At 43.6% G+C, this 72089-nt stretch overlaps 1 protein-coding gene across 4 annotated transcripts; it reads right to left on the reverse strand.

Moving 5' to 3' along the window:
- Positions 1–9980: 9980 nt before the first annotated feature.
- LOC120913744 (X-linked inhibitor of apoptosis) lies at positions 9981–54720 on the reverse strand. Of its 4 annotated transcripts, none has more exons than XM_040323930.1 (7): positions 54614–54720; positions 37337–38242; positions 34886–34985; positions 34034–34112; positions 27888–27915; positions 22317–22505; positions 9981–10539 (listed from the first exon to the last, which is right to left on the reverse strand). In XM_040323930.1, the coding sequence occupies exons 2-7, from the start codon at positions 38217–38219 to the stop codon at positions 10346–10348; spliced, it is 1473 nt and encodes a 490-aa protein (XP_040179864.1). In that variant the 5' UTR covers positions 38220–38242; positions 54614–54720; the 3' UTR covers positions 9981–10345. The 4 variants fall into 4 exon arrangements, with proteins under 4 accessions (XP_040179864.1, XP_040179863.1, XP_040179865.1 ...); XM_040323929.1 differs by lacking the exon at positions 54614–54720 and adding an exon at positions 39275–39383; XM_040323931.1 differs by lacking the exon at positions 54614–54720 and adding an exon at positions 39142–39244.
- Between the last annotated feature and the right edge of the window lie 17369 nt (positions 54721–72089).

Here is a 72089-nt window from a genome sequence, read left to right on the forward strand (position 1 = left end):
ACTCTTTCAAGCTTAACAGCAATTTTCAGGTGTTGGTAAAGATTTTCTAAAGGCCCATACACACGGTCGGACTTTTTGCCAACAAACTTCAAAATCAGCAAGTTTTCAAATTAGTCCGACCATGCGTACGCTCCATCGGACCAACTTTTTCGGGTTTCATCGGACAAAAAGTTCGGTCAGCAAATGGACAAACTTTTCGGCAACAAAAGTCTGATGGTGCCTAGTCCGACCGTGTGTACAGAAAGCCATCGAACTTTTGTACAAAGTGCAAATACGCATGCTCAGAACCAATGTTAAAATCAACCAACAATAGCAGAAGTTAACCAAAGGGTGGCGGTAAAGAGCAGAAAAGAGCTGAAAAACCATGTGATGTTGGGAAAGTTTTAGAAAAGTTTGCAGAAAAGTCCGAGCGTGTGTATGCTATGGGTGTGACCAGACAACTCCCTTCGGACAAAAATCCAAGGGAAAGTTTGTTTGATGACCGACCGTGTGTACGAACGAGGCTTTAGACACAAATAATGAAAATATTCTGGTACCTCAAATAGATTCTAACTTTTTTCTTCCTAGCATGTGTATGTATGCATGTGAGATAGGGAACTTAAAAAGGATGCTCCCTGAGGGCAGGGACCGATGTGAAAGTACAATGTGTAAAACTGCTGTGTAAAATTGTTGGTCCTATAAAAATAGCTAAAATAAATAAAAATTCACAGATTGTTGTTAATCATATATTTATTTAACAGATATTTAAAGCATTATTTACATAAAATAAAATCAACTTTTTTTAAATTATACCTCGTGCAATGTTTGAAGGTGACTGTGTATTATAAAAATATGCACATCTGATTGCTTGCCAAACATAGATAACATTTTATATACAAACATTTAGCATTTTTAAAGTTGAACTAAATTAATTTCATTAAAGTTTAGTCTGTAAAGCAGAACCAAAACTTCTGTTGAAAATAAGAGTTAGAAACATCTCCCCAAGGTAATTTCTCCTTACACTGAAAAAAGGGAAATGTATCTCCACAATAGGGAAACTGACAGTAACATATTTAAATATAGACAAAGGTTGTTAATATTCTCCACACAAATCTTTTGTAGTAGTTTGGTACCTTAATTCTGTTTACATTGGTTTGGATTACTGTTAATTCTAATACCAGCACGGCACCATTATAGATAAATGGACAAAAACTGGAAAAAAACTTTTAAGCTGCAGTGACGGTGGAAGGCCCTGGATGTTGGCAAGCTCCAAGGGAATATGTCCCACACTGTGGTCTTAAGAAGTACACTTCTTTAGCAGTAAGGAATTATATATATAAAATATATTATTATATACAGTATAGTGTTTATTAACATCAAGCAATTTTGACTTGTGGTTCTCAATGTTTAGTGTTAAACACACAAGATAAAGTTCATGCATTCACAATATACCTTCCATAACTAATGTTATCCTAAAGCAAGCCCCATGAACAGTGATTGTCTCCTGCTCCAACAATATTATTTAGGTATAAAACTAGAGATACTTTACCTTGCATTAAAGTGGAGTTCCACCCATTTTTTTTATGTTTGTCTGTGCTGCATGCTCTAATCTCATAGTGTTCAGAATGGACAATTTTTATTTAATTTGTTGCTTGTAAATACCTTTATTTTGTAGTCCTTCATTACTTCCTCCTCCTTATTTGCCTAGGCTATTTGCAAGGGTTTCTGGGATAGGCATCATGTTTCCCAGTAGTCCTTGCAAACCTGACTGAAACCTATTACACTGCTTGTGCACTGAGCATGTGCGAGATATGCAAAGGTGAAATCCAGGAAGTCATACAGTCTTGCTTCATGATGCCCACACTTAAGATGGGCACGGTCTATTTCTAGATTATAAACTATTTAAATGCTGTAACAACCTAACAAAACGGACCTTAGTTTACAGACTAACTTTACTAGAATACATTAAGCTTGTGTATTACAGGGGTATTTATATTTAAAAAGTGAAATTGTGGGTGGAACTCCCCTTTAAATGTTGCATTCATTTCATTGAGATTCACAAATCTTTCCTAAATGACACTGATATCCAAACCATGTTTCTCTACTTCCCATGTTCCCTGTCATCATGTGTATGCAAGCAAAGCTTGAGTAGTGCCGCCCCACCGTCTCCCAGGTCTCAGCTTAACGCTGGTGGATGCTTTTCCCAAGAAATCATGTGAGCAACACATATTTAGGTCCATTCACCCAAGTCATGCATTTTTTTTTTTGTAGTTCAGCTTTATGCTGGTGGATGCTTTTTCCAAGAAACTACACAAGCAACACATATTTAGTTCCATTCATCCATATACTGTAGTCAGGTCAAAAAAAGTCCATCTAGTCCAACCAATTAAAAAAACAAAAACACAAAAAGAAAACCTCCATATACAGTACATAATCCTTTACCCATAGTTCATCCAGAGGAAGGCAATAAAAACAATAAAGTATGGTCCAATTTGCTCCAGTGGGGGAAAAATGTATTACTTCCTGATCACCCAGGAGGCAATCTGGTATTCCCTGGATCAACTAACCCACTATTACTTCTAAATATTAATATCCAGTTATATTTTGTGCATTTAGGAATGCACCCATCTCTTTTCTTAAAACATTCTGCGGAGTTGGCCAGAACTAGTTCTTGAGGGAGTCTATTTCAAATTTCCACAGCTCTTACTGTGAAGAAACCTTTCTGTATATGAAGGTTAAATCTCTTTTCCTCTAGACATAAAGAGTGCCCCCTTGGCCTCTACAATGACCTGAAAGTGAATAACTCTATACCACGTTCACTACATGGACCACATGTATTTATACAGTGTCTAAAATAATTATTTGATCCCCTGCAGATTTTGTAAGTTTGCCACTTACAAAGAAATTAAGGATCTATCATTTTTATCATAGATGTATTTGAAATAATAGAGACAGAATAATAACCAAAAATTCGGAAAAAAAACCAACATAATACAAATGTTATAAATTGAGTTGTAGTTGAGGGAGTAAAATAAGTATTTGAGTCCCCTACCAACCAACAATGTTCTGGCTCCCACAGACTGGCTACAGTATGGGATCATGTGGTACAGATTAGTCCTGTCAATTTAAGAAGGTGCTCCTAACAACAACTCGTATGTGTATAAAAGACACCTGTCCACAGAATCTCTTTCTTCCATTCAAACCTAACCATTGTGGGCAAGACCAAAGAGCTGTCAAAGGATGTCAGAGACAAACGTAAAGGATTTGTAAAGGAAAATGTTTTTTTGCCTAAAATTAATGTCTGCAAGGTAGACAGACAGAATAGTGTAATGATTGTTAAAAAAGAGTAAATACATATTAAATTCCTTCATCTATATCACCTCCGGCGTTCTAGTTTCTGTTCTCTCATTCACTTCCTGGTTTGCATCGCTTGTTCATGTAAGAACTACATTTCCCAGTATGCATTGCGGCACGCCCAGTAATTCACACCTCCTTGAAGTCTCTAACACGTAGAGAGCGTCCTGCCGCACAGACGTAGTTCCCAGGAGGGGGAGAGCACGTCAGTGACCACCGCAGTAAACCCTCCCGTCACGGTGGTGAGTAACAATCAGACAAGCAGGAAGTGAACAGAACAGAGAAGAAATAGAGCAACTTCTGAGCAAAAACGAACAATGAGGAAGTGAAAAGAGGAATGTCTGCAGGTAAAGGACATTTTTTTTCCCTTGACAACCCCTTTAAAGAGCTGCACAAGGGCTGGAATGGGCTACAAGACCATGGTGAAAAGGAGACAACTGTTGGAACGATTATTCACAAACGTAAAAATTACAAAATAACCATCAATCGCCTTCGGTCTCCATGCAAGATTCCCCCTCATGGGGTAAGGATGATCAGGAGAAAAGTGAGAGATCAGCCCAGAACTACACGGGGTGAGCTTGTGAATGGTCTCAAGGTAGTTGGGCCAGTCACCAAACAAACCATTGGTAACACAATATGCCGTCATGTATTGAAATCCTGCAGCGCCTGCAAAGTCCCCCTCCTCAAGAAGGCACATGTACAGACCCATCCGAAGTTTGCCAATGATCTCAGGGATCCTCAAACTACAGCCCTCCAGCTGTTGCACAACTACACATCCCATGAGGCATTGTAAAACTCTGACATTCACAGACATGACTAGGCATAATGGGAATTGTATTTCCTGAACAACTGGAGGGCCATAGTTTGAAGACCCATGATCTAAATGATTCAGAGAAGGATTAGGAGAAAATGCTGTCGTCAGATGAGACCAAAGTTGAGCTCTTTGACATTAACTTGACTCGCTATGTTTGGAGGAAGAAAAATGCAGACTATGGCCCTAAGAACACCATCCCTACAGTCAGACACGGAGGTGGAAACATTATTGGGGACGTTTCTCTGCTAAAAGGTACAGTCCGACTTTGCTGCATTGAGGGGCCAATGGCTGGGACCATGTATTGTAAAATCTTGGATGAGAACCTTCTTACAGAAGAACGGTCGTGGATGAGGCTTCCAGCATGACAATGACCCAAACCATATCATCAAGACAACAAAGGAGTGGCTAAAGAAGACGCACATTATGGTCACGGAGAGGCCTAGCCAGTTTTCAGTTCTTAGTACTATAAAACATTTTTTGGAGTGAGCTGAAACTTTGAGTTGCCAAGCGACAGCCAAGAAACCTCAAGGGTCTAGAGAAGATTTGAAAAGAAGAGTGGACCAAAATCCCTCGTGAGATGTATGAAAACCTGGTAACCAACTACAAGAAACATCTTATCTCTGTGCTTTGTTTTGCTTGGGAATCAAATAATTATTTAACTCACTGAACTGCAACTCAATTTATAACATTTGTTTTCCTCTGCAGGGGATCAAATAATACATTTTCCCCACTGTAGTAATTAGCAGCAGTAAGTTTAGCATCCCTAGTGTACTAGCACAATGATCAGCGACAGCTGTTTTTTTTTGCGAAGGGCAGCAAACGATCCGCCCGTTGACCCCCCCGGTCGGGTCACATAGGGCACCCACTACGATTAGTCGGCCAGCCGGGTCACGGGGTTGGTCAGGCAGTAGGTCGGGGCCCGCACTTACCCCATCTCATGGTCAGTGTTGGCTTCTATGCTTCTCTCCATGCTGTTCTCTCCGGCGGCTTCCTCTGTATCTCCTCCCTCCTCCTGGCAGCCAATCCGATTGGATCTCATTTTGGCCACTCGGGTCACGGGTCTCATGACCTGCTTCCTGATTGGCAGGGAGGAAAATCAGTGTTACAATAGCAAAAATTCATTCGCTATCGTCACACAACTGGGTGGGCTTTGGTCACAGTGCTCTGCGCCCCGAGCCCACCATTTTTTGAAGCCTATTAGAGCCTCTGGCTCTAATCACATGCTTAAAAAAAACAACACCCCCCATTGAAATTCATGCATCTGGCGCCCTGCATGTAGATCAGGAGGCCAGATGCATGGATTGGGGGGGGGGGTGGCAACGTGTTCCCCTAATGGACTGGTCGCCACTGACAATGACCACCTTTATTCCTAAGCCAAGTCAAAATAATTTTAATTTTTAATCATATTATATACAAATATTCAACACTGATGCCAATATTCATGTGCTCAGGTTTTCCTTATCACAAAGATTTGTATGGCCTACACAGTCATTAGAAATAATTAAATGTAACATGCCTCAACAATAATGACATGGATAATCACACTGCTTTATCTTTACAGGCTGTAATTATATAAAACCACACAACACATGTACTTTATATGAAATGTTTACAAAAAAAAAAAAAAAATTGTACACGAGCGCCAACAATTTTTCTTAGGCGTGTGAATATATCTGGTGTTTTTTTTAAAGCATTTGCAAAGCGTTTTGTTGAAAAATAGTGTTTAAATTTCCAGGGCCATACACACGTCAGCACTGTCCCGTTATTCTGCAACTGGCAGTTCCCAAACTGCATTCAAGTGATATTAAACTAGAGCTGCACTATTCTAGATAACATGAGAATCAAATTTGTTTTGCTTAGAATAAAGATCATGATTCTCGGTGTAACATCTTCTTTCACATTATACCAAAACATTGGGCTAACTTTACTGTTTAGTTTTATTTCTTTTTTTAATTGAAGTACATTTTTTCCCCAAAAATTGCTTTTGAAAGACCACTGCGCAAATGCAGTGCGACATAAAATATTGCAATGACCGCCATTTTATTCTATAGGGTCTCTGCTAAAATGATATATATAAATATGTTTGGAGGTTCTAAGTAGATTTCTATAAAAAAATACAGATTTTAAACTTGTAATTCACTTAAAGCGGAGTTCCACCCTAAAAGGGAACCTCGGCTTTTCAGAACCCTCCCCCCCTCTGGTGTCATATTTGGCACCTTTCAGGGGTGAGCAGATACCTGTCTAAGACAGGTATTTGCACCCACTTCCGGATATAGACTCCCGTTGGCGTCACGCCACTCCCCCCCCCCCCCCGCTGTATCCTGGGAAACACACTGGTCCCAGGAGAGAGCAGGGACCAGTGAGGGCGCACCACGCTACTCGCAACGCTTGACTTCCCAATTCCCTCACAGAGGATGGCGTCGGGGGCAGTCGAGAGATGAGTGATTGCTCGGCCTCGGCTGCCAACATTGTGGGGCGCGCTGGACAGGTTAGTGTCCATTTTTTTGGGAAATGCTGGATTAAGATCATGAGGGAGGTTAAATCGAGGCCGCATTTTTTTAACGATTAATTATGCAGCTCTATATTAAACCCTTTGTTTTACGAGCGGAACTTCACTCTCTCAATCAATTTTAAATCTTGTTTAAAGTTATTATTATTTTTTTTACATTTCTTCAGTTACTTCCTGGTTTCCACGCCTAGGCATATGATATCATACATGTCAGGACTCCTCAGGAGGGGTTTTCTCAGCTCTAACCTACTGCCTGCATGTTTGAGCTAAAGGCTGCTGGATTCCAGGAAGTAAATGCTGTATGAATCATCTGCCCTTATTTAAGATGGTCACTGCCAGAAATTCTAGGGGAGTGTTTTTCAAAATGCAAAAAAAAATGGAGACATAGATGGATGGGAGATTTTGCTTTGAATCGTAAAAAAAGCATTAAAAGGCATTCAGGAAAGCAGCATTGAGAGAACAGAATCCAGCTGCAATAAAAGCTGCAAGTGGTAGGGTAATAATTATAACACATAGTTGGCTGGGGGATGTTTATTTTATTGTGCCTAATGTGTTCAACAAAAAAATGCTGGAGGGTAAATATATCTTTAAACAGCAGTGAATTTAAAAATCTTCTATTGTGTATGCATTATTCTAAAATAGTCCCAGAAAGCTGTGTTAAAGAAACACCACATTGACTAGCAAAAACAGAATAATGAGCTTATAGATGTGTTATTAGATAATACCCTACGCTCTGTCAGGAGAGGAAATCTCTCAGCAGGATAACTTGTTCTGGTGACAGCTATCAAATGTAGGATCACATACATATGTACACACTGTGCGAAGATTATTTCCACTTCTTTTTTCAACTTATATTATTATTATTAAAGGTTAATATCTCCATTATCCTTCTGCACTCTATCCAAAAACATGAACAAAAAAAATGCTTCCAGCTCCACTTTGAAGCCATTATAACATACCAAGATGTCAACATTAAGATCAGGCACATACTGTTGGAAGTACTTTACTTTAACACCTTCCTGCCGAACGTACTCAAATATGCGACCTCATGGAAGTGGGTCTTTATCAGTGAGGTCACATATATGAGCTGTTGTATTTGTGTCAGTGACAGCTCCGAGTCTCGTACTAATGATTGGGAAATAGGAGGCCAGCTTCCCGATCACCTGATTGCTGCACAGTGGCACAGTAATCAGACACTGTACAGCCCGCCCCTGTGTTGTTCTCGCCTCTTAAAGCGGAGCTCCACCCTAAAGTGGAACTCCCGCTGATCGGAACCCCCCCCCCCCCCTCCGGTGTCACATTTGACACCTTTCAGGGGGAGGGGGGTGCAGATACCTGTCTGACAGGTATTTGCACCCACTTCCGGCCACAGTCTCAGGCAGACTGCAGGAATTACGTCCCCCCCCCCCCCAGTTGTGTGCTGGGAACACTCGGCTCCCAGTACACAGCGGGAGCCAATCAGCAGGCGCAGCACAACTCGCCGTAGGGAACCGGGCATTGAAGCCGGAGCACTTCACTTCCTGGATCCCTCACCGAGGATGGCAGGGGGAGCAGCAGAGTGAAGAGGGATCGCTCGTCCTCTGCTGCGGACGGCGCTCGACTCCAGGACAGGCAAGTATCCTAGTATTAAATGTCAGCAGCTGCAGTATTTGTAGCTGCTGGCTTTTAATATTTTTTTTTTCAGCGGACATCGACTTGAAATGGATACAATGCATCTTTTTCTCCTTGCTCGATGAGAAAATTGTAAACAAAAGTGTGTGTAAAAAAAATAATACATATCTATATATGCACACACACACACATTATATATATATATATATTATATACACACACACAGGTAAAATAAAATGTCTAGAACAGGATTTGATCTAAGTCAGTGTAAGCTTCCAGACTTTTTAAATTTAGTATCAGTGTCAAATAGTGTCAGTGAGTTTTAAATAAGATAAGAAAGCAAAAAGCACGCTAATGTTCCTGGGCCCTTCTGGGAATAAACAACAAATGTCATACACATATAACCCGCTATCTTCAGGAGCACGAGAATTTATTTTGGTTAGTTTCTTGGTGATAGGTTTTGGAAACAGCAAGAAATAGGGGGTGTGCGCCTTTCCTCCAATCAGCTGTCTCACAAGGCAAGAATCCACACCCACAGGTGAATCAGGAAGAGCAAACTCGAACAGGACATGCACAGCATTGTCAATTTTAATTCTCAAACGTGCAGCTTGCCAATCAGCACCTGGCCACACCAAGCCCTGCCCACTGCTCTATGAACTTGCAGCACTGTCGCGAAAACCCTCTAACCGTAGGCAGCAGTCTCTGCGAAGGGTAGCACATGAAACACAAGTACTGTAAGGAAGAATTCTACACATATTCTGGATGTGTCCTAAATTGACAGCTTTTTGGACAGCGGTCCACACCATAACCCAAAAATGTACTGACTTTAAGATACCGAATGACCCGGCATTCTTTCTATTACACGTTTCCACAATGTCGACTAGAACCTACAAAAAATCTGTATTACATCATATATTAAATGCAGCTAAATCCTGCATTCCCTTAGTCAAAATAAGGGAATTACTTTTTCAGTTCATGTATACGCATTTTACCAATTTTAAGACGATAAAGTGATATTTACTCAACCCCTTGTTTTATTGTGTATTGCCCATGTTCACAAGTGGTTGACAGCTGCACGGGAGGGTTTCTGTGTTATCTTTTTACTACACAGAACACTGTGTATTATCGTTTTTATGGTATAGCGCTACCAGTGGGATTTTTTCTTGCCTTACTCTGGAAACAGCAGAACCCACCGACCACAGCGTTATGGCTGAAGAAAGTGGAAGACATACACAGGATGGACTTAATAATGACTGCGACTGACAGACATGAGACAATGTGGACTCTCTGGAACTTGTTTATTTACTCAGACGAGGGTAGGTCCCTACTCGGGACATGATCAATAGCATGAGTGCGGGGCATGGGAAGTCTTGCGTACATGACACAAGTGCCATCCATATCTAACCCCAGTTGTCACCCCCTCCTTCCCAACCCCCCTCTGGCTTCTCTCTCTTTCCTAGTTTTTCTTATTTTGTCTATTATTAATTAATTTATTATTCAGGATTATAAGGAATGGAGCAGGGTCTCTCCGATATGTGGATAGGTATGAGGTGGAAATCCCAGGCCACCACAACCCCCGCAGCATCAAAATGAGGACACACCAGCTATGAGAAACCAAGGTTATTGATTGATTTAATGTGATTCCATATTTGTCATCATTAAGAGGCTGCAACCTCATCTACTGTAGGATACTGTCACTGTATGTGGACCTTGTTCATTTCTGAAAAGTTTAATAAAATGATATTTGCAAGAAAACATAAAGGGTGCTTTATCACCAAGTGTGGTACCATCAAGTGTGGTAAGAAGACAGCAGGTGAAAACAACGTTCTGTACACATAAATGCCCCATGAGAATCATATCATTTCATACAAGAAAAATATTTTTATAACAGAATTAGAAGATGTATGATAAAAATTAGTAGGACAATTGGTACTGATCAGTTACATTGGTGGATTTAATATTATATTTTAGTATTTCTACAGCATTAGCATGTACGCGCTGGATGCTTGACCAGAGCTAATATTTCAGTAAAACAAGGTATTTTTTAAGAATTAATTTATGACTACTACAATCACACTTTAAGCCATAAAAATCTTTTGCCGTCTTTGTATAATAGTACAACAGATAGGACATTTATCAAGAGCTTCAGCACAATCTGAGCACACAACAAGGTGGCCACAGGGAATGAACACCATAGACACAGGCTTGTCCATACACACTTTGCAGATTTTTTCCTCCTCTAGCTTCCTGAGCTTTTCTTCAATGCTGTTCTCTGTAACATAGGGAAAAAATGCCAATATTACTGAATAGGGTCAAAAAACAATATCAGACTACTGTAATACACTATAGAAGGACAGACTATTTGGGTAACAGATATATATATATATATATATATATATATATATATATATATATATATATAAAAATATATATAATCACCCTCTACCTTTTTCTAGGTTTAAACTATCAGTGCCAGCAAATTTAGGCAGGCCTGTGCTTTAGGCTAGGCCTGTTTGTTTTGATCTGGGACTGGGAGTGTTTAGTGCAGTAGTGGGTGCGATTGATCACCTGGGGTGTGTGTCTCTCTCTCTCTCATAATTATTACTATAACAATAAGAACCAGTGTTGGTTAATTGGCTATTTTTTTATTTTTATATACATATATAATATACATATATATTTTTATTCTTTTCTTTAAAATTTTTTTCCATCATACATATATAATCACATTTACATAATTGTTCCTGACCTTTGCATTAATTTTTACCTCATCTCCTTATATTCTGTACGCATGTCCACATGATAGCACCTAAAATGGCATATATCCCATACCTCTTTCAAATCACATACAATTCTCATTTATAGTTCATATCACATATTATATATTTACAATTTAAAATAATTATTTATTCTACTTAAAAACATATTATTTTTATCACTATGATCTATTATCTTGTATATTAGGCGTTTACTTGTGTTTATTTAAATATGCCCTGCCAGCAGCCCTTAATGTTATCAAGCACACAGGTGAAGCCGATTCCACGGCATGCCCAGGGTTAATTACATCATCTGCTAACGTCAGAGTAACAGCTGATGGAGGTGTGTCAAAGCCTCCGAAAAGCGTTCTGATTAGCCATCACAATGGTGGGCAGTTCCCCGGTGTGACAGTTCCAAATACCTCCACGCCAAACAACCCAGCTGGCGTTCCTCCCAGATCCCACAAGGCTTCAGCTCCCCGCTGACACCAGGCAATCGCAGCTCCACAATACCAGGACACAGCAGTGGTTTCTGCCTTCCATGCTGGACGGGGTTAGCCCCCCACTAACAGAGCACTATGTGAATGCGTATAAATTTGCCACACTACTTGTCATATATTTACAAAATAAACTTTTTTATGCTACAAAATACTGCCCTGGCGCTTCTTCCCTTTTTTCTTCCTTCTACTTAACAAGTATTTCAATATATTAGCCACCTTGTCTCACTAGACAACTTTCTTGTACTTTATAAGCATTTGAAAACCTATCAGCGTTGGATAACCAAACTGCTAATTTGTCTTATTTCCATCTCAGCTGCCAATTGAGATAGATGCAGGCAATTTCTTGATGAACAGTTCTTTACAGTTGACAAAACACTCTTTTTTTTTTTTCACAAGAAAAGACAAAACACTCTTTAGTTTTGTGATAAACTTCATCAGGTAATTTCCAGCTGAAACAACCTTTAACCACTTCCATACCAGGCACTTACGCACCTTCCCGCCCAAGACAATTTTCAGCTTTCAGCACTGTCGCAATTTGAATGACAATTGCGCGGTCATGCTACACTGTACCCAAATGAAATTTTTATCTTTTTGTTCCCACAAATAGAGCTTTCTTTTGGTGGTATTTGATCACCTCTGCGATTTTTATTTTTTGCACAACAACTAAAAAAACAAAGACATTTTTGAAAAAAGAATTTTTTTTTTTTTTCTTTAATTTTTTTTGTAAATAAGTAAGTTTTCTTCTTCAATTATGGGCACCGATATGGCGGCACTGGTGGGTACCGATGAGGTGGCACTGGTACTGATGGGCACTCATAGGCGGCACTGATAGGCACTCATAGGCGGCACTGATGGGTGGCACAGATGGGCACTGATAGGTGGGCACTGGGCATAGATGGGCACTAAGAGGTGGCACTGATGGACACTGGGTGGCACTGATGGACACTGGGTGGCACTGATGGCATTGCTGGGCACAGTCAGTGCCCATTTGTGGGCACTGATTGGCATGATTGCATAAAAAACATATTTTTTTTTATATCTATTTGTGCTCTATTGAGCACTGGGGGGGCACTCCCTGGTGGTCCAGTGGGGGGATCAGAGGGGGGGCTGCACTGATAAACCGCATCACCGATCGCCACGGGCGCGCGCCGGCATGAAATCCTGCAGGACGTCAATAGACGTCCAGTCAGGATTTTACAACCACTTCCCGGATGTCAATCTCCTATTGACCGGGCGGGAAGTGGTTAACTAAACAATAAAAGAATAAAAGACCAAAGCGACCCATAAACCCAAAGATTTGATTTGGATGAATCTCCTGCTGCAGCTACTGTATTCTGACAGCGAATGCTTTTTTGGGAAAAAATACATATATGTTTTAACCACTTAACCACCAGCCGCCGTCCAAAAACGGCGGCAAGGTGGTTGCTTAACTGGGGGTCGCCGTTCTGAAACGGCGCCAACCAGAAGCAGTGATGCGCGCCGCCTCGGGCGCGCACACAGAAAATTCTGTGCGCGCCGGGTCTATGAGACCCGGCGCTGCACAGATCTTGGTAACTGACTGACAACAGCGGTCTTTTACCATGTGATCGCGCCATCCAATGACGGCGCGATCACAGGTAAACAAACCGGCGTCATTTGATGACGCCGGTTCCTCCCTCCTCTCGCTGTACCGATCGGTACAGTGTGAGAGGAGAGCGCGGATGGCAGCAGCAGTGTGGGATGGATCTGTGACTATTGCAGTCACAGATCCATCCATCCCTGCTCAGCCATCCCTGCATTAACCCCTGCAATACTCTGCCTTCCCTGCGCAATACTCTGCAATACTCTGCAATACCCCCTGCGCAATACTCTGCAAAACCCCCGCGCAATACTCTGCAAAACCCCCGCGCAATACTCTGCAATACCCCCGCGCAATACTCTGCAATACCCCCGCGCAATACTCTGCAATACCCCCGCGCAATACTCTGCAATACCCCCGCGCAATACTCTGCAATACCCCCGCGCAATACTCTGCAATACTCTGCAATACCCCCGCGCAATACTCTGCAATACCCCCGCGCAATACTCTGCAATACCCCCGCGCAATACTCTGCAGTACTCCTTGCGCAATACTCTGCAATACCCCCGCGCAATTCTCTGCAGTACCCCCCGCGCAAAAATTCTCTGCAGTACCCCCTGCGCAATACTCTGCAGTACCCCTTGCGCAATACTCTGCAGTACCCCCGCGCAATACTCTGCAGTACCCCCCGCGCAATACTCTGCAGTACCCCCCTCGCAATACTCTGCAGTACCCCCCGCGCAATACTCTGCAGTACCCCCGCACAATACTCTGCAGTACCCCCGCACAATACTCTGCAGTACCCCCCACACAATACTCTGCAATACCCCCCACACAATACTCTGCAATACCCCCCACACAATACTCTGCAATACCCCCGCACCAATACTCTGCAATACCCCCGCACCAATACTCTGCAATACCCCCGCACCAATACTCTGCAATACCCCCGCACCAATACTCTGCAATACCCCCGCACCAATACTTTGCAATACCCCGGCCAATACTCTGCAATACCCAGAAAATACTCTGGGGAAAAAAATGCGTTTTAACCACTTCCCGCCCACGTCATATGAGGTCCTTGACTTTGTGCAGGGATATCTAAATGATGCCTGCAGCTACAGGCATCATTCAGATATCATTTTTTTCAGCCGGCGATTCTCTACACCATAAGAACGATCATGGCGGCTGTTCCGCCTCTTGATCGTTCTTACGGGAGGCAAAAAGGGACGTCCCCACTCCCTTCGCCCTCCGGTGCTTCTTCTGACTCACCGCTGCGATCGAAGCCAGGATCGTTTTTTTTCTTGTTTTTTTTCAGGCTTCCCAGCCTAGAGGTGAGATGTGGGGTCTTATTGACCCCACATCTCACTGTAAAGAGGACCTGTCATGCTATATTCCTATTACAAGGGATGTTTCAATTCCTTGTAATTGGAATAAAAGTGATCAAAACATTTATTTTTGGGGAAAAACGTGTCAAACTAAAATAAATAAAGTAAAATGAACAATAAAAATAAAAAATAAATATTTAAAGCGCCCCTGTTCCCGCGTGCTCGTATACAGAAGCGAATGTGTACGTACAGTTGTGTTCAAAATTATTCAACCCCCCAATGCTATAAAGGGTTTTAGGGAATCTAGTGTACATTTGTAATTGTATTCAGAATGAAATCCTACAAGGACTTCTTAAAGAACCATATGCAACTAAAATTACATCAATTGGTTTTGTAATACAGTAGTAAATGTTTCTTTTGTGAATTCTTCATTTACACAATTATTCAACCCCTTAAAGACTACCACTCTGAAGAACAGAGGTTCATTGAAGTGTATTCAATCAGGTATTGAAAACGCCTGTGGATGTCAGGGAGCAGCAATAAAGCCTAATAAGCACCAATTAGGCAGCTTTAAAATGACTGTGATACTCAGCTCCTTCTAAACATTTACTGGTGTGGTTACAAACATGGGGAAGTCAAGAGAATGGTCCAGGAAGACAAGAGAAGAGGTGATTACTCTTCACAGGAAGGACAAGGGCTATAAGAAGATTGCAAAGATGTTAAACATACCAAGAGACACCATAGGAAGCATCATTCACAAATTCAAGGCAAAGGGCACTGTTGAAACGCTACCTGGTCGTGGCAGAAAGAAGATGCTGACTTTGACTGCTGTGCGCTCCCTGAAGCGTAGAGTGGAGAAAAGTCCCCGTGTGACTGCTGAGGAACTGAGAAAAGATTTGTCAGATGTGGGTACTGAAGTTTCTGCTCAGACAATACGGCGCACACTGCGTAATGAAGGCCTCCATGCCAGAACTCCCAGGCGCAACCCCTTGCTGTCTCCAAAGAATAAGAAGAGTCGACTGCAGTATGCCAAAAGTCATGTGGACAAACCACACAAGTTTTGGGATTGTGTTCTGATGAAACAAAATTAGAAGTGTTTGGGCCCATGGATCAACGCTATGTTTGGAGGAGGAAGAACAAGGCCTATGATGAAAAGAACACCTTGCCTACTGTGAAGCATGGCGGGGGGTCAATCATGCTTTGGGACTGTTTTGCTTCTGCAGGTACAGGGAAGCTTCAGCGTGTGCAAGGTACCATGAATTCTCTTCAGTACCAGGAGATATTGGATGACAATGTGATGCAGTCCGTCACAAACCTGAGGCTCGGGAGACGTTGGACCTTTCAACAGGACAATGATCTCAAGCATACCTCCAAGTCCACTAGAGCATGGTTGCAGATTAAAGGCTGGAACATTTTGGAGTGGCCATCGCAGTCACCAGACTTAAATCTGATTGAGAACCTCTGGTGGGACTTAAAGAAAGCAGTTGCAGTGCGCAAGCCTAAGAATGTGACTGAACTGGAGGCTTTTGCCCATGACGAATGGGCGAAGATACCCGTAGATCGCTGCTAGACACTTGTGTCAAGCCTTGCTTCACGTTTAAAAGCTGTTATAACTGTAAAAGGATGTTGTACTAAGTACTAAGATAGAATGTCACTTGGGGGTTGAATAAAACTGATAATGATGTGAGCACAGAAAAGACATTTGTGGTTATTTCATTATAAATGTTATGTTATATTTGTCTAACCTACACGTGCCTCTTTGATTTAATTGTAAGCAGGATGACTGAATGATCAAAATCAATGTCACACTGGCCAAAACAATCAATTTCAGTGGGGGTTGAATAATTTTGAATACAACTGTAAGTCCCGCCCACATATGAAAACGGTGTTCAAACCACACATGTGGGGTATCGCTGCGAACGTTAGAGCGAGAGCAATCATTTTGGCCCCAGACCTCCTCTGTAACTAAAAACATGTAACCAGTAAAAACATTTAAAACGTCACCTATGGGGATTTTTAAGTAGCGAAGTTTGGCGCCATTCCACAAGCGTGTGCAATATTGAAGGGTGACATGTTGGGTATTTATTTACTCGGCGTAACTTCATCTTTCATATTATGCAAAAACATTGGGCTAACTTTAATGTCAGAACTGGTCTGGGTGCTCCAGAACGCCTGATGGTGCTCCCTGCATGTCGGGCCTCTGTATGTGGCCACGCTGTGTAAAAGTCTCACACATGTGGTATCGCCATACTCGGGAGGAATAGCAGAATGTGTTTTGGGGTGTAATTTGTGGTATGCATATGCTGTGTGTGAGAAATAACCTGCTAATATGAAACTTTTGTGGAAAAAAAATAAAAAAAACCTTGATTTTGCAAAGAATTGTGGGAAAAAATTACAACTTCAAAAAACTCACCATGCCTCTTTCTAAATACCTTGGAATGTCTTCTTTCCAAAAAGGGGTCATTTAGGGGGTATTTGTACTTTTCTGGCATGTTAGGGTCTCAAGAAATGAGAGAGGCTGTCAGTACATCAGATGTGATCAAATTGATCAATTTTCAGTAATTGGTACCATAGCTTGTAGACCTTATAACTTTCACCCAGACTAAATAATATCCAATTTTTTTTTTTTTTTAACCAAAGATATGTAGCAGTATACATTTTAGGCCAAATTTATGAAGAAAAATTCATTTTTTGCAAAATTTTATAATAGAAATGAAGAAAAATTCATTTTTTTACAAAATTTTCGTTCTTTTTTCATTTATAGCGAAAAAAATAAAAACCGCAGAGGTGATCAAATACCACCAAAAGAAAGCTCTATTTGTGGGAAAAAAAGGACAAAAATTTCATTTGGCTACAGTGTTGTATGACTGAGTTATTGTCATTCAAAATGTGAGAGCACCGAAAGCTGAAAATTGGTCTGGTTATTAAGGGTGTTTAAGTGCCCAGTTGTCAAGTGGTTAAATAAAAAAATAGGAAAACAGTAAAGTTATCCCAATTCTTTTTTATATTGTGAAAGATAATGTTACAACGAATAAATTGATACCCAACATGTCATGCTTTAAAATTGCGCCCGCTCGTGGAATGGCGACAAACTTTGATGCTTAATCTTCATAGGAGACGTTTAAAAATGTCTACAGGTTACCAGTTTTGAGTTACAAAGGCAGTCTTTGGCGAGAATTATTGCTCTCGCTCTAACGATCGTGGCGATACCTCACGTGTGGTTTTAACACCGTTTACATATGTGGGCGTGACTTACGTAATAGAAAAAAGCATGATAGGACCGTTTTAATGTGAGATCTGGGTTTAAAAAGACCTCAGATCTCACATTTACACTAAGGCCCCGTACACACGACCGGATCTATCCGCTGGGATTTATCCGCGGATCAGTTCCAGCGGATAGATCCGGTCGTGTGTAGGCCCGAGCGGACAATTTTCGGCGGACATTTGTCCAGCTGACAGATTCCCAGCGGATAAAAATTTCTTAGCATGCTAAGAAATCTATCCGCTGGAATCCTGTCCCTCGGACTTATCCGGTCGTCTGCACAGACTCACCGGATAAGTCCGTCCGATCCCCATCCCTCGCATGCGTCGAATGATTCGACGCATGCGTGGAAGAATTTACCTTCCAGCGTCGCGGCGACGGCGCAGACACGTGACCGCGGATGTTTTCCGCGCGCATTTTGATCTGATGGTGTGTACACCATCAGATCAAAATCCGGAGGAGGAATGTCCGCTGGAAACGGTCCGGCGGACCGTTTCCAGCGGAAATCCTCTCGTCTGTACGAGGCCTAAAATGCAATTTTTTCCAATAAAACGAACCCGGTAAACGTCGGAATCAGCTGCGAAGGCCAATTATCTTAAAGCGAACCGCCCACTGTTGAAGAAAATACCGGTGTTATGGCAGCTATCTGCTGCTATAACCCCAGTATTTAACGTTAATGTACCGATGAATAACGACGACGGGCAGTCCGAATTTCTATCTCTCCCTCCTGATTGGCTAAGACACATCAGTGGCGTCACTGGCTCCTACTGCTGTCAAACTCAGTTAGCCAATCAGGAGATAGATGGCGGGGCCGAACCACAGTTCTGTGTCTAAATGTATAAACGGAGCTGCAGCTCAGCTTGGGTGCCCCCATAGAAAGCCGCTTTCTGTGGCGGAACTCGACAAGAGGGAGGGGTCGAGAGCTTTAGCCAGGGACCTGAGAAGAGGAGGGCCAGGGCTGCTCTGTGCTAAATCACTGCACAGAGCAGGTAAGTATATGTTTGTTATTTTAATAGAAAAATTCCTTACTTTACAATCACTTTAAGTCAGGACAGCAAAATAAAAAGTGTCTTAATCACCAATAGTAAGCAGTCAGCTTTTTTGTCTAATAACATGACAACAAAAAAACAATAGGGAGATGGCATCTATTCAGAAGAGGATATTTTTCCTTTTAGACAATTTTGATACATAAAGCCCAACATGTCTTTAGAAATGATAACAGTCATGTAACATTTTTATATATATTAAGGGCCAGTTCACACCAGATGCAGTTTTGTACACTTTTTTTCTGCAGTAAAAATGCATACACAGTGTTTTCCATGTATTCCAATGCCTCTAGTTCACACCAGTGCAGTCAGTTTCCGGTACAGAAACTTACTGGAAACTGACTGCATGGTGTGAACTAGAGCCATTGGAATACATGGAAAACACTGTGCATGCATTTTGCGCATTAAAAAAAAGCATGTGGAACTGCATCTCGTGTGAACTGGCCCTAAAGGTCTTTTTTTTTTTTTTAAACAAACCTGTTATACTTGCCTGCTCTGTGCAATAGTTGTGCAGTGCCATTCTATATGTGCCCGTGATTTTATCAGCTTTTTTAACCTTATTAAAATATTTTCAAATCTACACTTAGTAGGCACTTTTGTTCTCATCCAGTATGGGGGCACTCATGCATGCCCACTCCCAAGCCCCGTTCTGTGTGTTCATAAAACACAAAGAGCAGGGCTCAGCCCCACACCCTACTCTTTCACCAATGGCTCCTGCTGCTGTATCTGAGCCAATGAGGAGCGAGAGAGCCTCAGCTCTCATGTACATCGCTGGATCGTGATCAGGCTTAGGTATGTATTTTAGAGGGGGCTGCAGTGGATCATAATGCATAGAATGCAGTAAGGTAAAAAGAAAACCTCCGCCTTTACAACAACAAGCATTTAACCTGTATTATTAATGAGAGACTACAATGTTTGTTCAGTGAACATATGTTCTAATGTAATATTGTATTGTTTAATTATTTGTTATGATTTTCAAAATGTTTACATGCTTCCCGTTTAACATTTTTTTTTTATGAATGAATGCAAAGCTTCCTCTAATTAACTCAGAGATTGTGACATAGTCTGCCCGCATGTCCACCACAGTCAGTCAGAAAAAGCTTTCAGTTCCTAGGCCTCAAGACAACTTTAAATCTATGCAGAACAAGAAAGGGTTCCCCACAAGAAGAGAGCAGCCAAGTCAAACTCCCCTCACAAAGGAAATAGGAATGGGAAAGGCAATCTTGTAAGCAAGAAAGGAATACCTCTGATAGATTCAAAAGGTGGTTTTTGAGGAGCTGATTGAACCCCAGGTTGATATCCCACAGGGTCACCAATGGAAGCACAAGAGCAACTAAGTGAGCTACATCCTGTACAGAGGCCTGTACCAAAGAATGAAGACAAGCGGTCTTTGAAAGAGAACTGCTGGAGCCCATATCTGACCACTGACAGTACTCAAGACCAAATGTTTATCCAGTAAAACTAGAGAATGGTCAGGATGTGTCTACTGTAGTATTTCCTGTAATTAAACAGTTTGGCTCTTAATATGAGGGGTACACATTCCATATGCCAATGTTTCTCAACTCCAGTTCTCAAGTACCCCCAAAAGGTCATGTTTTCAGGATTTCCCTCAGAAATGGCTGTGATAATTACTAAGGCAGTGAAATCACCTGTTCAAAATAATGGAAAGCCTGAAACATGACCTGTTGGGGGTACTTGAGGACTGGAGTTCAGAAACATTGCCATGTGCGATGGCAGAACTTTTCATTGACTAAGACACGGCAGCAGCGTCATTGGCTCCCGTTGCTGTCAATCAAAGTCAGTCAGCCAATCAGTAGAGAGAGGAGGTGGGGTTGGGCCACAGCTCTGTGTCTGAATGGACACAGGGAGCTGTGACTCAACTCGTGCCCCTATAACAAGCTGCTTGCTGTGGGGGCACTCAACAGGAGGGAGGGGCCAGGAGCACAGAAGAGGGACCCAAGAAGATGAGGATCAGGACTGCTCTGTGCAAATCCACTGTAACAGAGCAGGTAAGTATAACATGTTTGTTTTGTTTTTTATGAAAAAAGTGATTGTAAACAAGATACATTGAGCGTCACAGCTGAGATCATATCTGGAAGAGAAGGTGTAGAATTATGCTTCAGGCCAATATTGGACCCAGCGAAATAGGTCACATACCAGACAGTCTTTGCCCTACCAGTGGACATACTCCCAAAGGAGTCCTAAGGGGCAGGATTATGCCTTCGGATGTATCAGGGTCCTGGACCTGTAAAGCACTCTTTAGCCAACACACACAGAATAATAAGTGCCTGGAGGGTGCTACAAGCGAAGCCCACCAGCCAAAAGTAACAAACAGGCAGGCCCTGCATCTTTATCTTGGAGAATTCCAGGTACAGCCTCCAAAGAAGCACCTCAGCTGATCCATAAAATATCAAAATAAGCTCTCATGGTGCTGCAGCAAATGAGAATTCTAAATAGAAAAATAGGTAAATTGATTAAAAAAGCCAAGCAAAATAGGAAAGGGTCCATTTCGCTAGGACACTAGCAAAACACTGTAGCATCCTAGGATCTATAGCAAGGGTGCCCAACCTCTTAAAGATCGACTTGGTAACCAGTCCAGGGCCACAATGAGCGGGCGGATGACAGGTCACGGCTACTCTATAGGCCCTCCATTCTGCCCAGATGAAAGGGGAAGAATTCCCTTCTGTTTTCTGGATTGGAGGTAGGCGGGCATCTTTCCCTCTAGAGGTGAATTGAGGGTCCCATTTGGTCGGGCTGATCGTGTGAAAAGTGCTTTCACACTGATGTGCTGCGGTTTACACATACCGCGGGTGCAGCGAAGTGCATCTGTGTCTATCCTGTGGGTTAATTGAACATTGCTATAGACTCTACCTGTGGCAAAAGCCGGCGCTGTAGAGGAAGCATCGGCTTATGGGGCTCTGCTCCACAGCCGCTTTCTTCCTCTACCACAAGCTTCATTCACAACACTGATGCTGTGGTATGGCGGGTCGGCAACCTGCGAGCTGGGCTTGCCAAGCCACCATTCCAGAGCAGGAGGTCGCTGGCCACATCAGAGGGCTCCGCGGGCCACATGTGGCCCCCGGGCCACTGGTTGGCCATCCCTGATCTATAAAATATATACTAGCTGATCAACTCCTTTTTTTTGTTGGTAGAGTGCAATTCGCCTGTAGTAATAGCCGGTGTTCCTTCTAAATCTTCTTAATGAAAGACAAAGCAATAACCTGTACTCTGTCTGCATTATTAAATACCTGACAACTCCATCTAGTTGCTAACCTACAAATGCCTACATTTAATAACAAATATTATTAAACAGCAAGCATGTAAAATAGTGCACGTCCCAAAAAAATAAATAAAGTGGTTAACAGCAGCTATGTGCTCACTGAAAATACACTTTTTTTAATAGTTACAACGACAAGTGCATAAACTAATCACAAAGATCTTCTGTTCAGAAATGCTCCTGAAACCCCTGCATATACAAGTATTTTGGGATTTCCATTATTTTGGTAAAGTATCCCAGTTTTGTAACAGTGCATCATGTGAATACAAAGAAAAGATCCCATGTAGTACCCAGAAAATCTATGAAATCCCTTTCCCCTTACCAATGTCTCTGGGCGTCACACTCCCATTTTCAGTCTGAGAATTTAATAAATCAGATACCAAAACCTCCATTAATGTGTAATTGGTTCCTGTGTTTTTTATTTTCTTTAGCATGAGTTTCTTAATTTCTTCAAGATGAAATCCCATTTGCTGGGCACTAACCACCAAAGGGTTCTTCATTAATTCACTGTCTAGGGAGAGATGCATTTGCGTTAATTGACAGACCCACAGATGAAAAAAAGCCATGCAACACCAAAGCCAAAGAGAATTGATTCTGTATTAATGCAGGATAGATCAGACAGAAACATCAATCTACTGGGTTATGTTTGTTCAATTTCAGCCATAACAGAATTCTATTTCTCTGACTGTTAGTACAATTTAGGCTTAATGTATACGGGACGTTTTACAACCTCCCCCGAACGATTTAACTTGACAGATCGTAACCGGCGTTTAAAAATATCCGTTATGCCGCATTATGAAGCTTTTTTTTTTTAAATACTCAAAAATTAAAACGCCTGTAAATGAAACGTGGCTAAACGCGAGTTAACGTTTGGCGTTTCAAATGCCTCTGAACATCCATTCTGAACGCATTTTTTTGCTTTCCAAAAAATGCTTCTAAACTCAACTGCCTAGAAACGACTATAAACGACCCTGTGTATATGTACTGATAAGATAACAGAAGAGTTCAGAAGCAGCTGAAAAAAATGCCAAAACTGCTCCCAAACGTCCGTTTACCAGCAGCAGTATACATGAAGCCTACAACTGCACTCCAGGCAGATAAAAAAAAAAATGCACTATAATATATAATGCAATTATATATTCCTTTAAGAATTGAAGTATTTTTGCATGCAACATAAATGTACCCCAAAAATGTATGTCAACCTCTGTCATACCCTGGGAGCCAAAGGGGCTCTGTGCATGCACATGTGCCGAAAGGACGAGTGAAAAGAGTAAACGATTAATTTGTTTTGCTGCCCCTTCCATGTACAATCAGTAACAGGGAAGTGACAAAACTGTACAACAACACCCTCCAGGTTGTGCTGTCTGGTAGAGGTATATAAATAACAAAAGTGGCTAGATTAGAAACACAGTTAATATTAGCTGTCTAGCTTTTTAAAATGGTTAAATAAATATGGTACAAACAGTACAAGAAAAATTATGCATACAGAGAGAGAGGAAGGAGTGCATGCAAGGCAGGAGATAAAATGCATAAAAAGAAAGGTCTGCTTCAGACATTCAGATAAAGTGATCCTTAGGGCATGATAAACTTTTTAGGAAAAAAAAACAGGTCCTGGTGATGAACAGCAAATATTTTGAAGCGTCTCTATTACACAGCTAGATAACATGGCGTTTCTAAAATACAGTAATTCCAATGCAATATTCCAACGCACACATTCCTGTAGATATGGTTGTATTTATAAATGGTTGCTGAAGCGTCCACTGGCTGGAACTATGTGCAAGTCAGAGAAAGTAATGTCACCAAAAATGGGTCCAAAGCTTTGATCAGCGATCACATCATTGTAGCAGAAAGCAACGCTTGGGACCCCTTTATCAGGCATGGACCCATTTTTGGAGATCCTGGTGTGCTGGTGACATTACTTTCTCTAAAATACAGTAGACAGCATCCCAGGTAGGATAAACCGGTACTCAGGTTTTGCTCTAGCAGGATTGCAGACCTGGCAAGAGATGACATTCATCAATGACACATTTCAAGGTGTAGGCACAGGATACAAATGGAGATTCCCAGTATATCTTTTCACAAAGGCAGCACATGGGCTGCTAATTATGGTACCATATACAGTATACTTTCATATTATTCATTCAGAAGACAATGGTACCTCCATTCCTCACTTTAACTGACAAGCCCAGCCAACCCCCCCCCTTAAAATAAGGTGGGGAGGGGTTAGGGGTTTATTGCTATATAACTAAAAAAAAAAAATGCATTACTGCCCAGAAAACAACCCCATAGTTGCTCAATAAATATCCCAAATGATAAAATATGTAAATCTTTAAAAAGTTAAATATATACAATCACCCACTGTGTTAAATAACTATAGTGCACAAATTGTAAATTCATACAAAAAATATAAAATATATCTATAGTGATATAACCAAAAAATGAATAAAAGCTCCCTAAATGAGTGGCAAACTGCAATAGATAAAAAAATGTGCACAACATCACAAATTAGTGCAAATAATCCAAAAACTTGAAAATATCCACCAAATTAAGTGCAACAACAGTCTGCCATACTGGTATGTAATGAAAAATCAAATAGGTTTCTAGTGTACATTTAAATCCACTCAATCCCTCAGTGGTTCATACATAATGCAGCCACTCCCCCTATTAAATGGCACGCTCACCTTTCTACACTGACCAATTAAAAATGAAGATGGTCAAATATAGCATGTTGAAACTTCCAAGATGGCTGTCAGCTCTCAAAGGCTTCCTTATATAACTCAATTAATCATTCATAAAAGAGAGGATGCAAACAGTGTTGCACATACACTTATTAAATTTTTTTTTTGAATAATTCCACTCATATCGGTGCTTTCTCCCAGCGCCCAGGATAAACCAGCCAGCATACACACTTGACTAGTCAATATGTATGCGGCCTCTACAAGATGATGTCTGGTTTAAATGTCAGCTTTTTCAAAAGCAGCAGGAATAGAGTACTTTTCAATATACACCAGTGTGGCAGGTTGTTGTTGTACTTTATTTGGTGGATATTTCCATATTTTTGGATTATTTGCATTAATCTGTGATGTTTTGCCCTTTTTTGATGCATTGCACTACTGTATGTTGTCATTCATTTAGGGAGCTTTTATTATTGGATTGTTTTTTATTCATTCTATGGTTCTATTATATCACTATAGATAGATTACAAACCCCTCACATGTTTGTAAATATTTTATTATATCTTTTCATGTGATAACACTGAAGAAATGACACTTTGCTACAAAGTAAAGTAGTGTAAATTTGCTGTCCCCTCAAAATAACACAACACACAGCCATTAATGTCTAAATCGTTGGTACCTAAGTGAAAATGTCCAAATTGGGCCCAAACTGTCAATATTTTGAGTGGCCAACATTATTTTCCAGTACTGCCTTAACCCTCTTGGGCATGGCGTTCACCAGAGCTTCACAGGTTGCCACTGGAGTCCTCTCCCACTCCTTCATGACAACATCACGATGCTGATGGATGTTGGAGAACTTTCGCTCCTCCACTTTCCATTTGAGGATACCCCACAAATGCTCAATAGGGTTTAGATCTGGAGACAAGCTTGGCCAGTCCATCACCTTTACCCTCAGCTTCATTAGCAAGGCAGTGGTCATCTTGGAGGTGTGTTTGGGGTCGTTATCATATTGGAATACTGCCCTGTGGCCCAGTCTCCAAAGGAAGGGGATCATGCTCTGTTTCAGTATGTCACAGTATATGTTGACATTCATGGTTCCCTCAATGAACTGTAGCTCCCCAGTGCCGGCAGCACTTATGCAGCCCCAGACCATGACACCCCCACCACCATTAAGCTGGGTACAAACTGACCGAAATTGTCCAGTTCATCAGAAACTGGTCGAATTTGGTTCAGTGTGTACAGCTGTCTGATAGAAGCCAGTCAAAGGACATTGTCTTTATTAAGGTGGAAAGATGATATCACCTTAGGGAAAACGGAGGGTTTTGGACACAAAACCATTTTTCTTGTGAAGGATTAGGAAGGACTCCTTCAGACGATCAACTTGGGTACAACCACCCTTTTCGGTTTTGGATGCAATTACTGCCAGCGGCAATATTCACTGTGTGTTCTCCTGGCCAGGATGCCTCTCCTGGCCAGGAGAACACAAAAGCTTAGTGGGAGGGATTCTCCCACCAACACCAGTGGTTGCATGAAACGAAATTGCACCATCTATAGCTGTCTTAACAAAATTCCAGATAGCATAAAAAAAAAAAAAAGAGAAAAGGTTTCACTTGACATATACTTTAATGCAGCAGCGAATAAAAAGCCCCCTTTCAAAAATAATATATTTCCCTGGCTTTTTCGAAAATAAATATAGTTCAGTCTACTAAAACAATTCCTAAAAGCAAGCATGATGCTGACCTTCTACGGGTCCTGAGTACAGCTCACTTCTCTGTTTATCTGCTATACCTTAAAGGGGTTATAAAGGTAAAAAAAAAAAAATGTCCCTAAATAGCTTCCTTTACCTTAGTGCAGTCCTCCTTCACTTGCCTCATCCTTCGATTTTGCTTTTAAATGTCCTTATTTCTTCTGAGAAATCCTAACTTCCTGTTCTTCTGTCTGTAACTACTCACCGTAATGCAAGGCTGTCTCCCTGGTGTGAAGAAAGCCTCTTGAGGGGGGAGGGGGCGAACAGGAGTGTCAGCACACTTTCTACTTTGCAGATAGAGAAAGGAGCTGTGTGTTAGTGGGCGTCCTGACACTCCTGCTCGCGTGACTCAATGGTCAGTCCGCCCCTGGGCGCAGCAGATGATGGGATCCGCTGACTACAGACCCTATTTGTGCATCCATTGTCATGTAGGTATCGAAAATGACTCAGAGACTTTTGACTTTGGTGCTAGGGGTGATAGTTTTACACAGAATGGGCAGGGGGGTCCAAGTTGACGTGGGGTGACTTTTTCGGTTAGCGTGAAACAGGAGAAGTTCTGTTTTTGAACCATTGCGTTTAAGATAACTGGATGTCATCCATCTATCTATTAGAGAGAGGGATTTCTCTAGTCCAAGAGAATGATCCTTTTTGTTGCAGATGCGGAAATACAGTGTCGTCTGCATAGGAGTGGTTAAGTAGCTTCTGGTTCCTGATGATTTCAAAGAGGGGGCGGACATAGATATTGAACAATATGGGTGACAAGGGAGATCCCTGAGGGACTCCGCATGATACCATACGTTTTTCAGAAGTGAAAGATCCCAGTTTTACTGTTTGTGATCGGTTTTCCAAGAAGGAGGAGAACCAGGGTAAATCACCTTCCGCGACTTTGGCCACTTCAGCTAGCCTAGCTAGTAGTAGTCCGTGGTCTACCGTGTCAAAAGCCGCGCTTAGGTCCAGCAGGATCAGGAGATTCTCCTTCGTCTGCGGCCTCTAGAGCGTCATCCCATATTTTGAGCAGCGCCGTTTCTGTTCCGTGACCCGGACGGATTCCTGATTGAAACGTGTCGAGTAATTTATGGGTGTCTAAATGCAGTTGCAGCTGTTGTACAACTTCTTTCTCCATTAGTTAGTGAAGGAGGACTGCACTAAGGTAAAGGAAGCTATTTAGGAGAAAAAAAATGTTACCTTTACAACCCCTTTAATGCATCTTGCTTTTGATTCCTTATGAATCTGTTATAACATGTATGTGTTATAGAAAACAGGGTATAAATCAAGTGATTGGAAAGTATAGATTCAATAAGACACACACTAATACAACCCATGCCATCATGCTGACTGTTACTGTGAGCCAATATAGGGATTATAGCTGGCTCTACCTAAAAAACATAATTGTCTAATAATATTTTGATCCTAAAGAAGCGAAAGGTACAATTCATATTCTAGTAAATAATAATTAACAGTTCTGGCTTACCTTCAGGGAGTGGTATGTCAACACTTGGCTAAAAGAAAAAAAAAAATCAAAACAATAAAATTGTGTACAGTGCCATCACCACCCTCCTGTATTGGGATGGGAAAAGCATGCAGGACAGTTCACAAGACAATAAAAACAATAAAAATGTTGAAATGTTTTCTGGGCTTTGTGCAATGGAGTGCAAATAGTTACAATTAGGGTAAAAGCCCATTGCGACTTTGCCACATGGACATTTGACATTAGAAAATTATCACATTGAAAACGTATTCCCGTTCTGCCAACATGAGGATATGTGGGCAAAGGGAAAACATCTTCCCTCCACGCACAGTAACAGGATAACTTATATTTACACGGTCACCTAAAATATTAAGTATGCCACAACCTATTTGGACAGGTAAACATTAGATCTTGGTAAACAATACCCTCAGATAAAGGTGATACACTTGAACAAATTACATATACAGTATTCAACATGGTGCATTCATTTATAAATGCAAAACCTACAAAAATGTAGCATTGTCATGTGTTAAAATTAAAGCGGAGGTCCGCCTAAAAATAATAATATTAAAAGCCAGCAGCTACACATACTGGAGCTGCTGACTTTTAATAAATTAACACTTACCTGTCCAGGGTGCCCGCGATGTTGGCAGCCGAAGCCAATCACTCAGCTCTCAGCTGCCCCCGCCGCCATCCTCGGTGAGAGAATCAGGAAGTGAAGCGTTGCGGCTTCACTTCCCGGTTCACCTACTGCGCATACGCAAGTCGCGCTGCGCGTCCTCACTGGTCCCTGCTGTCTTCTGGGACCTGTGTGTTTCCCAGAAGACAGCGGGGGGAGTGGCATAACCCCCAAGGGGGCCTATGCCCAGAAGTGGGTGCAAATACCTTTATTATACAGGTATCTGCACCCCCCTGAAAGGTGCCAAATGTGACACCAGAGGGGGAGGGTTCCGAAAAGAAGAGTTCCATTTTTGTGTGGACCTCCGCTTTAAAGTATGGTTTATCGCTAGGTGAGAGCTAAAGCATTTTGTTGCTCAACTCAACAAAGTAGGAGCAATCCACAGAGATCTCACACCCTTTTAAAAAATATATAAACTCTGGGCCCAGCTCACCTTATTTTTACAACTTTACTCCATTTTTCTGAATCAGCAATACCTGTCCCCTTTACTATATCTCCACTTGAGAAAGACACTTGAACTTCCATAATACTGAGGACAACCTCCATAAAATATTCACCTTTGCATAAGCCAAGTACTGCGACTAGTGTTTAGGGAGAGGGGGGGATGGGTACTTTCAAGATCTTAAATCCATTGGTATAGATGCCTATTCATCATACAAAAAAATGTTCCCTTCTGCTTCAATTGCTGCTGGTGCTGTATGAATGAAAGAGGGACCCACGCTGCAAATTTGGTCCTGCCCTGATGATTTACAATATATGAACAAATGACAAGCCTTAGTATTTCCAGGGACTTCGGAAATTGCTTGTCTCTCCTTAGTCCTGGAACCAATATTTAGTGCCAAGAAAAGTCTTCTTTGGTTTTTCTTATTGGCCTCCAGAATTGTCCTACCTACACACTGGAGGTCTAACCTCACCACTGCCATCAAGGAGCTCCAAAATCACAGACAGCTCAATTAGATGATAAATGTGACAAAAACACATCCACCTAGAGTGTCTGGATTGCCTATATGAGCTCTGCTCATCTCAGAATAAGGGCTGTAGTAGGGGCTACTCCTCTTGGCAGATGCCCTGCCATCACTTTTCCCCCTACCACACCTCTCTCTCTTGCCTTCTGCCACATGCCTTCTTCTTGCTTTATTAATCTTATGTTTTGTTTTCTACTTTACCCCTGCAGGATAAGCAGGTCATTTTTGCAACATGTGCCAAGAAAAAGGTCTTGCTGGTCAAAAAATAAAATAAAAATCAGAACAAGGCTACAGTTTGCAATTGAACATATAGACAAAGACCAGACCTTCAGTAACAATATACTGTGTGAACTGATGAATCAAAGCCAAACAAATGTAAACACTGATCCATTGCTCAGCAATAACACTTGGGCACCAAAAAGGGTATATTATGCGCCAACATGCTAATGAGTCTTAACAGTAGACACGTTTGGCACAAACCAATAACAGTATTTCAGAATCAGAACCGCATACCAAACGTAAAGCAAGGTGATAAAAAATGTTATGGTTTGGGGTTACTGCGCTGCTTAGGCCTGGGTAGTTCGCAATCATTAAAGTAATCTAAGAATCCTGCATCATATTAAATTGTGCTTGATGAGAACATGAAGCCACCTGTCCACCTGTCCAAAAAGTTGAACAAATCTATCATGGAATGGCCCAAAAAGAAGAAAGTAAGGGTTATGGGCTGCCCTAGTCAAAGCCCTGCTTTGAATCCCATTAATATACTGAGGCACAGTTCAAGCAAAGAAACCCACAAACATTGCTATCTTTCTATACAGTACCGATATAGTCCTCTTCCCCCCCCCTTCCTCTTTGGTCTTTTGGGTCCTTGGGGCCCCTCAAGTCCTAACTCTATTGCTACTGAAGGAATTTTTTCCCATGGAAAAGTGTTGACGTCAGAGACTGGCAGGTAGTTGCACAAACGCCTGCAAGAAGTCACTTCTTTCATAGAAAAGTGCAACACCAGCTTCCGAGGCCAGGTGTGTACTGACATTTTTCTCTTTTTTTTTTTTTATTACATCTATTTCATGTTGTAAAGCATTACATTTTATGTGCTTGGGTATACCATTACATTTTTTATCACGTGATGTATGAAAGCATTTAAGTGGCAGCCCAGGCGTCGGGACGCAATTTTTTTATTGCCATGGCGACCTGGTGCCTGGGATTTGTCGAGCACTGCATCAGAGGATTGTAGGGAAGAAGAGGCTGCATAGATTGGTCTTACAGCTTTTACAGGTAGCCTGTGGGAGTGTAGGACTGGGTAAATAAAACTTTTTTTGCAGCACCCAAAACTTAATGAAGATTTAACCCTTTCGGTGTGGGGGAAGCCACACATCACTGGGGGTTTTTCCTATCCCTGGAGTTCAGTTTTAAAGGCTGTCTATCTAGAATTTAAAAGGGAGAACTTTTTTGGTTTGTTCCACAAGCTCTTTTCTTGTGTATCAATGTTAATTAAAAGCAGCACTGGATACAGTGGCCATTAAAGCCGACATGCCGAAAATGTAACACTCCCATTGGTTGTCCTCTCAACCAAACTATCAAACCATCCAACGGCTGGGATCATAAATGATCACATGTGCAGAATCATGACAGTTGTAGATTAAACAGAGGCAAAGATAGCAGCTTCCTTGGCTGAAAATGATAGGAGGGTTTACTTACAGAGTAGTAAAGTAGTAGTAAAAATCTAGGAAATATTTTCCTAGTTCCTAACTGCGTAAATTTTTAAGGTGCATGCTTTGGGAAACACGTAGGTTTCCTACTTTAGGCATAGTCTCATACAAATAACTGAAAAAATCATACTTCTCTATGCATATCTGGACATCAAAGAACACAGACTGATAATCCCTCAACCACCAGCATATTTACTCTACTACTTACTGATGGTAGTCATGCTTTCCAGTGCAGGCTTTCCCCTTATTCATCTCACATCATCTCCTATAAAGACCCCACCCCTTAAAACACAGATATATAAGCTGTCCCAGTGGGCGTCAGCTTGCTGTAACCACCCTTACCTGAATCATCTTTTCTCAAGGACTGGATTCAGCATTTATTCTTCTGTGTGACAGTGAACTATAGAATGCTTGACATACAAGCCTTAAATTATTTATCTAGAGAAGTCCTATCATGTATTGCTCCTGTGTAACTTTGCTACAAACTCCTGAAACATTAACCCATTTCATACTTATGACCAAGTAATAGCTATAAATGTTCTGTAGATTAGTAGATCTCTAATAGAGTGTCAGTCCACCAATACTTGAGTTAAAGCTTTAAGCCTGCCATAACTGTCGGCACAACCCGACTTAACAAAAGAACCGACTTGGGGGAGGTTTGTCTGCATGCGCTGATTGAATGCTGATTTTCCAACAGAAAAGTTCGGCAGAAACCGGTCATCAGACTAGAGAGCAGTACATACATACTGAAATTTGTATGGTTCCTGCTGACCCGGACAAATGTGGATTCCCAGGTTTAGCCTGTTGGGCTGAATTACTTTCTGGCTTCAGCACTAATGTTACCAGCTCTGCTCTGGTTTGCCTTGGAATCTCACTCCCTCAACTATAACCGAGGTGTTCTCATCCTTACTGTTACAGTAGCCATAACATAAAATACACAAGTGATATAACAGGGAAAGTAAGACCCTGTGGTAGGTGTGAAGACCATGGAAGGCAAATGCAAACATTTCATGATTTTAAGTCCTCAGGAAATATAAGAAACTGCAGACTGGTTTACCCCCCCCCCCCCCCCCAAAGCACCTATCAAATACTTAACTATTAGTTTTAGGTGGACTAACCCTTTAAACAAATACTAGTAAATACTTTTGCAGTAGATGGTCTAAACCACAGTTTAGTGGAGCCCTAGGGTTGCATGAGAGGTCCTCAGGGATCTAACCATCAATTGCAGGCAGCTGATAAGTAGATCGCATTCCCATTGCCAAGACATACAAAGCTACGCAGGGAAGCTCCTGTGATAGTGCTGGCCGTGGCGTGCTGTTGCCCGATGGCCTCTTCTCCACAACCCAAATGCTTGTACTGTATGTGAAATCACGTGGGATGAATATAAGGGGGGGAATCAGGGAACAGTGTGCCACAGCCAGCAATATCACAGAACATTCCCTGCGTAGCTCTGCATGAGACGAAAATTGGTACAGTAAAGTGCCCTGTTCCCATGTAATGTGCCTGCTGCCCCCATCCCCCAGGTTGCATACCCTAGTGATCCCCCAGGTAGCATGCTCTAGTGATACCCCAAGTAACACGCTCTAGTGATCCCCCAGGTAGCACGCTCTAGTGATCCCCCAGGTAGCACGCTCTAGTGATCCCCCAGGTAGCACGCTTTAGTGATCCCCCAGGTAGCACGCTCTAGTGATCCCCCAGGTAGCACGCTCTAGTGATCCCCCAGGTAGCGCACACTAGTGATCCCCCAGGTAGCGCGCACTAGTGATCCCCCAGGTAGCGCGCACTAGTGATCCCCCAGGTAGCGCGCACTAGTGATCCCCCAGGTAGCGCGCACTAGTGATCCCCCAGGTAGCATTGCCCTAGTTATCCCCCCAGGTAGCGTGCCCTCCTGACCCCTTGTGCTCCTGCCTCCTTCACCCAGCCTTGCTGTCCCCTTGTACACTGCTGTTGCCCGATGGCCTCTTCTCCACAACCCAAATGCTTGTACTGTATGTGAAATCACGTGGGATGAATATAAGGGGGGGAATCAGGGAACAGTGCACCACAGCCAGCAATATCACAGAAGCTTTCCTGCGTAGCTCTGCATTAGAAGAAAATTGGTACTGTAATGGGCCCTGTTCCCATGTAATGTGCCTGCTGCCCCCATCCCCCAGGTAGCATACCCTAGTGATCCCCCAGGTAGCAGGCTCTAGTGATCCCCCAGGTAGCACGCTCTAGCGGTCCCCCAGGTAGCACGCTCTAGCGGTCCCCCAGGTAGCACGCTCTAGCGGTCCCCCAGGTAGCACGCTCTAGCGGTCCCCCAGGTAGCACGCTATAGTTATCCCCCCAGGTAGCGTGCCCTCCTGACCCCTTGTGCTCCTGCCTCCAGCCCCCTTTACCCAGCCTTGCTATCCCCCTGTACACTGCTTATCACAAGTTTGAATATCTGTGTGTGAACAGAAAATAAAGCAAGCACAAGCACCACATTAAAATGGTACGTTTAATTTTAATTCTATTTAAGGTTTTTCTTTTAAATAATTGTTATATCAACAGCTCGCTGATCACACCAATGTTCTTTGAGCTGTAGATGTGAACCTTAGTTTAGGGTTTCCCAGAGATCTCAAAGATTGAGAAACCCTGGCCTAAACAATGACATGTCTGTAGAAAAAACAAAAAACAAACAGTGTCCACGTGATACTCACACCCTTGGGCGTGGAATAGGATTTACCACAAATGTACTGTTATTATGTTCTAGATGCAATCAACAAACTGAGTAGTTTGGTTGGAATTTAAATCATTCAAAAGCCGATAACTTACCAGCCTAGACGGCAGAGGTTTGGTTAGCTGCACAGTGTTAATGAAATGCTGCCCCTTCTCATCAACAAGGAACTTGCATCTGCAATAACAAGTAAATTACAGACAATCATATTAAAAAGACAATAAAGGCACACTGCTATTAAAAGGAAATCTGAAAATGCATCCAAGATTTCAGTTCATACGTTCCTGAAGTTTTCTCGGGTAAAACCCCTGCCCTGTCTGGCAGAGTAGGAGACCTGATCTTTCACTTCTACTGTTTCAGTTAACATACAGGCCTCCTCCCCAACCCACCCTGTTATTGGACAGTGAAAGAAGAAGGAGCACACTGATGAGCTCATCATCTCTGCTCTCCTCCCTGTCGGTATGTTTCTTGCACTGCAGTACAACTGATTGGTTCCTAGTGCTGCTTCCTACTGCTCTCTAAGTTTTTTTTTTTTTTTTAAACCGGTACAGGTTGAAAAATAGGTTCAAATGTGAAAACACATATATAGAAAAAAATATATATAAAGTTTTAATAATACAAAATCCATAGAAGACAACACATAATCATATACACTTTAAAAGCATGGTGATATTTTTATATACAAGTGTTTTCACATATGAACCTATTTTTCAACCTGTACTGACATAGTCCAATTGCCCCTGCCTTCTTGGGAATTTTGGTTTGGGGACCAAATTTCAGATTTTTACACACATGGAGGCAAGTATAGTGGGGACTAGAGGAAAAAGTGTTGGGCCAAGTGTACGGTGTTAGTTGACCTTTTAAGTAAAAGCAAAATGGTGATTTAACACTAAGAATCACAGTAGCTTAAATTTGCTATCAAATGCATCCCTTTGTGAGCCATTGCTTACCCTGGGTAGAATCTTGCATGTAATTCCCATGGATCATCTCTTGGGCTCCAAACTTTCAACTCCCCTCCACAATAAAAACATTTTGTTGCATCTTGCTCACCTACCACAAGGTAAGAAAACAAAGTTACAGTAATATATACTTTGGTTAGTTTAAAAGGAAAAAGGGCTTATGTTTAACGTACATCCAAACAGGGGGATACTGTGGATGTACTGATAACCAGTGTGCCACCGTCCCGATAATATTGGAATTGGCTAAGGGCTAATAGTTTTGGACTTTGAAGGCACACAGTACATATGGTAAGAAAATTAAATAAATGTATTTTATAAGAATGTCATAAAAACAGTTACAAACATAAAATCAGAGAGATCAAGTAAATAACTGGTCCACATAGGTTCTACCATAGAAGGCTCAAATGTAGAGCATGATTGTAAAGTTGACTATATAGTGTGTAACCGAGTGGTAGTCCAGAGGAACAGGAGGGCTCACTCTACATGTTACGCACTGTAGATAGCGCTTCCTCAGGAGCACAGACAATTCAATTTAGGGTTAACCGCATTGAGGGTAGGCAACAATCGGTCTTTTTCAAAGCCTAGCATTGGCCGTAGTTCAAGGAGTACTACTTTGGCCAGTTAGGGGGGTGTCATCATTTGAAGCAAAACAATGTTGCGATGGGTTATAAGGCGATTAATTGCTGGTAAGCAAAGGGGAAAAAGTCTTCCAGGGGCACACACGGGTGGTCAGGAAGTAGGCTAGGTATAATAGGCCGGACATCAGTGAACAGGGACTCACCTTAGTATAAACCCAATGGTACAGAAGTCGGGCCAAAGGGGAATGCCACAAACTGAGAATGGGCATTCCCAACCTCAAGCAAAGAAAGGTGATGGTGCCCAGCACAGATGGGAACATGTAGGTATGCATTCTCGATGTCTATGGAGTACAGGAAATCCACTAATGAAGGGAGGCCTTCCTCGAACAAGTGCATGAACTTCTGCAACTATTTAAAGCAATTCAGGGCCTGCATGTCAATGACTGAATGAACATCCCTGAACCTGGGTCTAGAACAAGGGTAGTTGCTTCTTTATAGCATTAGACCCTGCACTGCCACGAAGATCCAAGGCTTTTTTACCCATCTGGTCTGCAGACCATCACTTAAGCCAGAACACTTGCCAGAGCACCACAGCTGACATGGAGAGGTAGGAAGCAATCCAATTGCATCCAGGGACACAGCACACAAGTGCCTAAGGCCCTGTGTCAGCAGGTCTGCAAATATTACAGAGCCTGGGAAGACCTGCTCCTGAAAAGAAAGTAACTGCTCCACTGGTATCCTATATACCCATGAAACTAGAGATGGGAATGTCCATAAAGATTGATCCACTTCTCTAGCAGGGGCCCCACAAATACACATTAGTGAGATATTTGTCACAAAAAGGATTGGTATACAAAAGTGTTGCGCTATCATAACATTTTCAAGTAAAAACAAATTCATATAAATGTAGGTGTCATAGCCCGCCCAATGGGGCCGCAAAGCTATGGCCAAAATAGGCTGACAGCCCCACTGCATGGTTCACCCACCCACCCATGGGAGGGCCCAGTGGAATGTACCCCAGACCATCCCCAGCTCGCAGCTGGAAAACCCCCCCAAAAAAAAAAAAATACATGCTTGGGTACTTAATGGATCCCCACACCCCATGTCCCCCACTGCTGCCATTTGGCATCCACTCACAGGGGAAAACATACACACATGGAAAAACAGTGCCCACCACAAGCGGACCTTCACAAAACAACCAGGGGTTTGCACTTCCATCAGGGAGCCCGGGCAGGACAGGTGGATGCAGGTGAGGGAGTGTGGGGTGTATTTCTACCTACTGATCCAGCAGAACATGCACTTAAGGCTCCCGAGTCAGATCCTCCTCTCCACCAAAGTAGAGGGCTGTCGGGCAGGGTAACACTGTGACATGCATGGACTGCAGGCGGGCAGTCATATGTGTCCCTGCAAGATGTTTAATTAACCGACTTCCCCGAATAGGGGCGATACGATTCCAGTTCGGACCCAAAAAAGGTCCTGCACCATTTTGATGCAATGCGATTTCAGCAAAACAGTTTGTATGGCTAAATTTGCATCACACAGACATTGCATCTAAAGTGCACAGCAATGTGGTGCGAAGCACATGCAAGGCTTGGGATCAAATCAAACCAGTGTGAATTCAGCCTTATACCAGCTAGGACTTCCCATAGGTGGCACTGTATTCTTTTTCTGCCTAGTGTCCTAATTCTGTAGGTAGCGCTATAAACCCTATGGTCAAGAATGAAGAAAAGCTGTGCCTGTCAATAAACTTTAGAGTAATGGGTGTCAACATCCATCCAAACAAAGCCTTAGGAATCTCTATTTATAGTCAACATTTGTATCAACACAGTAATAATCATTCTGTCACAGAAATATATTTTCTTACCAGTGCTATAAAATCCAGCTTTTGAGAGTATCTCCTTGTTGATGGGATAAGTCCAGTTAACAAAACTGTCAAGTCGAGCTTTGTACTGACTCATTGCTGGATGATCAGGAACCTCAGAACCTCTTCGTGTACTGTAGGGTATACTGCTGGATTCAAGAGCTACATTCCCAACATCCCTACCCAGAACAAAGAAGCAGTCTGGAAAATGTCTACGATGTTCATTCCATGCTATGTCCCCAGGTTCCCAGTTCATCAGCTTTCCACCACAACAGAAACACTTGACTTGGTCATTACCACCGGTGTAAAAAAGTCCTGCATTTGCCAAATCCTTTGGTGTAACACGAACATAACTTGGCCAGTTCTTAAATGTTTTTAGTCTTGCATCTTCACTACTCATACTTAAAAATTTAGGGTATTTGGGTTCAGACTCGTCAACAACTCTTCCTGTTCTTAATAAGAAATCAGCTTGCATCTCAGAGTCAGCTTGCGTCTCAGAGTCTAACTTGTGGTTAGTATCACTGGATGCACAGTTCATTGCCATGTGGGGATTTAAATTCTGAATTGTGGGTTCTTGGGTGTGAATTAATTCACTTCTCGAACTATAAGCATTAATGAACTTGCAATTTTGGGAGATTTTCCGATGCCTGCCAATGGCGGAGTCTCCGTGCTGCCAGCCTTCAGCAATTGCTCTACAGCTGAAGCATTCTACTCGGTCTTGGATTCCAGTGTAATAAAAGCCAGCACGTGCCAGGGTTGGTGCAGAGATTGGGCAGCTACTGGGAAACTTGGCATAAGATTCCATTCGAATGGCCTCCTTGGAATAGTCCTTGTCCACTTCCATGTTGCAGGCAGCATCTGGAGCTTTAGGACAGTTACATGTCATTTCCAACGCAAGGAAGGGATTACCTAAAGAGAGAAAGCTTCTAATTACAGAGGAAAACGCAGATTTTATTTAAATTACATACTCATTTATAACAACTTGCCAAATCAATTTCTTAAAGAATCAAGTCTTTGGCAAAGATTCTCCTTCCTTTGCCTGTGACTTACTAAAAATTATTTGAAGGGGTCCAGACAGTACCTTATCTTTATAGCCACCTGTACCCTGTCAGGGAAACTTCCCTATCTGCCCTGTGATCATTGCTACTAAAACTGAAAAGAAAAATATTAAACATGTAATGAATGGCCCCAGACCAGTAGTGGAAATCTTTCAATGACAACACAAATTCTAATGTCTAGTACACACGTGCGGTGAAGACAGCGCCAGCAGGGGACCACTAAAGAGGAGCTAAGGGGCTGCTGTGTGCAATATCACACAGAGCAGGCAAGAATAAACCTTTTTTTTATTTTAATTTAAAAAAAAGCTTTATTAAAAGGAAAAATAATTTTTCCTTTAATATGCATAGAATTGTTGCCGAAAATTTTTATATTTCTAACTAAAATTGTAACTATTTTCAGTGATAAAGTTAGCAGAGCCTGTACAAGAACATGGACAATGGGTAGAAATCAAGACATGCCTTTGATAGAGGATAGATGGAAATTAAGTTTAGCCTGTTATGTAAAATGTATTGATGACACCTATCCAAAACGTAATCCAATGGAAAACCATAACTATGTGACAGAAAGGGGAGTTGTCCCAGTACCAACGTATTGTCCAGCCTGATTCATCCAATCTCACTACATGGCCTCTCCCCTGCTTCAACAATCCAGTCCTCACACACATATTCTTCTAGCAGTACAGAAACACAAGCTATATAATCATCAAGTACTGTGCTCCATGGACTGCACAGCAAGCCGATCACACTCACCACGCCAGGTCCCAGTGACAGGTGTATAGGCAGAGACGGGCAGTCCTAGGAGAGGTCATTGCACTTACAGAAGAAATCCATGTGGAAATTACGGGGGTTTTCCAGCACACTACGGGTGACCCATGTACTTTACCTTTGTCCACATTCCTTGTATAGAGAGAGAAACAATGTGCACAGACAATCCTACAGGTGTGAGAGATTGATTCAGCCTGCCTCCCTTCCGTCATCCCACACTGAACAACATTCATGAGCAGCTGGGCGTGCGAGACTCATATCCTATGACAATCTCATCATCACGCCCATAGCTACGCAGAAGAGGAATATTTATAGGATAAGTTCACCTTTTTTTTTTTCTAAATTCCAGCTCTCCTATCTACAATATAGCATTAAAGGGGTTGTAAAGGTTTGTCTTTCATTTTCTAAATTGGTTCCTTTAAAGCGGAGGTTCACCCTGAAAAACAACTATATGCCATTACATCCAGCATACTGCTGACATCTGCAGTATGCTGTTTTTTTTTTGCTGTATTTACCGTCTTATAGTTGTTTTCATCCGGCTCCGAGTTCTGACTCCTGCGGGGAATAGGCGTTCCTAAGACGAGGCATAGATAATTGATGTGCGGGTAAAGCGCGTCACGCCTTCCGAAAATATCCGAGCTGGGACTTGGCTCTTTACGGCGCCTGCGCCTGCCGTGTAGAGCTGACTGCGCAGGCACCGTAAAGTGCAGAGTCCCAGCTCAGATATTTTCGGAAGGCGTGACGCGCTTTACCCGCACGTCAATCATCTATGCCTCGTCTTAGGAACGCCTATTCCCCCGCAGGAGTCAGAACTCGGAGCCGGATGAAAACAACTATAAGACGGTAAGTACAGCGGGAAAAAAAAACACAGCATACTGCAGATGTCAGCAGTATGCTGGATGTAACGGTATATAGATGTTTTAGGGCGAACCCCCACCTTAAACTCGTGCATTGTTGGTTCACTTACCTTTTTCTTCGATTTCACTTCCAAATGTTATTTTTCTTTGTTTGAATTTCTCACTTCCTGTTTCTCCTCAGTAAGCTTTCCACCATCATCTGAGCGGTGGAAAGTCATTTAGAACAGCTTACTGAACACCTTACTGAGGAGGAACAGGAAGTGAGAAATTCAGACAAAGAAAACAAAAAAAAAAAAACAATTTAGAAGGGAAATTGAAGGAAAGGGTAAGTGAACCAACAATGCACTAGCTTAAAGGAACCTATTTAGAAAATAAAAAACGAACCTTTACAACCCTTTTAATGAACTTCTTTTGCAAAAATAAAACAGGTTTCCATTTATTCTACACACATGCTTACCTCACTGGCCCAGGTTCACAAAGAGTTATGCCGGCGTATCAGTAGATACGCGACGTAACTCAGAATCTAAGCCCGTCGTATGTTTAAGTGTATTCTCAAACTGAGATACACTTAAACATGCCTAAGATACGACGGCCTGCGCCGTCGTATCTTAGGGTGCAATATTTACGCTGGCCGCTAGGTGGCGCTTCCATTGAGGTCGGCGTAGCATATGCAAATGAGTCGTTACGCCGATTCACGAACGTACGCTTGCCCGTCGCAGTAAAGATACACAGTTTCCGTAAGAGATACGCGGCGTAAAGATAAACATGCCCCCTAGGTGGCGTATCCAATGTTAAGTATGGCCGTCGTTCCCACGTCGCAATTTGAAAATTTTACGTCGTTTGCGTAACTCGTCCGTGAATGGGGCTGGACACCATTTACGTTCACGTCGAAACCAATGACGTCCTTGCGACGTCATTTAGCGCAATGCACGTCGGGAAATTTTAGGGATGGCGCATGCGCAGTACGTTCGGCGTGGGAACGCGCCGAATTTAAATGCTCTATGCCCCCTACCCGGCTCATTTGAATTACGCGGGCTTGCGCCAGGGGATTTACGCTACGCCGCCGCAACTTTACAGGCAAGTTCTTTGAGAATAAAGCACTTGCCTGTAAAACTTGCGGTGGCGTAACGTAAATGTCATACGTTACGCCGCCGCAGTTTTACGCCCATCTACGAGAATCTGGGCCACTGTCTTTATGGATGTCTAAAAACACTAGACAGACCTTAGGTCATGACACAGGAAGGTGTTTGACCAGCTCATCTTATTAGCACACACCCTGCAACATCTACCCTCAGCTGGTCAACTCCTTCCTGTGTCATTACCTAAAGTCTGTCCAGGAGGTAAGGAATAATTAATCGAGTAGTGTTTTTAAACATCCATAAAGACGGTGAGATAAGCGCGTGAAGAATACATGGAAACATGTTTTATTTTTGCAAAATAAGTACATTAATGCTATATTGGTACATGGGGAAGCTGGAATTTAGAGAAAAATAAAAAGTGAACAAAGGCCTTTAAGCCCAGCTCCAAAACTCAAAGGAGATAAATAAGCAGCCATGTAGAAAATAAAAGTTAAAATAAAAAAACAAAAATCAGCAGAATTCATCTTCTTTCCAGCACTCTTATCTCTGTATTGCAGGGCTTTTGTATTGCATGGACCATGGACACAAAGAAAAAGGGTATGGACCATGGACAATAAATAACAATTGCCCTCCTTTTCTACCAATACCTCCCCAACAATACTGCATCTGCCAGCCAGGGTCATTGGAAATATGGTTCAGTATGTGGCCTCTGTCCCTTCTTTCCAATATAAATTGCCTGAGCAGGCAATCACCAGGCTCCAGCACTATCACATGGGAGCAGGAGAAGGTCCTTAGCCCTGTGTAAGCTCTGACACCGACTGACACAAAAGGCAATCTTCTTGGAGCTTTAGCAGCAAGTGAAAGGGGCAGCAGAGGAATATAGGAAAAGTATTCATAACAGAGCCCACAGGTTGTAAAGTGATTGACACTTTGTCATGCAGGGGAGTAGTGATAAGTTCACAAAAAATAACACCAGCCAAAAAAAAGAAAAAAGAAAAGCCCATTAAAAGATAACAGTCATAAATTGCCTTTTGCTGTAATACTTACCTTCATTCCAGAGCTGTCCTCTGCAGTACTTCTTTTCCTCCACTTGATGGCTTGCTTCTTCCAGGCTGAATGGGGACCAGTGTCATTCAACCCACGTGCTCTTAGCCCAGGCCATCATGTAGCCCCTCCCTGGGATGCATCTATACACAGCCTGGGCTCAGAGAACTATCGGATGACAACCATTCAGTGCAGCAGTAAGGACCGTCCTTCACACCAATGGAGTAGGAGGAAGGACCTGTGATATCAGATGTCAGTGCTGACATAGTACGGAGCGTGTATGCTGGGAGGCATTTTACTTCTCATGTGCAAGAAATCAGAGACTTTTGGAAATGTACATACTATGAGCTGCCAGCAAACTGCTGAAATCTGATTAACCAGTGCAAGGACCCTGTCCATACTGCAACCATCCTTCAATATATACAATGAACCCTTGGCTGCAGTCCATGGTTCTTCTGTGTTTTCAGAAAGAAGAACAGCTTGTTAAATGTGTGTTTTGAATTCTGATATACAGCCTCGCCCAATACCTCTTTAGCCTATAGTCTTTTAAATACTGCAGACTACATGTCACTCATGTTGCAGGCAATGCGGTCATAGCTTTAGTCACAAGAGCGTACAGCGTACGTCTGTGTGAGGGCAGGGTTTGCCCACATGGTGATGTACAGGTGTTCAGTGTTTCCTTGTGCAGGCAGTCCCATTCATGTCAATTGGGATGTAACAGTTGTATAGACACAGCTGCTGCTCTCAATTTAACAGCTGTGGGAGTGCGCGGCCCCGAATGCAGACAGTGTGGGGGAGATTTACTGAAATTGGTTCATGCAGAATCTGATGCAACTGTGCCAATCAGCTTCTAACTTCAGCTTGTTCAATTAAGCTGTGACAATAAAACTTGGAATATGATCGGTTACTATGCAAAGCTGCACCATATTCTATGTACACCTGTTTTAGTAAATCTCCCCCGTGTATTTGGGGCCGTGCACCAGCATGGAAGTAAAATTGGAAACAACGGCCGTGTCTGTACAGCAACTGCGTCCCAACTGACATGACTGGGACTGCCTGGAACATCTTTGCAGCCCTGTGCGGGCAAACACGGCCCCCCGAGAAGAGCCGGGACAAGGGATGGGCAGGAGGGACGGCTGCCCTGGGCGCAATCGTTTATTGCAGGGATGGAGGCCCTAACCCTAAAGGAAGGGTTCACAAATTGGTATCTTTTCCCTGGGCACTGGATGACCTTGTCCCGGCACTGCCCCCAGGTGAATAAGGCCTTACCTGCATGTCAGAGGGATGACGCATGTTAGAAAAGGTATTTCAAATTCAACTCAAGACTCCTGCATGACAGTCTAAACAAGTCCCAAAAGATTTACCATGTGATGAACAAGCCTCATAAAATAAACAAAAAACATCCGCCTTCATTTGTGTCTCACATGTTCCCCCACCAAACAGATCATAAACAGGTTCATCAACAGAGGCAATTCTCTCCATTCACAGCACTTTCCAAATGGTAAATGTAATAACAATGTGCAAAGTAGTAATATTAGAAAAAGTCATGTAGCTGAAGGAGAGGAAATGTAATTAACCACTTGACCTCCAGAAGGTTTTACCCCCTTCATGAGAGCATGTTTTGCTATTCAGTGCTGTGCTACCTAAAAAGGCAATTACGCAGTCATGCAACACTGTATGCAAATTCAATTTATATACATTTTTTTTACGCAAATAGAGCTTTCGGTATTTGATCCACTGTGTATTTCTTGCTATGAAAACAAAAAAAAAACTATTTTGAACAACAAAAAACATATTGTCTACTTTCCGTTATAAAAAGTTTTTAATAAAAACATTTTTTTTTTTCATAAATTCAGGCTAAAATGTATTCTACTACATGTCTTTGGTAAAACACAAACTGCGTTTTTGGGGACACTTTATTTTCAGGGACACTGGCATAGTTCTGATTGTGATCAAAATACTGATCCATACAGACACTACACTAGTAATGGCGGTGATCAGCGACTCGTGATTGTAATAGTGTGGTGGGAAATCTAGTGCTAGCTGACACTGGCTGGGAGGGACACTTAGGCCCCTTTCACACGTGCGGACCGTATGTCTGCTTTTTCATCCATCCGTTTGCGGATGAAAAAGGGACATACATTGGTCTCTATGAGATCGCGGATGTCAGCAGATAAACATCCGCTGACACCCGATCTCGTCCGCCTCCGCAAAGATCCGATTTTGCAGACGGAAGAAAACCCTATTTTTCCTTCTGTCTGCGGATCGGATGAACACGGACATACGGTCGATCCCCACTGAGCCATACCGGACATACGGGCGATCCCCACTGAGCTTACGGACACACGGAGGCGGATCATTACTGATCCGCCCCGTGTGAAAGGGGCCTAACTGACATTGACCTCGCTAGTGATCACAAATACAGTGATCACCGATTATACTGTACTAATGGCACTGACTGAGGAGTTAACATCAAGGGGCAATCAAGAATCACCCGTGTGCCCAACAAGTGTAAGGTAAGCTTCTTTTACTAACAGATCCGTTTGCCTTTTCTCCATGAAATCAGAGTTGATTCAGGGAGAAGAAACAGACAGATCAACGTCTGTACACAGAGTTCTGTGTGTTTGTCAACACAGAACTTTGTGCTGCCATTGGCCACAGCTGAACTCTGGCTGACAAACATGTGCGGTGTCCAATCATAGGACGGATCAGCAGGGGATGCGCGCCCCCAAACCAGGAAGTACTGCACGACGTAGGGGTGCCACCCGGGCAAGTGGAAATCTACAATAACCTTGCAGTGGGGCTCTCCATGCACTGAAACAGTTAAATGCTTCTTTTATGCCGAGAGTGCATGTGAAAGACACTTGTACTTACCTAATACCGTGCTCCCACGGGTTTATTTTTCCTGGCTGGTTACCCAAAGCCTCTTTTCTCTTTGGAGCTCCAGCTGGTGGTCACATCATCATATACAATGCAGGATACCAAGGACCTACCTAGCTGGCTGGATAAGGTAAGTAAAAGTGCTTTTTGGGTACTCTAGGCAAAAGCCAGCATTTAACCCTTGCAGAGTGTTACCAGTACATGAGGATGGGAGTTGGATTGCTCCACGCGTTCCATGGCAATACACTACTTTATCCGCTCTGTTATTTTATTTTATTCTAGGCTGGGTCTACACTAACCTGCCCCCCGAAAAATGCAGCATTTTACCAGGCAGGCCAATGCAGTGTTTGCTTGGTAGGGAGCAGCATGGTGTACGTTTAAGACCAATCACACTGATTGTTTTTCTTTCTTTTTTGAACTTTATTTGAAGTGTAACATAGTAACACTTCATTCGTGTCACTGCACAGCAGCATGCTGTGCAGCAAAATGTAGTGCCTTGCAGAATATGCAACAAAACTTGTTTTATACTTGTCCCAACAGTGACCTGCTTTATCAAGTACAGGAAAACGCGGGTCATCGCACACAGAATAAATGAGTCCATAAAGCAAACATTACAAAAATTACACAAAGGATTTTATTTATTTTTTTGCAGAAGAGATACTATACCAGGGGTAGGCAACCTTTTGAGCCAAATAATGTTTTCACAAAAATTGAGTGTTACCGATTTTATAACAAAAAAATTCAAACTTTACACTCAATCACGAAAAGCATTTTTATAAATGCTGCGAATTACTTCAGTAGTGAGAAATTAACTTCACGCCTTAGATCAGCCCCAATTCATCGCTGTCCCCGGTGCACATCTGCCCCACCACTGTAACCCCCTGCCCATCTGCCCCACCACTGTGCCCCCCTGTTTTTCTGTCCCATCGCTGAACCCTTCTCATGCCTCCTGCTACTGTACCTCCTGTACATCTGCTCCACCACTGTACCCCCTTGCTCTCCTGTCCCATCAATGTACCCCTTTTCTCATCAGCCCCACCACTGTACCTCCCTGCACATCTGCTCCACCGCCATATCCCCATGCTCTTCTGTTTCACTACTGAATCACCTTGTCATCTGTCCTAACACTGAACCCATCTGCCCATCATTGTAACCTGCTTTCTCATCTGCCCTAACAGTGTACCTCCTGCATATCTGTCCTACCTCTGTACCCCCCTGGAATAACTTCAACAAAGTTCCCAGAAGCTCAACAGTAATTCCACAAACTGTCACCTAATTGTGGTTTTCTCAATCACAGTGAAATCCCTTCTTTCTGAGATTGGTAGTGGCAACCAAGCGAGTCATCTTCCTCCAGATGGTGGGCGGGGGTAGCAGGACTGTGATTGGCTATAGCAGTGGCCAATGACAGTCCTCCTCCTCCTGGAAACAGGGATCGCCCCCCCCCCCCCCCCCCCAGGCGGAACTGCACCCAATCTCTTCCCCATCACAAAAGCTGACGATCATAGCTACAGCAAAGTTAGAGAACCAAACAATGTTTCCCATCTTCAACACAGTGCCTCACCCTCAGTGCAGGTGCGGTGTGAGGAACTCTGAAATTGGAATGCATTAGAGTCTCCCTGACACTTCCCTGCACTGCTCTGCTGATGGGGAGGGAGTCGAGTGCCGGCAAAAGAAACTTTGAGTGCCGCTTGCGGCATCTGTGCCGGGGGTTGCCTACCCCTGTACTATACTATGGGGTAGATCACAACGGAGATACGCCTTCGTATCTCTGAGTATGGCCGGTCGTATCTATGCGCCTGATTCATAGAACCAGTTACGCATAGATTTCTGTTAGATCCGACCGGCGTAAGTCTCTTAATTTGAATTAGGCGGGCTTACGCCGGACCAAATACGTTACGCCGCAGTAACTAAGGGCGCAAGTTGTTTCTGAATACAGAACTTGCGCCCTAAATTACGGCGGCGTAACGTATTTGAGATACGTTACGCCGGGCGGATAGATACACCATTGTATCTGAATCCAGCCCTATGTTTCTTCCGCAATACAAGCTTCTTACTTTCCTCTACGTAAACATCTTTACAATTGTACACTGCTGGGATGAATTACTGCACCTCGCTTGTGCATGCATATTTGTGGATGTGCTTAAACTGATGTGACATGAAGATACCAGGAAAGCAGTCCATTTCATAATTTAGAACTGATTTAAAAAACATTTGTATCAGGATCAAAATCTGCTGTAGACTAAAGAAACCTTTTTTCTGTGGCCAACTGGCTGAAGGATTACCCCTTTTCTGCTCTGACATCTGTGGAGTACTTCCTAGGAAATAAATTGTGTTAGCCTAGGTTCACACATATGCAAGTTGGGGAGTGTGTGAAAATCACACATTCCCTGACACACAGGCAAGACGTGCTGATCTTTTGAAGGCCCACGTGGTGCCATTAATTCTTAATTGCTCCCCCACACATCAGAAAATGCAATGCATTTTTCTCCATGACATTTGGTCCTTATGTAATGGTTTTGTTCTCTTGCGGATAGAGTTTTATTTTTATTTATTTTTTGGTTTTCAATGTTGTTTTCTTTTGAGATACTATAAAGACTTTATATGATGCGCATCCTTTGTCCATTTATATATTATAATGTGCCTATTTCATTTTTGATCTGTTTGACATTTATTTGGTGATCCAGTTTATTTGAAATCTCTATTAAGCAACTCAGTTTATATAGATATTCAATCTTATTACAATCTAAGAGCCGGTTCACACAGGGGCAGCACGACTCGGCAAGGCGATCTACCCACGACTTCAGAGGCAACTTGCAAAATGACTTCTGTATTGAAGTCAATGCAAGTCACCCCTATTAGAATGGTTCCATTGTACAGAACGGAGCGCGACTTGTCAGGCGGCTAAGTCGCCCGATGAGACGCGCCTGTGTAAACCAGCTCTTGCTGTACTGTTTTGTATCTCTATATCATCTCAGTGGCATTTGTTTGCTCTCGTATACAAATATTTTTACTTTTGTTTCAATAAAAAGTTTGTAAACAAAAGAAAACACAATTGAGAGCTTGCAGCCACATGGTGCCAAAGCACTTTGCTGCTGCAATTTAAAAAAAGGGTCAGGGACTTTTTCCTTGTGTTATCCACAGATATAGCAGCCCATTCAAATGAATGTGCTGCTGTGACCACACAAACACAAGAGAGTGTGAACCTAGACCAGAAGTCTCCAAAGTACGGCCCGCGGGCAACATCCGGCCTGCAGCTTGAGTCATTGGACTCGCTACAGGGATGATCTCTCTGCCAAAGTTTTGTCAGTTTGCAGAATGCAGCACAGGTCCGGCAACCACTCCCGGCCTCAACCAATGTGGTATTTCAGTGCAGACCGGCTGCACCTCCCGGCTCCCAACCCGCTATTTACATCAGTGTACTTTAGCGCTGTCATTTTGCATACAGCGTGCCTGTGCAGGGCGGGAGCCAAGATGGGGAGGTGCAGAAGGTTTGCACTCTAGGCAGCGGTGGTTTGGCTGTGTTGGGGGTGATGGCTCTGAAGGTGGCACAGTTGTGGGGGGAGGGAGTTTTGGGCACTGTAGAGGACACAGATGTAAGGGCCCTAATATACACTGGAAGTTTAACCCACTGAATGCGGCTGCAGGAGTAGGATACAGGTGCACCATCCAGCCCCGCTTCCAGCAGCTTGGCAAATTTTATTCTATTCTGCGGATTTATTTATAATAGCGTTTTGTTTTTTTGGCCCGCTAGTATGTGTAAAATGTATGTCATGGCCCTTGAAATTAAAAGTTTGGAGACCCCTGAACTAGACTTATAGGGGTTGATTTACTAAAGGCAAATCCACTCTGCACTACAAATGCATTTTCAAGTGCAGTCGCTGTAGATCTGAGGGGAAGCTCTGCTGATTTTATCATCCAATCTTTTACAAGCAAAAATGCTGTTTTTTTTTCCCCTTGTATGTCCCCTTCAGATCTACAGCGACTGCACTTGGAAGTGGATTTGCCTTTAGTAAATAACCCCCATAGACTTATCTGGCACGAGTTTGGACTCTTCATTCCAAAGTGATCTGCACTATCCCAAGGCACCATTCAGAAATGTGGGCAAAGGACAATAACTTTATTCCCACAACGATACATGGACTTAAAGATTACAATGTTTCTAAAGAAAGCAATGTAACAAAGTTCATGCAACAAACAAGTTGTATATTAGCTAAAGTGTGCCTACACTGCCTTGTATGGGAAGACTCTAGTGATTGGGGGCCCATTCAGATGAGCAGTGACACCCGTGGTCTGCAAATGAGCCCCTTATTTATGTGGATTCAACCACCAGGGGCTGTGTGCGGTGCTTGTCTGACAGAGGCCTTAGAAGTTTTTGGATACTCCAAAGAGAGTGACCCTTAGGTCCCGTCCACACCTAGGCATTTTAAAACTCGAACATGAAAAACCTTATTGTTCTAAAAGGGGCCTGTTTCCTCCTGGCTGCTCAGGTACCTGTTGCTAGACCTTCTTTTCAAGCAGATTTGGGCATTTGTGGCCCACATACTTCAAAAGGTGAGCCCTAAAAATCTGTGACAAGATGATACGTGTGGTTTTCAGGCACTTCCATATCTAAAATGAATAGGGCCAAGAATGTGCAATCCTGCCCCAAAGAAGCTTATGTAAGGCACAAAAAAGCTTAAAAAAAAACACCAGAAAGACATCAGAAAAAAACGTATGCTTAGGTAAATGGAGACTTATGCACTATACCCAAATACAGGTTTAAAAAATCTGGGATGGAAAAACTCCTAGCAGTGCTCCCACTGTAACAGTTGTTAACTCTAGGGCAGGGGTCTCCAAACTCTTTAAACAAAGTTCCAGTTTACTACTACATTAGTGTTTACTTGCTACATTCCTTGCTCCAGCAGCACTCTCCTCTCCCTGATCCTCCAGATGCTCTGTGGACATCCCCTCTATATCATCACATACAATGCTGGCCTATTGGTCCTGAATTATAGGTTAGAAGGTAAGAATGCAACCACCAGCCACAGAGCCTGAGGGGAAGCTACAGGGATGGTGGGAGGCTGCTGAAGCAAAATAGAAGGGAATTATTACACCCTATTACTGTACCCCTGGAACAACAGGCCCTTCACACCACTTGTGGTGTGCCAAACGCACATTTTCCGGCTAATTTTCCACAACGCACAGGAAAATGCCGCCCTCTTTAGATGCAACCAGGTGCCATTACTTGTTAAACACAACCCAAACGCATCCAGCAAATGCACACACATTTTCAGCCACCACTGCAGCATTATGCAGTTTGGTGTAGTGCAATTCTAAAAGTCACTCCTGCCATACTTTTGCATGTTTGGCACCCAGTGAAATGAATGGGCTCTCAAAAATACACATTGGTCAAAGCGTGCATTGTGGTGATCCATAAGTTGAAGTAGATGGAGGAATCCTCCCCACTATGTCTTTGTATTTTGACCATGGGGAGATATCCCTGCTATCAGAATACATTGATCAGCACCGCTGTAAGCTATAGCCGGTGGCAAAAATCATGTTCAAGGTGGTTGAAGAAAAGCAGATTAGTAGATCAACTTCTCATCAACCACAAAAGCCATACATATGGATTGGAATTTGGCCAGTCCCTGCTGAACCAGCAGATTTCCAAACCATGTATGACCATCTTAGTAAATAGACAGGAGGGTGTGTTATATTTGCTTGTTTTAACCTTTTTTCCCCCCTTCAGTTCAAGTGGCTTAGGCCAAAATAATGTCATCCCAGGAGTCTTCATAGACATTTTTTTTCAGCCAAGCACACCCTCCTGGCTTCATGCCTGAGCTAAGGGCAAATGGATTCCAGGAAGTAAATGCTACATGAATCACCTACCCTTCCTCAAGATGGCTGTAGCTAGAAATGCTAAGTCGGGTGTTTTTCAAAGTGACTTCCCAACAAAATAAAACATGGATTGATGGGTAGGTTTGCTGTGAATAAATCGCTCAGCTCCTTCATATAGCTTCTGCACCCCCACGCTTTTGTGTTATGACTTCATCAAGCCTGGAGCAGGACCCGTAGTCCTGCTCTGGAGAGGAGGATGCCGTGGGACAGTCCACCACCAGATCATGGAGTAACACCTCCAGACGGGGGAGCAGAGGATCAGGTACATAAGATAGTTTCTCTTCCACGCTAGACATAGTGAGCTATTAACCCTTAGGGCACTTTTACACTGCTCTGTAGGAAAATCACACTAAAAACACATATGCATTTTTACCTTGATTTTGCCGTTTTAGGGTTCTTACAGAGATTTCTATTCATTTCAATAGGAAGCTGCGTTTATGGTGCGGTTTTAAAAAAAAAATACTCCTACCAGTACTTTTCAAAACACATTGCACTCAGAGCGCAGAGGTGTGAAAAGGCCCATCGTATTAAAAGGAAAACGTTATCCTTGCGTTTTCCTGCAAGGGGTAAAAGCCCTTAGAATGCCAGCCAGCCCCACCATCATGGAAAATATTTTATCTGCCCAGAACTGCGCTTTAAAACTGCCAATACATGGGTGAAAAAATAAAAAGCTGTACAAAATCTGAAATGTTATTTAGATCGAACATTCGATGGCCCAACCAAGGTATCCTGCAAATTTCAACATTGTCTCTCCCCCCCCCCCCCCCAATTGATTATTACTACCCTCACTGCTCAGGTGTATTTAACTGAACATTTTCTTTTCCCGAAAGATTAACCAACATACGTTTAGAAACATGCTCTTTCGTTTATTTTCGCAGGAAGCACACAACCATACAGAAATCGAACGATCTGTCTACAACTTTTTCCTTCCAATTTCTATCCATAAAATTCCATGGTCAATGTACAGGGCCCGTTCACAGTAGAATGCAGTGAGGGAAAGAATTCCAACTACACTGCCCTTGCGATCTGCTTCGGGGTCAGTGCAAAGTAAACGACATCCAGATTGTATGGTACAAAAGTACCATGTGATCTGGTTGCTGTGCGTTTAAATAGTAATGCAGGCACTACTTTTGGTGCAGTGCGATGCAATTTCAACCCATTGGGTTTACACTGATGCATGCGATTCAGACAGGAATTACACCCATTCCTGTGCAAATCACATGCGATTCTGTGCGGTGCGATTTGAGACCATCATTTTGCAAGCCTAGGTTCACGCAATAGTGTTTCTGTGGGCCATGTTTGCACGGGCACAGCAGCCTATTCACTTCAATGGGCTGCCGTGCCCGTGTTTCCAGCAGAAAAAAAGTGCATGCACGTTTTTCAAAACGTGGCCCCCCAGGGAAATTGCATGGTCATTTTGACCATGCGATTTCTATTTCGTTCCTGCACCCGCGCTGTAATTTTACATGCCATTCAGCCTGGGTTCACACTATTGCGATGCAGGAACCAGTGCGCTTCAAACAAGCAGTTTACACCGCCCTCTGAGAACTGCTGCGGGTGTCAATACAAAGTTAATGACACCCCCAGATCAGTTTGCAGATGTCCAACATTGCAATAGTGTGAACTCAGGCTCACAATGAATGGCAATCTCTTGCGCTTTTACTGCGATAGCCGCATGCATAGATGTGAACCAAGCTTAATGCTCAAATTGCAACCGCATCACCATGAAAAAGATGCAAGCAACTTTTACATGCGTTTGCGTTTTGTCGCCTGTAGTGTGACGCCGCAGCAGCCCTGAGACGCTGGAGGGATGAAAACACATTGCCCTCTATGGAGATGGTTCACATCTCCACGCCGTACGCCTGAAAAAAAGTCCTTGACCTTTTTTTCAGGCGGCTTTCGGCATAGGAGATGTGAACCATCTCCATAGAGGGGGTGAGGCTGCATTCACAATCGCGGCGTTTTGTCGCCGCAAATCGCGGTACAAAACGCCGCAATTTGTCGCCACAATTCGCGGGACAAAACGCAGCGATTTTGTACGCCTAGGTGTGAATGCAGCCTAAGGATGAGCTCTGGCGTGTTCGTAAACCTCTAGTGACGGTGAATGGAGACGCACCTGACCCCTGTTATGAGCCGCATGCGAAGATAGTGTGAACTAAGGATGAGCTCCGGCGTGTTCGCAAACCCCACGTGCAGAGTCGGGAATGCGCTAATCACATGGCAGCGAGACATTTCCTGATCTCTGCAGCCACGCATCGGCACAATGTCTTACTGCCTGTGATTAGCGCAGTGCCGACTTCCTGGCGGGCTCTGCACGTGGGGTTTGCGAACACGCCGGTGCTCATCCTTAGTTCACACTATCTTCGCATGCGGCTCACAACAGAGGTCAGGTGCGTCTCCATTCACCCTTTCAGCCTGAATTTTTGGCTTAAAGCGGGGGTTCACCCAAAAATCAACTTTCTGCCATTAGATCCAGCATACTGCTGACATCTGCAGTATGCTGTTTTTTTTTTTTGAACTTATCGTTTTATCAGCCTTTTTTATCCGGCTCCGAGCGGGGATTCCTTCCGGGTATAGGCGTTCCTAAGCCAAGCGGAGTTGATTGATGGGCTGCTAAAGCGCGTCACACCTTCCGAAAATACCCGAAGTGACACTCGAGTGTTTACGGCGCCTGCGCAAGTCAGCTCTACACGGCAGGCGCAGGCGCCGTAAGCACCCGTGTGTGACTTTGGGTATTTTCGGAAGGCGTGACGCGCTTTAGCAGCCCGTCAATCAAATCCGCTTGGCTTAGGAACGCCTATTCCCCGCAGAAATCCCCGCTCAGAGCCGAATAACAACGGCTGATAAACGATAAGTACAAAAACAAAAACAAAAAAACAGCATACTGCAGATGTCAGCAGTATGCTGGATCTAATGGCAGAAAGTTGATTTTTGGGTGAAACTCCGCTTTAATTCAGACATGAAACAGACCAAAAGACGCACAGGGATCCTGTACAAATTGGACGCAGAGAACCCACATCCAACTCGCAATAGTGTGAACCCAGCCTTAGTTGCGACCCACAGGAAAAAACATGAACACGGTGCAACTGCTATGTGGTGCAGTGCACGCAGCGATTCCTGTGCGTTTCCCGCATCAGTGTGAACCAAACCTAAGAATGAATAGGCTGAAATCGCACTGCACAGAACTGCATGCAGCGTTCCTAGGCCCTAGTGTGAATGGGCCCCAAGGGTAACAGAACCCAACAATCCTTTCCCAATGCTATAGACATCACGTGTCTGGGGGCTCAGGATGAACACATACAGGCTAGTCTGAGAAATGAATGTGGTGATCTGTCATTGGACTGATCATATGGGGATTTCTAATGGAGAAGTAGACAGCAGCTCTGGTCATATGTGAAAGAAGAAGATCCCCACCCAGACAGTGCAGTGCCGGGGATAGGATAGAGGGAGGGATGGGATGGGATTGATGGGATCACACACGGACTGTATTATATAAACATCACGTCCATCACATCCCATCTATAACATAATAATAATAAACACATTACACGTGCGCTGTCACTAGAGGGCGTGGGCGTATCCGCCCGCCCACCTACCCACCATCATTACAGAGCAAGGCGAGGCGTTATATAATACACTACAAGTCCGACTCATACCGATACACATTCTATACACACACAATATATACAACACACACTACACAGCGCCAACACAACTCACATCCACCAGACCCCGGCTGAAGGACACCAACTTCTTCCTTATTATGGAGAAACAGGAAGATTCCATCCTCACCCGGATGTACAATGATCAGCCTGCCTCTCCTACCACAAACATGGAGGTAGAAGAAATACTGACCCCTTCTGGCCGACAAGAAGAAAACACCTTCTAACTTTTCATTTGTTCTTATTATTAATAATACAAAACAAACACAACAATAAATATCTAAATACATGTAAATAACATTATTAACCACTTCCTTACTGGGCACTTAAACCCCCTTCCTGCCTAGAGGACTTTTTGCGATTTGGCACTGCGTCGCTTTAACTGACAATTGCGCGGTCATGCGATGTGGCTCCCAAACAAAATTGACGTCCTTTTTCCCCCACAAATAGAGCTTTCTTTTGGTGGTATTTGATCACCTCTGCGGTTTTTATTTTTTGCGCTATAAACAAAAATAGAGCGACACTTTTGAAAAAAAAATATATATTTTTTACTCGTTGCTATAATAAATAGCTCAAATTTTTTTTTAAATATTTTTTTTTATCCTCAGTCTAGGCCGATACGTATTCTACATATTTTTAGTAAAAAAAAAAAAAAAATCGCAATAAGTGACTGGTTTGCGCAAAAGTTATAGCGCCTACAAAATAAGGGACAGAATTATTATTTTTTATTATTTTTTTTTTACTAGTAATGGCGGCGATCTGCAATTTTTATTGCGACTGCGACATTATGGCGGACACATTGGAAACTTTTGACACATTTTTGGCACCATTCACATTTATACTGCGATCAGTGCTATAATTACTGTATAAATGTGACTGGCAGGGAAGGGGATAACACTAGGGGGTGAGGAAGGGGTTAAATGTATTCCCTATATAGTGTTCTAACTGTGGGGGAAGGGGGGTGACTGGGGGAGGTGACCGATCTGTGTCCCTATGTACAAGAGACACAGATCGGTCTCCTCTCTCCCTGACAGCGCCGCTGTCTGTGAGAGCCGGCAATGAGAAATGATCTCATATGTAACATATGAGATCATCTCTCATTGGCCGCACAGATCGCCTAGCAAACGGCCACTCCGATTGGCCGTTCACGGCGATCTGTGATTGGCTGTGTCCAAGGGACACGGCCAGCACAGAAGTTCCCTGCTGCGTGCTCGGGAGCGCGCGCGGGGAACGCGGAAAGGGGCGGACGTGAAAACACGGCGCCCCAGAGAAGTAGAACCACCCTGCGGCCGTATATAGTCGTACGGCCGTTGGGACGTGGTTAAAGCTGACTTATATGTATTTTTTTTTTGCATAGTTGCATACATATTCCATGCCTTGCTGTTCTCTGTGGAAGCGGAGAATCACTGTAGTAGTTGCAGCTACTACAGTGGTCCTTACTGTCTTCTATGTCCCATGCCAAGCGCCTGCTCTGTTGCATAGGGGATGGCTGGCTCGGCATTGCAGCCATTCAGAGAAGGTCAATGAACACAAGGCGTTTGTTCTCTGATTGGATGAGATGGAGATCATGACATTACAGCCCCACCTCTGTATCTCAGAGCTCCCAAATGTCCCTGATTTCGAGGGACTGTCCCTGATTTGCAACAATGTGGTTCCTCTTTTTGGTCTGATCTATACAGTTGTATATAAAATGCACTATCTTACAAAAAGTGTTTCCCGAAGCTAAACCTTTCATCCAATTTCTAAATTGCTGCAATTGTAAATTTCAAAAGCCAGTATAAAAGAATAGTGGTGGTAATAAAAAGCCCTTGTGGGCTTTTTTTTTGTATAATTCAACTTTAAGGGGGCGTGGCAAGGGGTGTGTCCTATCTTACATAATTTTTCTAATAGGTTCCCATCTCAAAAAGTTGGGAGGTATGGTACCTTGCCCAATCAGAGCCAAACGCAATGTTCCGAATGCACACATTCAAGAAAACCGGCTGTTCGGTGATGCTGGGTGCTGTAATGACCATAGACAGGAAACCGTGGATAATCAAAGTGAAGAAATGTCACTTGCCTGACAAAGGGACCCTGCGTGCAGGCCCGGATTTCCCACTAGGCCACTGAGGCCAGGCCTTGGGGCGGCAGTGGCATGGAGTCCCCCGACGCCCGGAACATACAGTTAAGGGCGGTAAGTTATGGGGGAATCCGCTCGCTCGTTAACAAGTGATTGCGGCGATGTCGCAGAAATCACTTGTAAAATATGTGCTCCCGTCCGTCCTCCCCTCTCCCCCCCCCCCACCCCACATACCTCTCTCTGCTGGCTCTGTCTTCGGGACTCCGTCCTCCCCCCGGCCACCGAGTCTGTCTCCTGTCCCTGCTGCCGATGTATGAAGTGAGAGGGGAGAGCTGTGCTCTTCCCATCTCAGCTGTGACAGGAGTTCTAGCACAGTGCTAGGACTCCTGTTTTGGAGGTGACAGGGTCAATAAAGAGAACATGTCACCTCCAATTGCTATCACACAGGAAATGTTTTTCTCCTGTGTGATAGCAAAAAAGTTAAGTGAAAAAAAATTGATAACAAATAAATAAATAATAAGAAATAATAATTAAATTAATAAAATAAAAAAGGAAAGAATAAGAAAAATAATAAGAAAATGATACAAAAATTAAAAAAAGTAAGCGACAAGCTACAAATAAATAAAAATAAAAAAAGTAAAAAAACAAACAAAACATATTTGAACTAACTGTGCCGCACATTCTCTGTTGATTTGGGGGGGGTTCGGTTGGCAGGGAGGGCGTGCATTGTGGAACCTGGCCTTGGGGCGGCACGGAGAGCAAATCCGTCCCTGCCTGCGTGGCTCCGAAACGTTGCTGTATCTTTATCATGTGACCACGGAATAAAGCTTTGGACCCTTTCGAGGAATCCTTGGTATGCTGATGACATTTCTTTCTTTCTTTGATTGTCCAATCAGAGAATGCTTTTTATTTTTTAAGAAAATGCTAAGTGTTCTCTGAATGGCTCCTATGCCAAGTGGGTGACCCTGTGGTTACTATGCAGCAGGGCAGGTGCTCAGCACAGTACCCAGCAGACAGCGAGGATTATGGTAGTAGCAGCTTCAACAGGGATCAGCCAGGTATGGAATATTTATATTTATATTGGTCCAAGCTGGACAAATGTAACTACACAAAAAGAACAAAAATCACAATATATATATATATATATATACCTGGAGTTCAGCTTTAACAACTTCTGATACAAATCATTGGTAATAATTAATTTACCCTTTTATGTGTTTTTTAATTACTTTTACATCTATGGTTGTTGTTATATTTCTTGATTAGTATGTGTTATACAGCCCTCAAAATTTCCACTCGCCTACTAGCATTTGGCGAGTGGATTTAAGCTGGGGGCGAGTGATGACAGGGCTGCATGACCAATCTCCCTCCAATCTGTGCCTACACTTAGAGTCCCGATGAGATTGGCGGCCGAAGAGGAAAGGTGCATGATTGGGAAAAGTAGTCTGGTGAGCCGCGCACAGGCAGAGCAGTACACAGGTGCTCTCCTTACAATTCTCATTAAGCCATGGGACCTAACAGTATGACCTCTCTGAGCCTGCCCCCCTCCCCCGACCAATGTAGCTGGAGAGCAGAAAGTAATGAGCGATGTGGAGGATTGCAAAAATTACCACTCCGGTGCAGCGCTCACTGAAAGTTGCCCTGACATGAGAGTGGCAGCCTTCTAGTTTGTGCAGTTTTCTTCTCCTTGTGCTCTATGTAGGTGTCCAACAGTTTAGCCTGAGCACTGTGAACAGACTGGTCTCAATGTGTGCTGTGCGCTGTCAGTGTGCGCTGTACTATGGTGTCAATGGCTGTGCAGTTGTGTGGATCTCAGCTCTGGATTGTACTCCCTTCCGCTGTGCTGCAGCTCCTCTCCTCTCTGCCAGCCTGAATAAAAGGGGGAAGCGTGGAGCCGCACACACAGGCTCCTGATGATGAGATGAATGGGAGAGAGAGGATGAATGGGAGTTGCAGAGGAGACAGCAAGAGAATGGGGAGGAGACCCAGTTCTAGTGCCTTGTCCCTCCGGTCTGCCACCAGTCCCCTGTCCCTCTGGTCTGCCTCCAGTGCCCTGTCCCTCTGGTCTGCCTCCAGTGCCCTGTCCTATTTTGTTAAAGTTGTTGTTGGTAATGTTTAATTTTGTAACTTGATTCTGCATAAAACATTTAACAGTGTCATTCCATGAGATAATCTACGAGGACGTGTTTACGGGTGCAATTAGGTGCAGGGCAGTGTATGAATTAGGTGGGGCAACTGGTGGCGAGTAACTCTTGAGGCCTGGCTAGTAGCTCAGGACTTGAAATTTGAGCCCTGTGTTATAGGTTGTAGATTTAGCATATAATGAGCCTACTACAACTCTGTAACATTAACAGACAGAAACCTGACAGAGAATAAGCGCATGCAGGCACAGCGGTTTCATTCTCTCAACAACAACCAGTATTTTTGTTACAGGCAGCTAAAGCACATATATGTTATGCACATGAGGAATGGCTGAGCATCAGAGACATCCTTAGATAGCATTAAAGTCATACTCCAAAAATCCTGAGCTTTGTTCCCCCAGAGATCCTAAGATCAGTGGAGCCCATTGGAATTATTGCCATCTCACCAAGAAGCCACAAAGGCTGTGTACAAATAGAAAGCAAATGCAGGGAAAGGGAGCTGGCCTAAAAGCGTATTTGCACAGAATGGCTTTGCCAAGTCTTTTTCCCATTTCATCTTCCAGGACAGAACATGAGTGGCGCCACCCACCTAAAACAGGAAACACATCATCCACAATCAAATAAAAAGAGCACAGTCACCCAGTGTCCTCAGTATTTGTGTTTCCTCTGGCATTTTCCTAGCAGGAACATCTAAATGGTCTGTTAGGTTTTTCCCTCAGGCCTTTGTGCTTGTTGCAGGGGCCTCCCTGTATGTGCTTCCCCATGATGCCATGACAGTGGCTTGGAGGGTGCGCATATTTAGGGTTTTTTCTAGGCTACTTTTGTAAGTATCCTAGCTGTGGGACCTTCCCTCCCCATAACCTTCCTGGATTTTCCAAAGGTTTCTTCTCCGCCAGAGGAGAAACAGCTATCCCTGTGGGCGCCAAGGCTCTAGTGGAGCCCTCCCTTAATCACATTTGGTCAAGCTCCATGTCATCGGTTGCTGGCTGAACTCCTGATGTTTGCTGTTGATTGATATGGATGGATCATGGCCACTGGCTTCCCCAATTTTTTTGGAGGGAGAACTGCATGGCTGAAGCAGGCCACCCCCCCCCCCTAGTGATCATTGAGGCTGAAGTTTAGGCTTCCTAAGTCCCTTTTACTTCCAGATAGGAGGGGTGCATGTCTGCTGAGGCAGGTAAGCTATTGTGTGTACGCCAGGACAGAATGCAGCCTGCTATCCCACAGGTCCCTCTGAATGGATAGCAATATGGTAGGTATGTGAGTATATCCTGATGCCAATACCCACAGACACCAGGGAGGGAGCACAAACAGGTGGGGGATGGCGCAGTAGGGGGACTTGGATCTTCCCAGGACTATTACAACAGACTTTATCTGGTCAGAAAAGCTACACTAGGCAGTCTGATTCCACCATGACACCTGCTATGAATCTGACAGATGTCTCCAAGGTAGGTTGTTTTGAGTTTTGTTCTATAGCTCTCCTGCCTACCATACCCGTACTGTGGGGAGGCACAGTGTGGGGTTACCCCTAGGACAGGAGTCTGCAACCTTTAAGACATAAAGAGCCACTTGGACCCGTTTCCGAAGGGAAAAAAAACTGGGAGCCGCAAAACCATTGCGACATTTAAAACAAATATAACACTGCATATATTGTGTCTTACCTTAATGCTATATACAGGATCGTGCACTCCAACCAAAAAAAAAGAATGCAATTGAACAGCACATTACACAGCCAATAACAATGCCCCCAATATGCCATAAAAAACTAATTGCTGCCCCAAAGTGCCAGAGAAAATGACCAATGCCCCCAAATGACCAATGCCCCAAAATGCCATAGAAAATTAATCAGGGCCCCAGTGTACCATACATCATAATCAGTGCCTGATGTAAATAATAATTAATAATGAGGGCCCAATGTCATCCTCGTCATTATAAAAATAACTTGCTGGGCATGTGGAGGTGGAATCTTATCTGATATAATTGATATTGTACAGTATTGCACTTGCTGGGCATGTGGAGGTGGAATCTTATCTGATATTGTCAATATCAGATAAGATTCCACCTCCACATGCCCAGCAAATGCAATACTGTACACTATCAGATAAGATTCCACCTCCACATGCCATACTGTACAATATCTGTCACATCACCTGCCACAAGTTGTGGACTGTCCACTGGCCATGTCACCTGGCCACATCACCTGCCACGTCACCTGCCACATCAACTGGCCACGTCACCTGCCACAAGTTGTGGATTGTCCACTTGCCACATCACCTGACCACGTCACCTGCCACAAGTTGTGGATTGTCCATTTGCCACGTCACCTGGCCACAAGTTGTGGATTGTCCACTTGCCACGTCACATGGCCATGTCACCTGGCCACGTCACCTGCCACATCACCTGGCCACATCAACCTGCCACAAGTTGTGGAGTGTCCACTTGCCACGTCACCTGGCCACATCACCTGACAAAAGTTTTGGATTGGCCACTTGCCACATCACCTGGTCACGTCTTCTGCCACAAGTTGTGGATTGTCCACTTGCCACGTCACCTGCCACTTCACCTGGCCACATCACCTGCCACAAGTTGTGGAGTGTCCACTTGCCACATCACCTGGCCACATCACCTGCCACAAGTTGTGGATTGTCCACTGGCCGCGTCACCTGGCCACATCACCTGCCACATCACCTGGCCACGTCACCTGCCACAAATTGTGGATTGTCCACTTGCCATGTCACCTGACCATGTCACCTGGCCACGTCACCTGCCACAAGTTGTGGAATGTCCACTTGCCACGTCACCTGGTCATGTCACCTGGCCACATCACCTGCCACAATTTGTGGAGTGTCCACTTGCCACGTCACCTGGCCACATCACCTTTCACAAGTTGTGGATTTTCCACGTGCCATGTCACCTGGCCATGTCACCTGGCCATGTCATCTGGCCACGTCACCTGCCACAAGTTGTGGATTGTCCACTTGCTACGTCACCTGACCACGCCTGCCACAAGTTGTGGATTGTCCACTTGCCACGTCACCTGGCCATGTCACCTGGCCACGTCACCTGCCACATCAACCTGCCACAAGTTGTGGAGTGTCGACTTGCCACGTCGCCTGGCCAAAAAAACAAAAATGGCGGTTCAAATATTCAATCTTGTCATTTAACATAAAATGGTGGATATATTTCTTTCTTCAGTACAGTATTTATACTCTCTCTCTCTCTCTCTCTCTCTCTGTAAGTTATTAAAGAATTCTCTAGTTTCTCTGAAAGATATAACTCTGTGGTTTGCAACTTGGTTTTGTTTGATGAAAGTTTGTTTGTGAATTAGGTCTGGTTTAGTTCGGTTAGGTGAGTTTGATGAGTTTGGTGGAACTACAAGTGAACACATCACTAGTTCAGTATACAGTTCTAATCACATTATTTACAATAGGAACATATATATAACTGTATGAAATACCTATTTGGCCCCTTTGCTTCCATAAAACTAGACTCTGGATCTGTGTGTCTGTTCTGTTCTCTCTCTGTGGTGGAATGATTTTCCAGCCAGTGTGCTGGGGGATTTCCCAGACAGAATGGATGCAAGGCTGGCTGTGATTGGTCAAGACTCTTTCTCAATGTGAGGCTGGCAGTGATTAGTCAAGACTCTTTATGAGTCACAAAGACTTAAAGGGTCACTAAAGGATTTTTTTTTAGATAAATAGCTTTTCTTTACCTTACTGCAGTCCTGTTTTCATGTCCTCATTGTTCGTTTTTGCTCTGATGCTGCTGTAATCCTTCTCTGTTCTGAACAGTCTGTTTCCTGATAAAAAAAGTCATGGGAGCTTTCTCTCTGTGGCACTAATCAAGGAAGTGTGATTACTGTGTGTCTTAAACCCCTCAGAACCAATCACTTTCGTTTTACAAACCATCACTGCCCTCTATTGGCTCTGCGTCTCTGTACTTCTCAGAAGCATGAAACTAGATGCATAAACGAAACTGGAACTACAGGTACATGATATGATTGATTTTTATCTATTTTTAATCATTTTTAAAAGGAATCAGTTAACTAATATGTCTCTATACCCTGTAAACAGTAATTTCAGCAAAAAAAAAAATTTCCTTTACAACTCCCTTAACTCTATAATTTCTGGTATATATTCTACTGTATTATTGAGCTTGCCTTTACTGACATATAAATAAATGATTCTTAACCACTTAACCACCAGCCGCCGTCATATAACGGCGGCAAGGTGGTTGCTTAACTGGGGGTCGCCGTTATTTAACGGCGCCCACCAGAAGCAGTAATGCGCGCCGCCTCGGGCGCGCACACTGAAAATTCTGTGCGCGCCGGGTCTATGAGACCCGGCGCTACACAGATCTCGGTAACTGACCGACAATAGCGGTCTTTTACCATGTGATCGCGCCGTCCAATGACGGCGCGATCACAGGTAAACAAACCGGCGTCATTTGATGACGCCGGTTCCTCCCTCCTCTCGCTGTACCGATCGGTACAGTGTGAGAGGAGAGCGCGGATGGCAGCAGCAGTGTGGGATGGATCTGTGACTATTGCAGTCACAGATCCATCCATCCCTGCTCAGCCATCCCTGCATTAACCCCTGCAATACTCTGCCTTCCCTGTGCAATACTCTGCATTAACCCCCTGCAATACTCTTCCTTCCCTGTGCAATACTCTGCATTAACCCCCTGAGATACTCTTCCTTCCCTGTGCAATACTCTGCATTAACCCCCTGCAATACTCTTCCTTCCCTGTGCAATACTCTGCATTAACCCCTGCAATACTCTGCCTTCCCTGCGCAATACTCTGCATTAACCCCCTGCAATACTCTTCCTTCCCTGTGCAATACTCTGCATTAACCCCCTGAGATACTCTTCCTTCCCTGTGCAATACTCTGCATTAACCCCCTGCAATAATCTTCCTTCCCTGTGCAATACTCTGCATTAACCCCTGCAATACTCTGCCTTCCCTGCGCAATACTCTGCAATGCTCTGCCTTCCCTGCGCAATTACTCTGCAATACCCCCTGCGCAATAATCTGCAATACCCCCCGCGCAATACTCTGCAATACCCCCCGCGCAATACTCTGCAAAACCCCCGCGCAATACTCTGCAAAACCCCTGCGCAATACTCTGCAAAACCCCCGCGCAATACTCTGCAAAACCCCCGCGCAATACTCTGCAATACCCCCGCGCAATACTCTGCAATACCCCCGCGCAATACTCTGCAGTACCCCTTGCGCGATACTCTGCAATACCCCCGCGCGATACTCTGCAATACCCCCGCGCGATACTCTGCAATACCCCCGCGCGATACTCTGCAATACCCCCGCGCGATACTCTGCAATACCCCCGCGCAATACTCTGCAATACCCCCGCGCAATACTCTGCAGTACCCCCTGCCAGTACTCTGCAGTACCCCTTGCGCAATACTCTGCAGTACCCCCGCACAATACTCTGAAATACCCCCCGCGCAATACTCTGCAGTACCCCCCGCGCAATACTCTGCAATACCCCCCGCGCAATACTCTGCAATACCCCCCGCGCAATACACTGCAATACCCCCCGCGCAATACTCTGCAATACCCCCCACACAATACTCTGCAATACCCTCCACACAATACTCTGCAATACCCCCCACACAATACTCTGCAATACCCCCCACACAATACTCTGCAATACCCCCCACACAATACTCTGCAATACCCCCACACAATACTCTGCAATACCCCCCACACAATACTCTGCAATACCCCCGTACCATACTCTGCAATACCCCCGCACCAATACTTTGCAATACCCCCCGCACAATACTCTGCAATACCCCCGCACAATACTCTGCAATACCCCCGCACAATACTCTGCAATACCCCCCACACAATACTCTGCAATACCCTCCACACAATACTCTGCAATACCCCCCACACAATACTCTGCAATACCCCCCACACAATACTCTGCAATACCCCCGCACCATACTCTGCAATACCCCCGCACCAATACTTTGCAATACCCCGGCCAATACTTTGCAATACCCCGGCCAATACTCTGCAATACCCAGAAAATACTCTGGGGAAAAAAATGTGTTTTAACCACTTCCCGCCCACGTCATATGAGGTCCTTGACTTTGTGCAGGGATATCTAAATGATGCCTGCAGCTACAGGCATCATTCAGATATAATTTTTTTCAGCCAGCGATTCCCTACACCATAAGAACGATCATGGCGGCTGTTCCGCCTCTTGATCGTTCTTACGGGAGGCAAAAGTGGACGTCCCTTCTCCCTCACTCCCTTCTCCCTCCGGTGCTTCTTCTGACTCACCGCTGCGATCGAAGCCAGGATCGTTTTTTTTTTTTTTTTTTTCAGGCTTCCCAGCCTAGAGGTGAGATGTGGGGTCTTATTGACCCCATATCTCACTGTAAAGAGGACCTGTCATGCTATATTCCTATTACAAGGGATGTTTACATTCCTTGTAATTGGAATAAAAGTGATCAAAACATTTATTTTTGGGGAAAAACGTGTCAAACTAAAATAAATAAAGTAAAATGAACAATAAAAATAAAAATAAATATTTAAAGCGCCCCTGTTCCCGCGTGCTCGTATACAGAAGCGAATGTGTACGTAAGTCCCGCCCACATATGAAAACGGTGTTCAAACCACACATGTGGGGTATCGCTGCGAACGTTAGAGCGAGAGCAATCATTTTGGCCCCAGACCTCCTCTGTAACTAAAAACATGTAACCAGTAAAAACATTTAAAACGTCGCCTATGGGGATTTTTAAGTAGCGAAGTTTGGCGCCATTCCACAAGCGTGTGCAATATTGAAGGGTGACATGTTGGGTATCTATTTACTCGGCGTAACTTCATCTTTCATATTATGCAAAAACATTGGGCTAACTTTAATGTTTTTTTTTTAAAAAAGCACAAAACTGTTTTATTTCCCAAAAAAATGCGTTCGAAAAATTGCTGTGCAAATACCATGCGCGATAAAAAGTTGCAACGACCGCCATTGTATTCTCTAGGGTCTTTGCTAAAAAAGCATATATAATGTTTTGGGGTTCTATGTAATTTTCTAGCAAATAAATGATGATTTTTACATGTAGGAGAGAAATGTCAGAACTGGTCTGGGTGCTCCAGAACGCCTGATGGTGCTCCCTGCATGTTGGGCCTCTGTATGTGGCCACGCTGTGTAAAAGTCTCACACATGTGGTATCGCCATACTCGGAAGGAATAGCAGAATGTGTTTTGGGGTGTATTTTGTGGTATGAATATGCTGCGTGCGAGAAATAACCTGCTAATATGAAACTTTTGTGGAAAAAAAATAAAAATAAAAAAAACCTTGATTTTGCAAAGAATTGTGGGAAAAAATTACAACTTCAAAAAACTCACCATGCCTCTTTCTAAATACCTTGGAATGTCTTCTTTCCAAAAAGGGGTCATTTAGGGGGTATTTGTACTTTTCTGGCATGTTAGGGTCTCAAGAAATGAGAAAGGCTGTCAGTACTTCAGATGTGATCAAATTGATAAATTTTCAGTAATTGGTACCATAGCTTGTAGACCCTATAACTTTCACCCAGATTAAATAATAACCCATTTTTTTTTTTTAACCAAAGATATGTAGCAGTATACATTTTAGGCCAAATTTATGAAGAAAAATTCATTTTTTGCAAAATGTTATAATAGAAATGAAAAAAAATTCATTTTTTTACAAAATTTTCGTTCTTTTTTCATTATTAGCGGAAAAAATAAAAACCGCAGAGGTGATCAAATACCACCAAAAGAAAGCTCTATTTGTGGGAAAAAAAGGACAAAAATGTCATTTGGTTACAGTGTTGTATGACTGAGTTATTGTCATTCAAAATGTGAGAGCACCGAAAGCTGAAAATTGGTCTGGTTATTAAGGGTGTTTAAGTGCCCAGTTGTCAAGTGGTTAAAGGCATGTTTTTTCTTTTGCTTCTGTGAACACAACATACAACTGTTATATGACATCCAAGCATAAAATAACAGTAAATAACTCTGCTTTTGTCTCTCACATATAAACATGTGCATTACATTTAGGTTATATTAGTGACCTAGGACAGGTTCTAGCTGGCCAGCTACACACATCACCTGCCACAAGTTTTAGATTGGCCACTTGCCACGTCACCTGCCACCTCACCTGGCCACGTCACCTGGCCACATCACTTGCCACAAGTTGTGGAGTGTCCACTTGCCACGTCACCTGGCCACATCACTTGCCACAAGTTGTGGATTGTCCACTGGCCATGTCACCTGGCCACGTCACCTGCCACATCACCTGCCACGTCAACTGGCCATGTCACCTGCCACAAGTTGTGGATTGTCCACTTGCCACGTCACCTGACCAAGTCACCTGCCACAAGTTGTGGATTGTCCACTTGCCACGTCACCTGCCATGTCACCTGCCAGGTCACCTGGCCACAAGTTGTGGATTGTCCACTTGCCACGTCACCTGGTCATGTCACCTGGCCACGTCACCTGCCACATCACCTGGCCACATCACCTGCCACAAGTTTTGGATTGGCCACTTGCCACGTCACCTGGCCACGTCTTCTGCCACAAGTTGTGGATTGACCACTGGCCATGTCACCTGCCACCTCACCTGGCCACGTCACCTGGTCACATCACCTGCCACAAGTTGTGGAGTGTGCACTTGCCACGTCACCTGGCCACATCACCTGCCACAAGTTGTGGATTGTCCACTGGCCATGTCACCTGGCCACGTCACCTGCCACGTCACCTGGCCACATCACCTGGCCACATCACCAGCCACAAGTTGTGGAGTGTCCACTTGCCACGTCACCTGGCCATGTCACCTGGCCATGTCATCCGCCACAAGTTGTGGATTGTCCACTGGCTGCGTCACCTGGCCACATCACCTGCCACATCACCTGGCCACGTCACCTGCCACAAATTGTGGATTGTCCACTTGCCATGTCACCTGACCACGTCACCTGGCCACGTCACCTGCCACAAGTTGTGGAATGTCTACTTGCCATGTCACCCGGTCATGCCACCTGGCCACATCACCTGCCACAAGTTGTGGAGTGTCCACTTGCCACTTCACCTGGCCACATCACCTTCCACGTCACCTGCCACAAGTTGTGGTTTTTCCACGTGCCACGTCACCTGGCCATGTCATCTGGCCACGTCACCTTGCCACGTCACCTGCCACAAGTTGTGGATTGTCCACTTGCCACATCACCTGGTCATGTCACCTTGCCACATCACCTGCCACAAGTTGTGGATTGTCCACTTGCCATGTCACCTGGCCTTGTCACCTGGCTACATCACCTGCCATGTCACCTGGACACGTCACCTGCCACAAGTTGTGGATTGTCCACTTGCCACATCACCTGGCCACGTCACCTACCACAAGTTGTGGATTGTTCACTGGCCATGTCACCTGGCCACGTCACCTGCCACGTCACCTGGCCACATCACCTGCCACAATTGTGGATTGTCCACTTATCACATCACCTGCCACAAGTTGTGGAGTGTCCACTTGCCACAACACCTGCCACAAGTTGTGGATTGTCCACTTGCCACAAGTTGTGAATTGTCCACTTGTCACGTCACCTGCCACATCACCTGCCACAAGTTGTGGATTGTCCACAATGCAAGCAATTACAGTTTTTTTTTATGTTTTTTTTATAATTTTTGAGATTTCTAAAGTAAAAAGAATAGGTCACCTTTAAAAACGTTTATAAACGAAATAGCGGCTTAAAAAGTGTCCAACTGTCTCTGAACACGCATTTAACAGCGTCTCATGTGCATGGGGCCTAAGTGTCTTAATATTTAAAAGTCAGCAGCTTAAGTATTTGTAGCTGCTGACTTTATTTTTGGAGGGGGGGGGGGGGCTGGAACTCTGTTTTAAAGGCCCGTTCACACCAGACGCAGTTCGGTGTGCTTTTTTTCTGCACAAAATGCATGCACAGTGTTTCCCATGTATTCCAATGGCTCTAGTTCTGCGCCAGAAACTGACCGGAATCTGACTGCATGGTGTGAACTAGGGCCATTGGAATACATGGAAAACACTGTGAATGCATTTTTAGTGCAGAAAAAGGGCACGGAACTGTACGGAACTGCGTCTGGTGTGAACTGGCCCTAAAAACAAACCTACAGAACCTGTCTTGTTTGTAACCCAGGACTGTAAGTACTCTTCTTCTTTTTTGTCTCATTTGTAAGACTATCCTGATTCATATAACTATTTTATGCTCCCTTTCTATATTCATGTTTAGAAGATTTTATTACTATAAATATCTTCCACTCTAGACATACTATGACAAAGAATTTTTATTATTTTTTTTATTGTGGACTGGTTCTATTTGTTGCACTAATCTTAATATTCCCATTTTTTGGGTTCATATCCTGTTTTCTCATATGTACCCTGTATGTCTCTATATTTAAAAACTGGAATTTAAGAAATATGGTTTTAAAAAAAACTGTCCACGTCTGGAGTGAGGAAGCCACCTCACTCTTACAGGACTGCTTGAAATCACAGACTGGGACTTGTTTGCACAAGGTTCAGATTCAGAGGAATATACCTCTTTGTTCTGTTTTGACCTATACACATTTCTGTACCAAGACTGTACTATAACCATCAAGGTGTTTGCAAATCAAAAGCCATGGCTGTATGGAAAAGTACAGGCTCTGCTCAAAAAACAAGACTATGGTGTTGATTTACTAAAGGCAAATATATTGTACACTGCAAGTGCACTTGCTCCAGAGCTTAGTAAATAAGGCAAAGCTTCACTTTGCAATACCCAATCACGTGCAAGAACAAATAAATAAAAAAATGCTTGTTTGCTTGTAAATGATTGGGTGACAGAAACCAGCAGAGCTTCCCCTCATTTCAGAGCAGATGCACCTAAAGCGGAGTTCCACCCAAAAGTGAAACTTCCGCTCATTTGTTTCTTCCCACCCTCTGGTGCCACATTCGGCACCTTTTGGGGGGGGGGAGCAGATACCTGTCTTTGACAGGTATCCTGTCCCCACTTCAGGGAGACCGGGCCGCGGCGCATTACGTCAGCAGCTCGGCTCCTTCCTCCACCTCCGGTAGGAGAGTGCAGCGGTGCCTCACGCATTGTGCAGTAGGGACCTGACGTGACTCCATAATGCTTCACTACTGGGTTCCCTTACCCACAATGGCGGTGGCAGAACAGTTGATGGAAACATCGGCTGCAGCGCCGACATCGCTGGACTCCAGGACAGGTAAGTGTCCTATTATTAAATGTCAACAGCTGCAGTATGTGTACATGCTGGCTTTTAATTTTTGCAGGGGTGGGCGGACCTCCTCTTTTAAAGTGCACTTGCAATGCACAGTATATTTGCCTTTTGTAAATCAACCTCACTGTCTTTAAATCATATGACTCATTGGTCTACAGGAAGGCTGAAAACAATAAATAAGCGGGGTATTAGAGAGGCTAAGCAGAAATAAGAGAAGCTGAGAATAATTAACAGACCACAAATTGTGAAAATGGAGAATTACTTCTCCTCCACTCTGATTTTAAATACAGGAGTACCACAGGGCTGTGGGATCAGATTAGCCCTGTTGACCTTATTTACACATATTTGCATCCTTATTCATGCCTCTAGTACTATAGGGACAATTGTAGATGATACCACTCTAATTGGACTTTTACATGACAATAATGAGGCCGCCTGTAGGGAAGAAGTTCCCCATCTGGTCCAGTGATGTACAGGCAACATCCTGATACCAAACACAACAAAAACTAGGGAGATAATAGTGGACAACAGGAGATCCAAGAAGATTCCCCACGCCCTCCGCATATAAACAGAGAAGAGGTGGAGAGTGTGAATAACAGCAAATTCCTGGGAGCTTAAAATACAAAGGAGTTGTCATGGTCCCGCAACACCTCCCACTTAGGCCAGACTGGATTTAACGCTCCTGATTTCTGTTGTTGCAGCATAGAGAACATTCTCCTACACTCTGCTGTAATATGGTATGACAGCTGCACGGTGGTGGACAGGAATGATATGTCATGGGTAGTAACAACAACACATCCGATTATAGGTAATGACATATCAAACATGGGCACTGTGTATACTCGCCAAACATGGAAAAGGGCTTGCAGCATTAGCAAAGATCTGACTCACCCAGAATACAGTGAGGGGAATTTACTAAGACTGGAGCAGCCAGAATATGGAGCAGCTGTGCATGGCAACCAATGAGCTTTTGGCTTTCATTTCCAAGCTTAACTGAACAAGATAAAGATAGAAGCTGATTGGTTAACAGCTGCTTATGTTTTAATAAATTCTCCCCAGTATGTTTATTCCACTTCTATTATTAGTAAAAAGATACAGAGCAATCAAGACTCACACAGACAGACTGAATACATTTTCCCCCAGAGCTGTTTTATAAATTACTCCCTCATATACAAACTCCCAAGAATGTTAATGCACCTCCATATTTTATTTTTCATATGCAATATTGTATTAGTTCCCTGTTTAACCACTTAAGCCCCGGACCTTTAGGCAGCTAAATGCCCAGGCCAGGTTTTGCGATTCGGCACTGCGTCGCTTTAACAGACAATTGCGCGGTCGTGCGACGTGGCTCCCAAACAAAATTGGCGTCCTTTTTTCCCCACAAATAGAGCTTTCTTTTGGTGGTATTTGATCACCTCTGCGGTTTTTATTTTTTGCGCTATAAACAAAAATAGAGCGACAATTTTGAAAAAAATGCAATATTTTTTACTTTTTGCTATAATAAATATCCCCCAAAAACATACATACATTTTTTTTCCCTCAGTTTAGGCCGATACGTATTCTTCTACCTATTTTTGGTAAAAGAAAATCGCAATAAGCGTTTATCGATTGGTTTGCGCAAAATTTATAGCGTTTACAAAATACAAAAATTATTTTTTTTACTACTAATGGCGGCGATCAGTGATTTTTTTCGTGACTGCAAAATTATGGCGGGACCATTGTCATTTTCACAGCAAAAAATGCATTTAAATTGCATTGTTTATTGTGAAAATGACAGCTGCAGTTTGGGAATTAACCACAGGGGGCGCTGAAGGAGTTAGGGTTCACCTAGTGTGTGTTTACAACTGTAGGGGGGTGTGGCTGTAGGTCTGACCTCATCGATCGAGTCTCCCTATAAAAGGGATCACTCGATCGATGCAGCCGCCACAGTGAAGCACAGGGAAGCCGTGTTTACATACGGCTCTCCCCATTCTTCAGCCCCGGGGAGCGATCGCGAGGGGGCGGCTAGAAACGAATAGCCGAGCCCTCGTCCCGGATCGCTCCCCGTGGGTTACCGACCGCCGCATGTACCGGGGGGGCTCCGACCCGCCGAAAGGCG

Source organism: Rana temporaria, chromosome 9 (assembly GCF_905171775.1).
Source record: "Rana temporaria chromosome 9, aRanTem1.1, whole genome shotgun sequence".
In the NCBI taxonomy this organism is placed as follows: domain Eukaryota; kingdom Metazoa; phylum Chordata; class Amphibia; order Anura; family Ranidae; genus Rana; species Rana temporaria.

Excerpts from the sequence above, each read along its gene's own strand:
- LOC120913744 (XM_040323929.1), bottom strand. The coding sequence starts at position 39,368 with ATGACGGAAGGGAGGCAGGCTGAATCAATCTCTCACACCTGTAGGATT. Across the intron at positions 34,986-37,336 it reads AGCTGGATTTTATAGCACTG|GTGAGCAAGATGCAACAAAA; the intron begins GTAAGAAAATAT and ends ACCTTGTGGTAG. Across the intron at positions 22,506-27,887 it reads TGACATACCACTCCCTGAAG|ACAGTGAATTAATGAAGAAC; the intron begins GTAAGCCAGAAC and ends ATCTCTCCCTAG.